We start from the raw sequence: 72,089 nt of genomic DNA on the forward strand, positions 1-72,089 counted from the left end.
GTGCATAAATGAAGAATATAAATCATGAAATAAGTTAACATAAGTTTTATACCATACATACATAAAATATATACATTTAATACAAAAAAAATGAAATATTGCAGGAGAAAATAAGCGTATATAAAGTATGCATTTTTTTTTTTTTTTTCCCCCTTCGCCCTATTCACCCCATCCAGGCACTTCCATATGCTAGAGCACTCCTCCAGTTGAGACTTTAACACATGTTCTACACACCACTACCCCCCCCCCGACTCTCAAAGAGTACACTTCCACATACACACCCACACACACACGCACACACACACATACACGCACACACACATACCCCACACCCGCGAGTTACACCCATATAAACTTATACATACACACACACACATACACCAAAACTATCACCTAATCAACGTGAAAGAGCGCTCCAGCACACAAAAAGCCTGGGCATGCCTATTGCGATCAGGACTCGAATCATTGATTAAAAAAAAAAAAAATCGGATCACCTAATTTGTCAGTCTTGACAAATTCCGAGTCTAGTTAGGTGATCCGAGTATCCTCTCGGATCACCTTCTGTATCTGTACGGATTCTTTGTTAGGTGATCCGAGTATCCTCTCGGATCACCTTCTGTATCTGTACGGAATCTTTCTTTCTTTGTTTCTGGACAAAATTTGTGCAGAGATTAGCTCAGAAAGTGCGTTGCCTTTCAATGTCAAACTTATACCATATATGTATCGTCTCCCAAAGACGGCAATCGAACTAATATCATGGTGATCAGTCGACCGTGACGTCACTATGACGTCATTATGTGAAAACACATTCTCAATCATATCTCATTAATGGAATCGAGTTTTTCAATGAAATTTACGTCACATATATTTCACGTCAAGTGCATTCTACTCATATTCTCAAAATTCATCTATACCTTAAAACGTGCGCGTACGCGCGCGTTGAAATATTTGTATGCTCAAATCGAGCTCAAATTTTTTTTGCACATGTTTCAGACCATTTGGAGCATTTTTTGAAAAATTGAAAAATTTGGGCGGACGCGTACGCGCGCACTCATATGCGCACGCACAGCTCATATGCAATAGAAATTTCCCGTTTTTTCACATTTATCGGCTGCCTGAAATGTCAAGGAATATTTCTACCAAGTTTCAAGTCAATCCGACTCAATATGACGTCATACGGGCCCGTCAAAGTTGAAATTCCGCGCGCGCGTCAATGGCGATATACAGTGCAACTATGCCAAAAAAATGACAATTTTAAATCCGATTTTACTCGTCAGGATGGACGGTGACCCCCCATTTTCTGTACACATTTTGAAAGCTGATGAGTTGTACATGTCATTTCATGAGGTGGCAATGCTGACAAAATGATTAAGAGATATCAAATTTCTTAATAAAGTAAAAAAAGTAAATTTTCCAAATGACGTCATCATATTTCAAGTTCATTCGAGCGTATCTCACGAGTCTTCTGTCAATTTTCACCCAGATTTCAGTATGATGTAGCTTATTTAATGTTCTTTCAAACATAAAATTACAACATTTTGATTGGATAACGGTATCACCTCGTAAAAATGGATTGAAAGTAATCTTGCCAAATTTGACCAGTTTACGTGTTATCTCTATAGGAGTGCAGTTTTTCTGGAAATGAAAATTGACATGACTATCTTTATCGAGCACTAGCTCACTTAAGCTTCGGTAAATTTCTCCCAGATTTTAATATGTTGTAGCTGAGACTTTAGGCTACCGTAAGTGTTCCCCTTGTTTTTTCATACGATGTCAGAATCACGTCAAAAAATTGGGTTGAAATTCAGGCTCATCTCTGATGTATTGAGATATATCTTTCTTTCTGCAACTTTCTTTGCAATAACTCAAGAAAAACGGCCTCTATCACTTCCATATTTTGCACATGTTCAGTTCATGTCATGTGAATTATTTCATAAAATAACAACTACTTGATCGGACACCATCTTGGGTATGTAAATTAGGGTCAAAGGTCATAAGTGTTTCACCCTGTATCTTAGTGAATACATGTCCTATCTTTCCCACATTTTGCACACGCAAAGACCATGTTACAAGGATCATTTCACAAAATAACTACTTTTTACTCAGTTGCCATCTTGTCTGTGCAAATTTAGGTCAAAGGTCGTATGTACTTCTTTTTGTGTCTTCGTTATGACGTGTAATCTCTATGGGAGGGAATTTTTTTAAATGTGAAAATTGACATGATTGTCTTTATCGAGCACTAGCTCACTTACCCTTTGGTGAATTTCTCCCAGATTTTAATATGTTGTAGCTGAGACTTCGCGCTATCGTTACGTCAACCTTCGTTATTTCATACGATGTCGGGATTACGATAAAAAACTTGGTTGAAATTAAAGCTTATCTTCTATGTATTGAGATATTTCTTTCTTTCTGCAACTTTCTTTGCAATAACTCAAGACAAACACACCCTATCACCCCCATATTTTGCACATGTTTAGTTCATGTCACGTACATTATTTCATAAAATAACAACTACTTGATCGGACGCCATCTTGGGTATGTGAACTAGGGTCAAAGGTCATAAGTGTTTCACCCTGTATCTTAGTGAATACATGTCCTATCTTTCCCACATTTTGCACACGCAAGGACCATGTTACAAGGATCATTTCACAAAATAACTACTTTTTACTCAGTTGCCATCTTGTCTGTGCAAATTTAGGTCAAAGGTCATATGTACTTCTTTTTGTATCTTCGTTATGACGTGTTATCTCTATTGGGGGGAATTTTTTCTAACGTGAAAATTGACATGATTGTCTTTATCGAGCGCTAGCTCACTTACCCTTCAGTGAATTTCTCCCAGATTTTTATATGTTGTAGCTGAGACTTTGCGCTATCGTTACGTCAACCTTCGTTTTTTCATACGATGTCGGGATTACGATAAAAAACTTGGTTGAAATTAAAGCTTATCTTCTATGTATTGAGATATTTCTTTCTTTGTGCAACTTTCTTTGCAATAACTCAAGACAAACACGCCCTATCACCCCCATATTTTGCACATGTTTAGTTCATGTCACGTACATTATTTCATAAAATAACTACTTGATCGGACACCGTCTTGGGTATGTAAACTAGGGTCAAAGGTCACAAGTGTTTCACCCTGTATCTTAGTGAATACATGTCCTATCTTTCCCACATTTTGCACACGCAAAGACCATGTTACAAGGATCATTTCACAAAATAACTACTTTTTACTCAGATGCCATCTTGTCTGTGCAAATTGAGGTCAAAGGTCATATGTACTTCTTTTTGTATCTTCGTTATGACGTGTAATCTCTATGGGAGGGAATTTTTTTAATGTGAGAATTGACATGATTGTCTTTATCGAGCACTAGCTCACTTACCCTTCGGTGAATTTCTCCCAGATTTTAATATGTTGTAGCCGAGACTTTGCGCTATCTTTACGTTTACCTTTTTTTTTTTCATACGATGTCGGGATTACGATAAAAAACTTGGTTGAACTTAAAGCTTATCTTCTATGTAATGAGATATTTCTTTCTTTCTGCAACTTTCTTTGCAATAACTCAAGACAAACACACCCTATCACCCCCATATTTTGCACATGTTTAGTTCATGTCACGTACATTATTTCATAAAATAACAACTACTTGATCGGACGCCATCTTGGGTGTGTGAACTAGGGTCAAAGGTCATAAGTGTTTCACCCTGTATCTTAGTGAATACATGTCCTATCTTTCCCACATTTTGCACACGCAAAGACCATGTTACAAGGATCATTTCACAAAATAACGACTTTTTACTCAGTTGCCATCTTGTCTGTGCAAATTGAGGTCAAAGGTCATATGTACTTCTTTTTGTATCTTCGTTATGACGTGTTATCTCTATTGGGGGGAATTTTTTCTAACGTGAAAATTGACATGGTTGTCTTTATCGAGCGCTAGCTCACTTACCCTTCAGTGAATTTCTCCCAGATTTTTATATGTTGTAGCTGAGACTTTGCGCTATCGTTACGTCAACCTTCGTTTTTTCATACGATGTCGGGATTACGATAAAAAACTTGGTTGAAATTAAAGCTTATCTTCTATGTATTGAGATATTTCTTTCTTTGTGCAACTTTCTTTGCAATAACTCAAGACAAACACGCCCTATCACCCCCATATTTTGCACATGTTTAGTTCATGTCACGTACATTATTTCATAAAATAACTACTTGATCGGACACCGTCTTGGGTATGTAAACTAGGGTCAAAGGTCATAAGTGTTTCACCCTGTATCTTAGTGAATACATGTCCTATCTTTCCCACATTTTGCACACGCAAAGACCATGTTACAAGGATCATTTCACAAAATAACTACTTTTTACTCAGATGCCATCTTGTCTGTGCAAATTGAGGTCAAAGGTCATATGTACTTCTTTTTGTATCTTCGTTATGACGTGTAATCTCTATGGGAGGGAATTTTTTTTAATGTGAGAATTGACATGATTGTCTTTATCGAGCACTAGCTCACTTACCCTTCGGTGAATTTCTCCCAGATTTTAATATGTTGTAGCCGAGACTTTGCGCTATCTTTACGTTTACCTTTGTTTTTTTCATACGATGTCGGGATTACGATAAAAAACTTGGTTGAAATTAAAGCTTATCTTCTATGTATTGAGATATTTCTTTCTTTCTGCAACTTTCTTTGCAATAACTCAAAAAAAAAAAAAAAACACGCCCTATCACCCCCCCATATTTTGCTCATGTTTAGTTCATGTCACGTACCTTATTTCATAAAATAACAACTACTAGATCGGACAACATCTTGGGTATGTAAATTAGGGTCAAAGGTCATAAATGTTGCATTTTGTGACTGTGTAGGCCTACACGGAATCTTCCTCGTCTAATCATGTGTTGTCATGGAATGTAAAATAAATAGACTAGGAAAAAATCATGGTTATAAACCAATTATTAAAAAAAAAATAAGAAATTATATTTTGTCGTCTCTCACCCTTTCCCCTTCTCTCTCTTGCCCTGTCTTTTCCATACCTGTCTCTTTCCATTCCTAAAATGTAATGCTGATAAAGAAATGTTTTTATCTAAGAATAGACTGAGTGATGATGAATTCTCACATTCACGTCTATGGGACTTTTAATCAGTGATCCCTTTGACATTAGTAACAACTTAATTTGTAGATTTTTTCCCCCCACCATATTTCATTCAAAGCAAGCTCACTTTTGTAATTTGGTGTTAATTTAATGTTAAGCTGTGGATGGTTCATGGAACACACATACATGTATACATACACAAACACACACACACACACACACACACACACAAACTGTTTGAGAAACATAACAGCTTCATCCATAAGTATGAAATTCTTCATATTGTTTTTTAAATATTATTGTTCGTCATCTCATGATCAAGTAGTGGTGACATTGGTAAAGAGCTGACGTGTGCAGCATATCAATGTCAGAATGCATTCTATTCACTTTTCACAGGTCCTCAATTATAAGAGACTGCTTCTTACTCCTACTCAATAAGTGTGACCCAAAAAAGCATGCCTGTACATGTGTAGCAATGTGTTCCATTTGCGTACGTTCTCATCGAGTATATTTTGTAATAAAGGTTCACCTCTTTGTGTTGCCTTTGTGTGTGAATTGGGTGCTATCATGTGGTGATCATTAAGTATTGTTCTTGCTGTCACAAAAATGAGGCAAAAGCAGTCATCGGTTTTAGGTCACTGGTTACACAGAATTTATTCCTTTGTTTAGATGCTCACAAATTTGAAGACCTCTGGTCTTAGGGTGCACACTCACAGCAGGGGCAGCTCCAGGAATTCCTTAAAGGGGGGAGGGGCCTTTGCAACTTAATGGGGAATGTTCATTTTTTTTATTTTTTTTTTTTTTTATCAACAAGTAATAACCTTCCCTTGAGAATGGCAAGAACATGCTTGCCGAAATGTCAGGATTGGATAGGACCTTTTCAGGGCCACACACTTATCCTAGAAAGAATACGCAGTGGACGTGAAACCTTATAATCAACCAATGTTCTACCACCATGGAAGCGTTTATCTGATTTCATCAAACGATAAAGAGGGATCACATGCCTAATGCACATGTTGGAAGGTAGGCCTCGTGACGTGTTGCATGTGACAAGATACCATTATCCTTATGTAACTGGAATGCGCACCAAACACACTCTCATCATACCAAACAGCCACATTCTAACTTCCTGAGATATGACTCCACACGATTTACCAACAACATTCGTTGACAATTGAATACTATTATATTCAATTATTAATATGCATGTTTTATTGACGTGCTGTACATAATGTATCACACGCAGGTGATAACTATGGGGTGCTTTTAACAGAACAATTTATTAATCAGTGAAATCACTATACAACTCTCAATGAGAATATAACAGCACCATCTGTATCTGCTAAAACAAAGGTTTTAAACTTGAGGGGTGTAATAGTTATGATAGGCTACGGTCACAACCCCCAAAATCAGCCTGCTCGGGCCTGCTCGGCAACCGCTCGGCGACCGCTCGGCGAGTTTTTAGCCAATATCGGTCAGTCGCCGAACGGTGACCGACCAGGCACTGCTGATTTTTAGGGCATCGGTTGGTCGCAGCTGAAGTTTTAGCGCGGATTTAAAATTTCTGCGGTGTCCACTCGATTTCTAGTCGCCGTCCAAAATACGCTCGGTGCCTGGGCAGCCACTGCCCAGGCACTGCCCAGGTACTGCCCAGGCACCGCCCAGGCACCGACCTAATCGAGCGGTCACCGATCTAATCGAGCGGTCGCCGTTGGGCAGTTTAGATAAAAAGAAAATTAAGCCCTAAGAGAATCAGTTGCCGAGCAGTGGCCACTCGATGACGGATGGGAGATTGGTTGGTCACCGGTCAGTCACTGGTCGGTGAGTCAAAAACTGACCGGCGTCCGGGCAGCGACTGCTTGATTTACAGCGGCGTTCCCCAGATTATATAAAGAGCTGTCCAGCACTCGCCAAGAGAAACAGTAAGATTTCTGAACGAAGTAATCAACTCAGCCTGGTTTTCCCAACAATTTTCATTCACAAGAAAATGCCAAAAGCGCAAAGGAAAAGCACTTCAAAGTGACAAGACGGGGAGGAGGAACTGGGCCGTCTGGAACAGGTATGGAGATGGCCTGGCACACCTCGGGGATGAACATAGAGATTGTATTGTGCGCCACCCGAAAGCTGAACTCTAGAGACCGAAAAGAGTTACCGGTGGTTATAGGAAGCGCCAGGCCAGGCTGCAATGGAGCTCCGCCTCTACAAAAAGGAGAAACAAAACGTGAAATAATGATAAGAAAAGGCATGTTTCACTCACGATCCACCAGTATTAATAAACATGTATATTGATATGATGTGGAATCTAATAGGCACCTAGACTGACGAATTGAATTCAGAGGGCGCAACTTTTTTAAAAGTACATTGTATGTTTGCACCAAGGAAAAAAATAAAATGAAATAGGACCATAAATATGTGATAATAATAACAACTGTCATCAAGTATTGTAGGCCAGGTTCAGCAAATACCTCTTGAGATTATGTTATAATACTTAAGCAAAACTGATTTCTTTATCAGTTGAGTGCGTGTATATGGAAAAAAAAGACGTGACAAACGATTGCCCCAAACCTCTGTGTAAAATCTAGTGACACATGTGTGTGTACTCTTTCATCTCTCACGTAAGCAACGCTTGAGAGATACATTTAATGGATTTAAATCATCTGCAGCGTCACATATTACTAAAGAATTTACTTATTAATAATGTAGTAAAAGGTGGTACTATTAAATAGTATGACTTATCTAATCATTCAACTTTAAAGTTACATATCATGATATTATCTGGAAATATATATCACTTGAACTTGAAATTCCCAAACTACAGTAAACCTCGGATAAGTCGACGTCGAGTGAGTCGAAAATCACTTAAGTCGAAGCAAAATAAAAAGTCCCGATTTTTCCCTATGTATTTTCTCTAAGAAATATTTGGATAAGCCGAAGTACGAGAGTCGAATTTCGGCTGTGTCGAAGCAAAACATTCAGTCCCTTTTGTACAAAATACACGTAGTTTACATCGCTTGAGCCGAAGAAGATTTGTCTGGCATTCTCATTACATTTAAAGGAGAACAAAAAAATCGGCATGTCGCAGATCCCCACACTCAATATCTTACACCGTACCGCTCCGCACGCATGTCAAATAAATACGCATGTATACATGTATACACACAGCACATCGATCCATACTTTATCCATACACACAGAATATCCATACTTTATCCATGTCAAGCCAGAACTCCTTGGTCAACCAATCGCTGCTTTAATATTTAAGTGACAGGCCAAGTGGGCGGAGCTTGTTTGTGCGTGCCCGGCTGGCTGTACAGTTTTGTTCAATGGAGGTGGGATGGGCCTGCTAGGCAATGTACAATATAGGTCAAAAATCAAGGTCAAAGGTCAAAGAAGTCAAAGGTCAAAATTCTGTGTAGAAGTTTTGAAGCCCTCACCTAGTGCCATCATATAAAGCAAACGGAATCAAAATCGGGTTAGAAATGGCGAAGGAGTAGCATTTTGAAGCAAAATGTACAATATAGGTCAAAGGTCAAGGTCAAAGGTCACAACTGAAATTCTGTATAGAAGTTTCAAAGCTCTCATGTAGTGCTATCATATAAAGCAAACAGAATCAAAATCGGGTTAGAAATGGCGAAGGTGTAGCATTTTGAACATTTTGATCACACACGGACGCACGCACGGACGGACGCACGGACGGACGGACGGACGGACACACGGACACACAGACACACACACGTACGGAGCCCGTTTCATAGTCCCCTGCTCGAACTCGTTCGGCGGGGACAACAAAACGTGAAATAATTATAAGGAAAGGCATGTTTCACTCACGATCCACCAGTATTAATAAACATATTGATATGATATGGAATCTAATAGGCACCAAGACTGATGAATTGAATTCACAGGGCACAACTTTTTTAAAAGTACATTGTATGTTTGTACCAAGGAAAAGAATAAAATGAAATAGGACCATAAATATATGATAATAACAACAATTGTCATCAAGTATTGTAGGCCAGATTTAGCAATACCTCTTGAGATTATGTTACACATACTTTAGCAAAACTGATTTCTTTATCAGTTGAGTGCGTGTATATGGAAAAAAAAGACGTGACAAACGATTGCCCCAAACCTCTGTGTAAAATCTAGTGACACATGTGTGTGTACTCTTTCATCTCTCACGTAAGCAAGGCTTGAGAGATACATTTAATGGATTTAAATTATCTGCAGCGTCACATATTACTAAAGAATTTACCTATTAATAATGTAGAAAGAGGTGGTGCTATTAAAAGTATGACTTATCTAATCATTCAACTTTAAAGTTACACATCATGATATTATCCGTAAACATATATCACTTGAACTTGAAATTCCTAAACTACTTTGCACTCTTCTCAATCCGTGGACCAACTCGCCGTACCAGCTTGAAGAAAAGATCTGGCTCCACCCGCAAGAAGGACTTGAAGTCTGCAGGATTTTCAATTCTGAGCTCCTCCACGAGCTGCTCACACTGGCCATAGATTGGTTTCTGGACAATCCACGGCCTCATCCACCATCTCCTCCTTCTTGTTCTTCGCAGGAGCTCCTCACGTCTTCCTTCATCTGTCACCAGGGCGGCGAGAGCTGCGAGCACAAGATTATAATGGTAACGGGCGTGCGCCACCCTCTCCCTCAGCTGAGCAAGGTGCTGGACTTGTGGATCTCGTTGTTGAAGTAGTTGAGGTGGAATCAACGACATCTTAGACCTCGTTGACCTCTCTGATGCAGAGAGAGAGCGTTATTGTTTATACCCGATGGACAGTCCCAAAGATTGCTCATGAGAACATCCAGGCAGGGAACGACGGGCCACCGCCCGTACGCCGACAGGAAACCTCTGATGCCCTGCCAATCATCGGTCGGCCGCTGGTCGATTTTTAAAAAATTGACAGGAGGCCGGTGGGAGACCGCTCAGTTGCCGACGGGTCATCGCTCGGTGACTGATTGGACTCTGCGCTGAGAGGATCCCTGCATTCCGCTAAGTTTGACCTAAAATCGGCCGGCAACTGATAGGTCACCGACAGGGCATCGACAGATCATCGCTTGGGCACTGCTCGATTTTCACTGGGGCTGTTGGCCTGCTCAACAGCTCCAAAAACTGCTGGGCAGTGCCAAAATCTCAGCGGCGACCAAGCAGGCTACAAATCGGTCGGTCGCCGCTCTGAGTTGTGACCGTAGCCTAAGAGACGTAAAGGAGTGGCAATTATAAATAGGTGTACAAGGTTGATAGATAGATAGATAGATAAATGGTGTTTTACTGAAGTATTCATTTTTTGCAGTCATACGACTGAATTGCACATAGAATTACATTGTAAAAGAGACAATAGATATTACAAAACAAGTTTTCATACAAAAGAAACACGTAAAATACTGACATTAAGAAACGAGGTCATACGACAGGACATGTAGACCTAAAAATTGAGCAAGCCGTAAACATAAGATCATAACCAAAACACAGATGATCAGGGTTCGGTGTTCACACACTCTCTTTCGACACCTGCCTCACTCACTGTCACACGCCCTTTCACTCTTTGTCACTTTCACTCGCTCTTTTTCTCATGTTTTTTCATACGCATCACTCCGCTCACACAATTATATTACCGGTGCTACATTATCAGACCTGCTGATTTCCTATTCTCAATCAACACCTCAGTGATCACTTGCGTGCACTTGGTCATCAAAGCCTATACTGATCAACGACCTTCTCCTCGTCAGATATACACAATGCGCACATATTGAAATATGAGTTGCACTGAATTAATTATGGGGAATTCTAAAATGTATAAAGTATATATGTATATTTCCACTCCCAAAAAGGGTGAAAAACTGGACAACATGTTCCAGACAATAAATTGGTATAGTTGAGTAGAGGTAAAAATAAGAATAAGGAAAGAAGGGTATGGGAGGGAGGAGAGATAGAGACAAAACTGGGTTAGCAGAAGAAACAGTGACGATAAAAAAGAAGGAAAGAAGAGGAAAATCATATAACAACAAAACGCCTATACAATATTGAGTGGGATATAAATGTATACGAGAACCAAGAGGGCTCAAGAGAGAAATGGGAATTGAAATGTCGACTGCAGCAAGTATTACACAGTTCTGCATCAGGTAGGCAGCACATCAGTGTGAACTAAAGAACTTTTGCAATCTCATGAGAAGCAACGAACTTGAATCTCTTCGCAGCTTCAAAGGCAATCAACTGTTCTCAGATATTTAAGTGATTGGCTGATGCCATTGCAAGGGTTCACATCTGCGTCTACTTCGCATATTGACTCTTTGCTACACCCTTATTTCATTGCATCCTATAGGTGCACAAGAACACCAGCATCAGCCTCCCCTAGATCTGTGTCCTGGCTATTGGAGGAAAGAATGCTGCTACCTTGTTGGGTGATGAGATCTTTGTTGATGTCAATGTCTGGGATGTAATATATGCCAGGCAAGAGTAAACAGTGATTCACCAGAGATGATATCTCTAGCACTCTTTTCGTAGACTTCTTTCAAACAAGCAAATAGCTAAACGGATGCAGATTGTTTTGTTTGATGTGGTCTATGAAAGACAATGTCTGATTCACAAACTTATCCATAAAAATATGTCTTGTATACGTCAAGGTTTAGAACATCAACTAGAATCTTGATTATGTCAATCAAGTGGCATATTATAGCTAGGGAATTTGCCTTATCAAAAGGTACACTGCTTTTCAAGACGCTGTCTAGGGAAGACAATGTGGATCTTGGTGTGGAGGTGGCATTCTTCAGTGGCAGCCTTTAGTGCTGCCTGTCTTGTAGCGGCTTCTCCTCTAAGGTAATGGGGTGGAATGCCTGCTAGCACAGAGAGCTGGTGGGTGGCGGTTGGTCTCAGGCTGCCTGTGATTGTGTGGAGAGCAGAGTTGAGATGGGCATCCACTTTCGTAGTATGGCAGCTGTGCCCCCATACAGAGACACAGTATTTCGCTGGAGCGCAGACAAGGGCAAGGGCGGTGGAGCAGAGGGTGGTAAAATCGGCTCCCCAGTCATGGCCACATAGTCTGTGTAGAAGGCATACTTTGGCAGATGCTTTCCCAGCTACATTCAGGGCATGGTGTTGGAAACTGAGTGAGAGTGCCTTGCATGCCATACAGTTTGATGTAGGGTTGACAGTCATCCACACAGTAGAGATAGATGTGATCCACAGGTGGTCTGATTCATTTGGGCTTTCAACCAGAAGACTCTAAATCCCTGTACCACATCAAGAAAATACTGCAAAGCTGGCATGTTTTCTCTAATGAGCAAGACCTGGCAAGAAAACACATGAAAGACTTACTGTTACCAATGCTGGAAATACCTCTTTCAACATCGCTGAAATATGTGCATAAAAATGATATTTGCTGTGTGCTGGGAGAAAAGAATCAGTGTGATAGCTGTTGATGATATGTGACCCTTTACCACCAAACACACAAAAAGTCGCCAGACACAGGTTTTTAGTTAAAGGCAGATTGTGAAAGAGCAGACTCTAAGCTTTAAAATGATGAATAACTTTAATTCAAATGGATTCTCCTAACCTATATATTATATAGGTTAGGACAATCCATTTGAATAGTATTGGAAAGAAAGCGCATACTGGAAAAGTTTGAACGGAGAAAAAAGGATTTGAGTACAGGGTCTATTCAAGTACTTAATCTTTACTAAGCCGTGCTACCCATGCCATGAATGGGGCGAAAACCTTGATGAAAACCATTGTAGCAACAACAATGAAGGGATTACTAAATTCAGCTAACATTAAGCACGCTTGATTAACACATTCTGTTCATAAGAAATGTCAACTTTCGAAGCAGTAGCATCATCACTTCAAAAGATATTAGAGTTGAAAGTGAAGAGTGTGCAAAGGATTTGCAAGAAATTAAAAGGGGCCTCTAAGAAAAGCCTGACTACACTTCTTTACCAAAAAAGGGTTGCACAAAAACTGCTAGAAACCCACTTTCCCATCATATTTATGATTCCAAACTTAAGGATAATGTATAAGAATAGCTCTTCCAGAAATTTGAAAACTTAAAACTGCCTCGGTTGACCTGTTTCACCTTTCTTGAGTCCTCACATGAAATCAAGGAGTGCGACTTTTTGTTTGTTTTGTGATGCACGGTTACATATGGACTTTTAACTTTAACCCGTTGAGGACGAGTCTTGAGTATACTCGGGCAGGTGTTTATGGAAAATCCCTGTTGTAGCAAAATCAGTCCTTCCTCAACACGTTAAAAGGCTTTTTTGTGTGTATTTCAAACACACTGGCTCAAATTCACAAAGATGGTACAATTGAAACAACGCTTCACACCACGGACAATTTCTATGGAGCGCCAAGTGTCACACGGTCAACTGTGAAAAGAGGAATGTTCACGTGCATCTCAATTTCACGAATGTTATTTGAGTTGTATGCCACTGGCAATTATCGAAAGCACATCACAAAAAAAGGCCATTGGCCCCAATGCGCGAAAAATTTTGGGCTGCAAATAAGTTATGTTTTACAGCATTTTGTTACAAATTAATTAAGCCATGTGACACTTGGCACTCCATACAAATTGTCTATTGTTTAAAGAATGGTTTCAGTCAAGTTTGGTGAAAATTAGTCATGGAATTTTCAAGAAGATGAAAATGTAAAATATGCATGATGCACAATGGACGACACAAGACTAATGTCAGATGAAGAGTGATCACAATAGCTCACTTGAGCCTTTGGCTCAAGTGCGATGAATAAGAGAGGATTTAAGAACAGGAAAAAACTTACCTCTGAAACACTTGGATGAAAGGATGGACATGTCAGGCACAAACACAGGCCAGTTCAACCTTCAATAGGCTAAAGAAAAGCCATTGGATATTAATCATATGGGTATAATCCAAGACTGATGTGTTATTTCACCAGTTCTTTGCTTGCACAATGGCTGCCAAACGCTAATAAATGATAGCAATCAAACAATATGAACTTTTGAGGAAACAGGGGTTTTAGCACTAGTTAGAATGACATATGTAAAAGGATTCAAAACTTGTGGTGCACAACAAATACATGTACATGACCACGTTAAATCTTGCGCTAAAAACATGACGAGTAATACTTGTCACTCTGTGTTTTATTATGAAGTACGGTGTGTTCATTGATATGAATTACAACACATGAACGTAAATTAGAATTTTGCATACAAAATCTTTCTTTGTTCAGGGACATAATTAAACATTTTCATTACCTCCTTTGCCTTGCGTTTCTTCTTCTTATTAGAGGCAAATCACAGAATTCCATAAAGAGGGCATAAACCCACGACAGTACTCATCAAAACTGTATTCTAATAGCTTCATGGTAACTGTAGTAAAGGGGAATAACTTCAGCATGAAGTGTATCGATACCTGTGCTATATACATGATCAATCAATGTATCACCTTCTGTCGTAGCATCAAGTACATGTTGTTGATATCCAGAAGAACACATCAATTTATGCACACATGAATCACTTGAATCTTGTCTGAGATTTTCATTGAAGTCACCAATAACAATGCATTTTGTACTTCTTTGCTGCAATTCTATGAGTAATCTCTTTAGTTTCTTACAAAATTCTTTCTTGTTATATCTAGGAGGTCTATATATCACTGAAATAAGAAATGAAGGATAAGTTACTGCAAATGTAATATATTCCAGATTATTGACATGTAAATCCAGCCTACTGATAGACTTGATTTTACTGTACACTGCAACACCACCATGTGCTTGATTTTTTAGGACAGAAAATAAGGCACTTTCATCTGAATAAGATCTTGAACGAGGCTGATTGTACATTTTAAACTGATCTAAATTCACATCAAAAATGTCATCATTAAGCCAGGTTTCAGTTAAACAAATAATATCAGAATTTCTAAAGAGGAAATTTGATTGGATGTCTTTGAAATGTGCTTTAAGACCTTGAATGTTATGTAACATTATGTTCATAGTTGCAATCGAGACATTATTGTTAACGTTCGTTTCATCAACAAATGTTGGCATGTTCTCTAAACTTTCCATTACAGCTGGATTGCAATACATAACTTTTGGATCAAAGTCTTCAATTGTTAGTCCACATAATGATGTAACACGGCTCAGAGCTACATATGCTTGCCCAGGCAAAAATATATTTTTCAGAGAAACAACAGCTTTTTCCATTGTCATGCCTTGTACTTTATGTATGGTGCATGCGTATGCTAATTTCAAGGGAAATTGTTTCCTCGTATATTTTTTTCCAATTGATTCCTGTTGCATTTCTATTGACCGAGTTCCCACTTTTTCATTGTCAAATTTCACAAGCACACTTGTAGGTCTAGTATTTTCATTTATTCTTACTATGTCGGTTACAGTGCCAATGCAGCCATTTGATAAACCTTTCGCCACATTCACATTTTTGATAAGCATCACCCTAGAATTCTCAGCTATCCAAAGATATCCAGGCAAGGAAGCTTTAGTACATCTCCGTGGTTTGCCACATGTTCTGTTTTTACCCTCATCAGTGAGTTCAGAATCTTCTGCATGAATACAAATGATATTTGAGCATTTCTTGTGAAGCATTATCTTATTCCAGTCATTTACTTGTTTGTTTGAAGAATATATATGCAATGCATCCTCACACTGTTCTCCAGTTTGGCATGATTGAAGAACTGCTATATCATCACTAGATAGTTCATCTTCCTTTCCTTTTACCCTTATTTTGTTCAAAAGAACAGCAAACTCTGCATCATCCTTTTGTCTCATTATTTCATCCAAGTTAATTATAGAGAAGTTGTCTGTCCATAAAGAACTTTGCAGTGTATCTTTATACAAAGGAGTACCTTTTACTGGAGGTAACTGATAGAAATCTCCAACTGCAATAACTGAAACCTTTCCAAATGGAGCATCATCGCGTGTCTGCTTTATTTGCCTTAGACGTCCATGTATATACCACAATAGCTTCTGATCAACCATGGATATTTCATCAATTATTAGTATCTGCAGTTGACCCAGCTGATTACGTAAGTGGCTAATTTTTTCTTCTCCAAGGGGTTGGTAAGGTAGTGTAGCAGAAATGGGTATGGAAAGAGCATTATGAATAGTACTACCATCAATGTTGTAGGCTGCAATTCCAGTTGGAGCTACTTTCATAATTGAAATATCATCTGGATTATGCATCATTCTGCTAAGAATTCTTGTCCCTTCATTACATATGCATTGCACTAGATGACTTTTTCCTGTTCCAGCACCACCTGTCACAAATATCTGAAATGTTGTTGGTTTTTTCCCGTTAACTCTGTCAAGACACCACTTTCGTATTCTGTAGAACACCTTTTGCTGCTTGCTATTTAAAGTTCTTAATAAGACATTACTGTCTTCTCTTGAAATGCTACATGATCGAAATTCTATGCCGTATGACCCTTTCTCCTGAGATTTAGACTCAAGATCTGGGATAATAAATTCATTATCAGCATCTTCAAGTTCTTCACGGATTTTGGCTGTTTCATGTCTTTCAACTTCTGTTTCTGGACAGAGTAAACCCCATGCATCTTCTTGTGAACCAAATTTTTCAAGATATTCTTGTGCTTGATCAATTGTATCAGCATTTTTTTCATACTGCCCGAGATTTTCATTGACAATGCTTTTGACACTTTCCAAATTCTTGTTAAACATTTTTACAAATCCATTTTGATAAAATTCCTGGTATGTCAAAAATTGATCAGGTTTTAACTGTTTATCAGTACGGAATGGCAGATATAGTTGCAGTATACTCTGATAATACTTTTCAGGGGTTACAGTCGGTGAAAAACGAGGATATCTCACTACAGCATCACTGGTTCTTGTTCGTTTTTGCACATAGCCCAGCTGATCTCTCAATTTGAACACATTCTGTTTCTGTTTCTTACCCTTTATATCAGATTCACTGAGTAGTCTATACTTGGAACAAAATGCGGCTAAACACATATTTTCAAATTCAAAACCATCAGGTCGGGCTTTATATTTATCAATTCTGTTTGGCATCCATGGACTCCTATCATCATCATCTCGTCTGCTTTGAATAACACTCAATGGCAAACTCATTCTCACAGGGTTTGGCCCAACAGGTATAAACTCTACTTTTCTTGAGCACTCTTTCAATCTCAGGCTACAAACACGATACACACTTTCTTGCGCTGAAACTTCACGGTTTTGCATATACACATATCCTATTTGTTTCATACTTTTTCTAGCATCTTCATTGCCCTCTTTCATTTCACTTTCTGCATTTTTCAAGAGCAAACCCATCTCTCTTTCTGCTTTTGACATGTATGACACAACATAAACAATGCAGGCATACTCATTTGTTATATACTGCAAATCCATATTGGCATTCCAAGCTCTGAGTAGGAATGAATTATATTGGTTCACCCATATATCTTTTGGATCTCTTCTCATGACTATATCTTCCTTTCTGGCTACAGCATTATAGGCATCTTCAAATTCCATTTGTGACATCCCAAGAGCTTCAAAGAGCTGTTTAGCATTATCATATTTCCCTTCCACACATGATGAATTCTTTACTGTAGACAGAATATCTTGAGCTTCATCACTAACTTCTGGATTATCATCAGGCTTTACAACAAATGTTTTCTCAGAAGGTGGTCTTGGAAAATTAAATCTACAGGTAGTTCCCTTTTTCTGGCATGATTTTGAATGTTTCTTGGAGTGAAGCTGAACATTCTTTACTATTTCATATAGTTCCTCATCGTCGTCGTCACATGGAATATTGCATGAAATGTATTTATTCACAAAATCTATGACAGTTTCATCTTCGTCAATACCCAGCTTAGGTGCATTTTCAACCCAGAATAAACAGTGTGTGTGTGGAGATCCTCTTTGTTGAAATTCAATTCTGTAGAAGTAGTCAACAATCTTGCCAATAGGTTCTGCCTCAGAAAGAATCACTTTGTTCAAAAATGCATGAAAGCGTTTATCAAAAATACGAGCTACTGTTACAGGATTTGACTTTAATAAATTACATTTATCTGTCCAATCTAGATCATTTGCTTTTCTTCTATCACCTTGTTGATTTAGCAATGTGTTAATAACTTCAGGCCATCTCATTTCAGCTGATGAAAATGATGCGAACCATGTAGGCTTTCCAAGTTGTCTAACCATTGCTAAAACATCTTTCTGTGTGGATTGCCAGTATGGAGGTGTTCCTCGTATTTGTTTCAGAAATTTGTATCCTTTATTAGAATCCAGAATCTCATGAAGTTTTCTTGCATCTTTAAGATCTGAACATTGCATCGATATGGAATTATCTATTTCCTCTGAGCTTTTTCTGAGAGCTATAGAAACATTAGAAAGTATTTGTTGCAGTTCATAAATACACTGAGCATAAAAGATATATTCTGTATTTTTCGCAAATCTGTTGTCTACATGCATCAGACGATTATGTAAGTAACGACCAAGTGTTACATCAATGAACCTGGTGTCATGAAATGTTGGCTGGCCTGTTGGAAATAGAGCAGGAAAACATTTTGCCTCATTACTCTTATCCATCAACAGCGACACAGGGCTATTCTTTTCACAAGGTGCACAGCATATAATATCATCAAAAAACTGATCAAGCACCTCTTGCCTCATATCAACCTTCTGCAAACAGGTGTCCAACTGAATGCCATGCAATCGTCCATCTTGATCATCCTCTACATCATCGTCATCATTATTAGTTTCACTTGAATTCAATGGTTTAACACAAGCTGTTTCACTATTTTTCTCTGATAAATCAGAGCTCCAATCATTATCAATAACAATATCAAAATACCACTTATTATTTTTCTTCAAATATTCCAATGCAGCTAGCACATTCTTTTTCTTGACAAACTGATATTCATGATGTCCTTTATAAGACAACTTCCTTTTCAGTTTTACGCGAATTAATTGATCATCAGTCTCTGGTCGAGGTAATATCTTTACAGTTTCATCTGTGCGTGAAGGTACACAAACTGTTGGACCATGTACTCCATATTGTCCTCCTTTAGGCAGGTTCAAAATTTTCATAAATGGAATGTTTAGAGCAATCAAATGCGTTTCCAGCTGATTCAGATTTCCAAGTTCCGCAGGAATATCATGTAATTCTAAGTTATTTCTACTAGCTTCAGCAGGCATATTACCAGCTAATAATTTCCTGTGGCAAGTGTAACAAATCCATAAAAAATTTCTTGGTGACTTCACTATTTGACAGTCAACATCACAGTCATCTCTGCATGTATGCAAGTACTCTTCTTTTAAGCATTTTGAATCATGATATTTTGCTTTTATGCACTTCAATACTTGATTTTTGAATAATAATTTCAAACATACACAACATACATATTCAGGGCCGTGTGAGACAATTTCCCTAAATTTTTTCAAAACATAATCACAATTTCTCATATCCAATTTTTCTTGCTTTTTTCGTTTCATGTTTTTCATCGCAACCTGCTGTCTATACACAGGATTTGCCTTGTACTTAATCTTTGAAATTTTTCTCCTAATTTTCTTCAGCCTTTCTCTGAATGAAGCATTGTTTTTATATTTGGCTTTCATCTTTGCCCTCATCTTTCTCTTGACCTTTTCTCGAAATGAAGCATTGCGTTGATATCTAGCTTTCTCCTTTGTGCTTGTGGCTTTCTTGATAATTTCTCTATAAGTGGGGTCCAACAAATACTTGTCTTTTCGTCTCTTCTTAATTTTATTTTTCTTTTCCACCCTGTAAGGTATATCTGTTTGATATTTCACTTTCTCTGCAGCTGCTTTTTTAAATTTACGGAATAATAAAGGCTGATCATTTGAAAAAATTTCGGTCTCTAATTGCTTTTGCTCTTTTTTTTTCTTCTTTCTTTGTGATCTCATTCGACCCCTATTTTTTCGTCTGGTAACATTGGCATTACTTTTTTTTCTTCGTTTCTTCCTTTTTGTAGCTTGCATTGTAGTTTCAATATCTTCACATTTTTCAGTGTGCCTACTCATTTTAACGGCAGGTTCCATGTCATCCTCTAATACTTCATTGTTTAACACATTGATTTGACAATCACTTACAGGTTTTGTAGCTTTCCTCTTTGTTGTGTATTTTCTATTTTCTGTCACAGGTGTTCCCACACCAGTAATATTTTGTGATCTTGACAACTTTTGGCATGAACTTGACGTTTGGATCTTTGGACACACAGATTCCACAACATCGTAATGATTGCCATTTGTGTGTTGCAAGTAAATACCTCTTTGTGATGTAACAATTCCAAACTGTAGTTTGCTTGCACCAAATAATTTCCATTTTGAACAGTTTTCTTCATATATATAAATATCAGTATCTAGTAGATTTGATAAGGCCATTATTTCCAATTCTGTAGCCCATGTGCCATTGTTGAATACTCTTTCCTTTGCAATGTATTTTACAATATCTGTGTAACCTGATCTTAAAAGGCTTACATAATCTTGCTTGTTCTGTAAAATATGCTTAACAATTGCTTTTCGAACATCACGATGTGAATCTTCCTTGCCACATGTGACATATGATATAGCTCTGTAAAAGCAATTTCCATCACCAGTAATTCTATAAAGAGTCAATGGTTGTGACAGGACAGTAATATTACCATTTTCTAAAATATCTTTTTGCACATCTCTACTGCTACATTTGCCACTAACCTTTATGCTTAATTTGCAACAAAGCTTCTCTCTGTCAGATTTATTCACTGGTGTGTACATGAGATTAATCTTTTTCATTTCTCCCACTTGTTTCACCTCAGACGTACCAATGTCAACATTTACTGTTTGTGCACATGTGTTTTGTAATGGAATTTGTGTCTCTTGCAAGTCTGACACCATTATTTGTTTAGACATCATTTTCGTCGCTCTAACACTGCCTTTCTTCAATGCCACGTTTTCGGTCATCTTAGATGATTCACCATGAATTTCCTTCTTACTTTTTACACTTGTATCTGAATTCACATGAAAAACAGGTAATTTTTCATCCAAAGTACTAGACTGAGAAGCAGTAACACTTTCAACTGCATCAAAATGATTGCTTCCAGTGAACAGAATATATATGCCTCTTTCAGTTGTTACTTTGTTATAGGACCCAGGTTTCCTTGCAGACAATATTTGCCAATTTTCTGTTCGATCATCATACACATATATATCACGATCTAGCATATGTGCCATTGAACTAATATCAGTGTGACCAGCCCATGTTCCTAAATCCATCAATTTCTCTTGAAGTACGAAGTCCCTGACATTCTGATATTTCACTGTGTCTATTACATTTTCAAATAAATCACCCGTTTCCAGTAAATGTGCCACATTGGATTTCCTGAGCATGGAATGATTTCCTTCACTGCCAGTAACGACATGAGCAATACTTCTGTAAAAGCAGTTGCCATCACCTGTAACTCTCTTGATATTTACAGGTTTCCTCATACACAAACTTTCATTTCTATCGTGCACTGATTCACTGGCAGCACCACTGTAACTGACATTCAATTTGTTGCACAAACACTGCTTGTCTGCATATGTAATTGGAACAAATTTGAAATTTCGATCTCTTCTTTCTGTTGTCTTCTCAACTGAAACAAATTCAACTTCATTCGTATTTCCATAGTCATCACTGTTTACATATTCTCTGTTTTTCTTTGTTTCATTTTGAGTTTTACAGCCATCACTGTTAATTCCTTTAACATGATCACAATGTTTTGAAATGTTGCTATTTTGATCATTTGTATTCCCACATGCAGTATTTACTGGGTTTGATCTCTTGAAGCTACTAGCTGTCAATGCAGTTTTCTTAGAATTCGATTCTAATGCCAGACCAGTTAGTTCAAACTGAGTAGTACGTAAATCACATGCCATTGATTTTGCCAAATTCAAACAGTGTACCTGTACACCTTGCCATGATGAAATGCTAAGCAATACACTGCACCCATCTTGCACCAAGTATCCATCATGACTTCTGGAATGAGAATCAAACACATAATAACCCTTGTCATGTCTAATGATTGCAAATGCACTCTCAGCAAAATTCATAAGACATGCATCATATCTGCATAGTTCTTGTTCTAATGCTTGGTTCAATGACAAAGCACCAAAATTTGACAAATTGTTTTGATTTCCATCCAACACACCATATTTTGATTCAGCATAGGTTATTTGAAAGTTTTCATCCAGAATATGAAGTTCCTTGGGTAATTCATCTATCATTACAAGCTCTTCATTCAATGGTGAATCCTTCTTTATGTAATAATACAACTCATTCCCGAGTGTCAGAATCTGATCAAGATCACAAGGTCTCATTTCCATTCCATTTTTAGTTTGAGTGTAGAGAACAGCCACAAGAGAATTACATGCACATTGTTTGCCAGCAGTATAACCAAATCGTTGATCACCTTGATTAAAATTTCCTTGTGCGATTGTTTTGGTCATAGAATATGATTGCCTTCCACCACATTCAGAATCTGAAAGAGAAACAGGCTCAAACACACGTTCTTCAGTCTCTAAATTATTTGCAGCTGGTTCATCATCTAATATAAGTACTGTCGATTCCTGAACATCATATGAATAATAGTGGTCAACACTTTTTGCAGAATCATCATTCGTTACTATGCAATCAGATGGATTAGTAATTTTTTCACGATCAGGCAGGAATATTGATTCATCACAAACTTGAACATACATGTTTTGTGTACCTGAAACAGGTCTGTGACATGGAGAGTGAACATTTACATTTGTAAAAGAATTCATAGAGAACAATTCTTTCACTGATATTTGACTGTCACCTTCAACACCTTTTGTTTCACTGTAACATGGGTTTAGTTCATGCACATTCTGGATTCTGTCACATTTCACTTCGGACATATCATTCGAGCCTGTGTTATCTCTACTTGTGGAAATACTTTCCTCATAGTCAGATATTTTATTCTTACACAACTTTTCATTCTTTGCTGCATGTTCTCCTTCAGGAATGTCATGTTTCACCTTTTCATTATTACGCACCTGTGAGTCAGCATTTTTCACTGGTGGCACACTTTGTTTGTTGCGGATCTTCGTGAAACGACCTTTCTTTCTTGGTTGCCGTGCATTTCCACCTCCATAGAGCCTGTTTACATTCCAAACTTCCTTTTCAATGTCTGTGGAAAGGACAGAGACACATGTAGCCTGATCACCATTCAGCACGAAACATTCATTAGTCATATTCGGAGTGCTTTTAGCCACATCAGCCCAACTTCTCTGTGTTTTTGCATAGATTTGCTCAGAGTATTTTGCCATAACATGAGGTGACTGAACACACTTTGAATATACATTCAACACAGATTCAGTATATACCTGCAGACTATCATTTCGTCCTGTGTCCAAGTTTGCATTCATATTTCGCTTCACGAGTTCACCATGTTCTTCTTGCCTTGTTTCTACTTTTGATTTCTTGCCTTTGCTGGTCTTGGCTCTTCTCTGTTTTTCAAGATAGTAGGCTTTCATTGCTTTGCCAATGTAGGTCACACCAGGTTGGAGAATCACACCATTTACTGATCTCACTGAGCTCTTGTTACTGGTCTTGGTCTTAGGATTGTCAGTCATTGTTTGGGATGTTGTCAGTTTGGCCTTCTCAATCATTTTTGTCTTCCTTGATTTCACAGTTGTCCAACCATCATCAACTGCAGTTTCTAATGGTTGAAATTGCCTCCCAGTGAGATTTGTAGTGAATGTCGGATCTGATTCATCTCTCTCACAATTTGCTCTTTCCCTCACACACACATTTGTCATTTCTAGAACACCACGTTTGTTCTTTCTTCTCACATACCTCTTTTTTAGCCTCTTCGTTGGTTTCTTTCTCTGGTTGCTCTTGCATGATGAAAGTGAAACATCAACATGAAAATCTTCATGACCAAGGTCTTCGAGAAGCACGTATCTATTGAAATGACAGGGAATGCCAATTTTGTCAAAGATGCGATGGGCAATATTATTGCTTCCACATGCTGAACATACCCAAATCAACCTTGCATCACACATTCTAGCCTCATGAGAATTGGTCCCTGTACACATCACATGAAACTGCTTGCCACAATCCTCACATGGTACTCTGCTTTCATTTTCATTGATCACATTGCAACATGCATCACATTCACTGACCTCTACATTTCTCATCAAGTCGCAACTATGGAGAATATCTAGGATATCACCAATAACAATCTTGAATTCACTTGCTTCCATTGTCAAATTACAGGGCTTTCGAATCTTTGAAAGTATATGGTACCTATTACTCAATAAATGTATCAACCAACAGTTCAATCAACACAGTTATATTCCTTGAATCACTATGCTTTTATGAATCACACCTACTCCACTAGTACTGCGATTGATAACAGAATTGTTGGATTGAACAGCTTTGAAAGTTGCACTAACACAAGTGTACAGTACATGTACTATATTTCACTGAAATATAAATTCCAGCAGTAAGCTGCGACACTGATCCATATAATGTTTCTACCAACAGGTGGGGATATTTGTACGTTTGCTTCTTTCCAGCAACAGGTGGCACTCTTTGTCTGTTACGTGCTTCAATTCCTACTTTATGGAAAAGCTATGCCAATTTCCTTTTACGGTATCTGCCAACAGAAATTTCAGCTTCAATTCTGTAACATTTAATTTGACCGATGCCTTTATCTCAAGATGCCTTTATTTCAAGATTATGTTCTTTGCAATAAAGGTTTCAATTTTACCAATTATGCTTTTGCCTTAACTGCACAATAATCAGTCTCCCTTATATGTTTTTCTCTTAGGGTAGGCCTTTTCGCAACAAAAATTTCAATTTCACCAATTATTCTTTGTTTTCACTGACAATTACAGAAACATAGAAACAGTAATGTTTCTGGTTTGAGATGACTCCTTTTGCAATAAAGGTATGTCTTTTACTAATTGTGCTTTTGTTTTCACAGCCCAATAATTATAAATAGCCCTTGAAGGTGCAATATTAATGTCTCTCCCTTTGTTTACTGACCAGAATGCTTTTATCTGAAGATGGCACTCTTCAATTATTCTTTTATTGTATTAACAATTAACGAAAATTCAAGACTCAAAATACCAAGAAATATTTTTACATAAAATCTTTAGTATACTTCTTGCCTCACCTCATAAATTGTTTCTCACACTTTTAACAATTCCTTCAAAATATTAACTCCTAGCTATCAACTCTTGTCAACTGCAGTTCAATTATTTGCAGCAACTTTCAATGCAGAATATATCAAATATCAAATAAACCTTGAAGGTGCAAATATTGTCTACCCTAGTTACGTTTATGACACTATAATGCTTTTGTCTTAAGACAGCACTCTTTAATAATCTTTCAGTGTATTCTGGACTCTTAAACACCTTTTCTGAAATTAACTTTCTATTTTCAATTTTTAAGCAAACTTCTCGCCTTCTCTACGACAATTCTCTTTCCAGTTTTTAACTATCCTTTTAAAGAAAGCACTCTTTCATTCAAACACTCCTTAAAACTATTATTCTGTTTAATTTTTACTCTTTTTTCATCAACACTCACTCTTCCTCTCTTTGATTTCACTCTTTTCCTCTTTGACTCTTTCTAACTCTTTCTGCCTCTGATTCTGAAACTTTCTCTCCTTCTGATACTGTCTTATTCTCACGCACTCAGAAGTTTTCTGTTCTCAGCTTTCTTCAAATTCAAGTTAAGGTATTTCAGGTAAAGTTCAAGTTAAGGTATTTCAGGTAAAGTCCAGGTATTTCAGGTATATTTCAGATATTTCAGGGATGAGTTCGTGAATTCCAGGATGAATTTCCAGATGAAATCTCAGTGAATATTCAGTGAATATTCAAGGATGAAGGTGAAATGGTATGAGATGAAATGTAGGATGAAGATGATTCAACAAAGAACAAACACAAACATAAACGTACTTTCAACAAGACCAACACAAATCTCCTTCCAAGGCAACCAGTACCTGCAGAAAGAAAAGAAAAGAAAAATACAAACATTACAATACTTGTAGACAAGGCTCTACAGTGAACTCTCTAAAATTAGCACTGATGTAACGAAGTTCATTATATTAACAAGGTAATTTTTTTGTGGTCCTAGATTGTAATTTCAATTTGTATTGTATTATTTTTGTAACCCTGATATAACAAGGTTTCATTATAACAAGCACATTTTCCTGGTCCTGTGAGGACCTTGTGTTAAGGAGAGAACACTAATAATGTAAGGTACGCGTACACACATTCTGAAAATACATACTTGAGAGGAATATGAGGCACAACACCCAAATTTTTTATACAAATCTTTGTAAAATTGTTTTACTGTTCCTGCAATCTAAACAATTCTTTTAACAAAGGAAAACCATCTTTTAAACTTAAAATCTTGCTTAAAAACACATTTCTTACTGTGCATACACACACAGGGAAACCCTACCTACTGTTACAACACGGTCAGAAACTCAGTGAAATTAGGTCAAAGTCAAGCTTGTGATGTGTAATTCTGGGACTGCATATTGGAAAATAAATTACTTTTCTTCAGTTACACTTCATGATTAAACAGGAATGATACTTCTGTATGACAAAACAAGGTCCAGGCTAAGTAACGTTATATTTCAACAACCTTAAAAAATTGGTTAGGTTGGGCAAATCCCAACCTGAATTTTTTAAGGTTGCTAAAAAAGTTTTATGCAACGGGACCCTGGTCGTGGTGTTTTTTATTAGCTACGCATTAAAATAATGGCGTCCGCATGTCGCCCAGAAGCGAATCACGGGAGTAAGCCCTCTTAGTCAACGTCAACTCTTAACGTAGGTTCTTTGGAACTTAGCCTTCCTAGTAATAGCAAATCATGATATGGCTCACACCTTGTCCATTCAGGAAACGCGGTCTTGTCTAACGTTAAAAACTTCGCAACTTCCTTCCTGATACTTCTGACATTTGACGCACGGTGTACGCACTACAACAGCTAGCTTCGGACACGTATAGGGCCTGAGCTAGCTGTGGTGGATACGATGGGCTTGTCCCCAGACACTACTGAACACATCAGAGTGATACTGATAGTACTGATAGACTCTAACGTTTATAGCCACTAACACTAACAGCACCACGACGACACACATGAAATTTTGTTCTAAAAACCCAAACATCTGTATTTAGGCATGCCGCCTGCGTTTACAGACTAATACCCACCTGGTACTCGAACTCCAAACTACTTAAACCGTCAGTCTCAAAGGTCTTCAGAAGTCGTATTTGTGAGCCCGTCGCTGCGCTGCCACGCAGTAGCTCACGTAATGATTGACAGACACCATCGATCTCCAACCCCGTACTACGCGTGGACGGAGTGGGTAACAGCATAAGCGTGCGAGCATAGTAGCGCACGCATACGCTTCTATACTCTTTGGTACGTACACTCCACGCATGCAAGCACTGTGTGGATCATGGAGGGAGCACCGCGAGACCACTCTGTGCGCGAGACGCGTACCATGGAAGCACAAGCCCGAGAATTTGGGGGTGTTTCAAGCTGTTCGTAAAGTCACCAACAACTTTCGACCGACTGGTGATCAGTTCTTGTGCTGAATTATTGAAATTCTGATAACTATAGCAATCCAGAACTGATCACCAGTCGCTCGTAAGTTTTTCGTAACTGTATGTACGAACAGCCTTATGTCATGAAACAAGTTACGCACAACTTTGTCTTCACATAATATTCTCAAAGCTTCGGCGATGAATGGTACATTTCCCCCTTTCATGGGTAGCCGTTGACCGAAAAATCGGTCTGCATAATTATTTCTTTCTGCAAATTTCTTTGCAGAAACACATGAAAAACAGCCCCATCACCCCAATATTTTGCACATGTTTAGTTCATGTCACGTACATTATTTCACAAAATAACAACTACAATGTACTTGATCGGACACCATCTTGCCCTTACGAAAAAGTCCTGTGGTACTCCTGTGGTAATTACCACAGGACGGTACCACAGGACAGTACCACAGGAAAGTACCACAGGACAGTACCACAGGAATTGTCCTGTGGTATTTTGGGACATACCACAGGACAGTACCACAAGAATTCCTGTGGTATTTTGGGACGTACCACAGGGCAGTACCACAGGAAAGTACCACAGGACCGGTACCACAGAACAGTACCACAGGACAGTACCACAGGAATTCCTGTGGTATTTTGGGACGTACCACAGGGCAGTACCACAGGAATTCCTGTGGTATTTTGGGACGTACCACAGGACTAGTACCACAGAACAGTACCACAGGAACTGTCCTGTGGTATTTTGGGACAGTACCACAGGACAGTACCACAGGTCGATCATTACCACACAGCATTACCACAGGGCAGTACCACACAGCATTTCCATGGTACCACAGGAGAGTACCACACAGGATAGATCGAAAAAAAAAATCTGGGAGAATTTTAGCCACATATCAAGGAATATACGTGATAGGTGAGTGATGGATTTCAGGACAAACATGACCCTACTTAATAACCTGTCCTACTCCTAACACATAACCTCAAACGAGAGTCTAATGGCCAAGTGCCAATCTAGTCCTATAATAGATCTATATAGTCATATTCTATTCCTAGGTAGCCATCGACCGTATCAGTACACATATATATGGCCGTCTATCCGTAAAGCATTAAGGCATGGTTACTAACTCGATTATACTTTATTATCAAGATATGAAATTACACTTTCATAATGATATCTATGATATTGGGAATAACATAACATAATTAGACAATCTTTCATAAAGTTCAAAGTAAGTTCCATCATTAATACTTTGACTTTTTAAGTCATATATGTATTTTCTAAAATCTAGAGTGCTTTTTATGAATATTCATGAGCTATGTAAAAATTTGTACCACAGGAGTACCACAGAAGTACCACAGGAGTACCACAGAAGTCCTTATGAATTTTTTCATGCTTTACATCAGCACTTTCACTAAATAGGTAATACTGTACGAGTATAGGACAGGATAAGTAATGGCAAATCAATTGTTATGATTCACAGCATAATTAGTCATCTATCAATTAATTGAGGAATATTAATATGTGCTTTTTTGTTTGTATTTTTGTTATAGATTTCAGTTGATTCTGCCTTACAATTTTCCTGTGTGGTACTCCTGTGTGGTACTGTTGTTTGATATTCTCCTGATGTGATAGTCCTCTGGTATAAAATGTTAAGAAAAAAAAAAGAATATCCTTCTGTGTGGAATAGCACCATATTATGATTTTCCTGTGGGATTTTGGACAGTTCCTGCGGTACTCTCCTGTGGTATACATCGAAAATTACCACAGGAATTCCTGTCGTACTGTCCTGTGGTACGTCCCAAAATACCACAGGACAAGTCATGTGGTACTGTCCTGTGTTACTATCCTGTGGTACTTTCCTGTGGTACTGTGATGTGGTACTGCCCTGTGGTACTGCCCTGTGGTACTGTCCTGTGGTACGTCCCAAAATACCACAGGACAAGTCGTGTGGTACTGTCCTGTGGTACTATCCTGTGGTACGTCCCAAAATACCACAGGACAATTCCTGTGGTACTGTCCTGTGGTAGGCCTATGTCCCAAAATACCACAGGACAAGTCGTGTGGTACTGTCCTGTGGTACTGCCCTGTTGTACGTCCCAAAATACCACAGGACAAGTCGTGTGGTACTGTCCTGTGGTACTATCCTGTGGTACTTTCCTGTGGTACTGTCCTGTGGTACTGCCCTGTGGTATTGTCCTGTGGTACTGTCCTGTGGTACGTCCCAAAATACCACAGGACAAGTCGTGTGGTACTGTCCTGTGGTACTATCCTGTGGTACTTTCCTGTGGTACTGTCCTGTGGTACTGCCCTGTGGTACTGTCTTGTGGTACTATCCTGTGGTACTTTCCTGTGGTACTGTCCTGTGGTACTGTCCTGTGGTAATGCCCTGTGGTACTGTCCTGTGGTACGTCCCAAAATACCACAGGACAAGTCGTGTGGTACTGTCCTGTGGTACTATCCTGTGGTACTTTCCTGTGGTACTGTCCTGTGGTACTGTCCTGTGGTACTGCCCTGTGGTACTGTCCTGTGGTACGTCCCAAAATACCACAGGACAAGTCGTGAGGTACTGTCCTGTGGTACTATCCTGTGGTACTGTCCTGTGGTATGTCCCAAAATACCACAGGACAATTCCTGTGGTACTGTCCTGTGGTACTATCCTGTGGTACTTTCCTGTGGTACTGTCCTGTGGAACTGCCCTGTGGTACTGTCCTGTGGTACGTCCTAAAATACCACAGAACAAGTCGTGTGGTACTGTCCTGTGGTACTTTCCTGTTGTACTCTCCTGTGGTATGTCCCAAAATACCACAGGACAATTCATGTGGTACTGTTGTGTGGTATACGTCCCAAAATACCACAGGACAATTTGTGTGTATACAGTCTTGTTGTATTGTCCTGTGGTACTGTCCTGTGGTACTTTCCTGTGGTACTGCCCTGTGGTACATCCCAGAGTACCACACGAGCCTGTGACACAGTACCACACAGTTCCTGTGTTAACATATATTTGTGTTGTACATTGTGTGGTACCAACCAGTACCACAGGGAGTACCACATGAGCCTGTAAAACAGTACCACACAGTTCCTGTGGTAACATTTATTTATGTGGTACATTGTGTGGTACTGACAAGTACTACAGGGAGTATCCTACAAGCCTGTGGTACAGTACCACACAGTTCCTGTGGTAACATTACAAGTGTGTGGTACATTGTGTGGTACCGACAAGTACCACAGGGAGTACCACAGGACTTTTTTGTTAGGGTGGGTATGTAAAATAGGGAGAAAGGTCACAATTTTCTCATCCTGTATCTTAGTGAATACTGTAGTATCCAGTACTTGGTCAATGATAATGTTATGACTGACTTATATATCATTTACATATCTGGCTTTCCATAACAGCCATGTGGCTCTCTGGCTACTCAGTACAACAGATTTGTGTATGACACACCAGGGAGGTGTCTCACCTCCCTGGACACACACAGAGTCTTATGATTGTATGACACAAGAAGAATGTACTGTGTATACACACATGCAGTGTACTACTTTATATACACACACAAAAGGAGTAATGAATAAAGTCAAACAGAACACATGCAGAGAAAGCATGGACCACAGTCAGGTCTGCCAGTCTATTTATTTATCCATGTATCATCATAAATACTACAAATACATGTCCTATCTCTCCCATATTTCGCACACACAACCATTTTACGAGAATCATCACACAAAATAACTGCTTTTTGCTCAGATGCCATCTAGCCTGTGCAAAGTGGAGTCAAACGTACGCCATACGCCGTACCAGGTGCTTCTTTCTGTGTCTTCATGACGTAGGTCCTACCTGTTATCTCTATGGGAAGGAATTTTTCCAGATATGAAAATTGACATGATTGTCTTTATCGAGCACTAGCTCACTTACCCTTAGGTGAATTTCTCCCACATTTTGATATGTTGTAGCTGACACTTTGAGCAGTAGTGTGAGCGTCCTTCGTGTTTTCACACGATGTCGGGATTAGAAGTGAAAATTGACATGATCCCCTTAATCAAGCACTTGCTCACTCACCCTTCAGTAATTTCTCCCAGATTCTAATATGTTGTAGCTGAGACTTTGCGCTATTGTGTGCCCTTCGTTTTTTTCATGCAATATTGCGATCACGTTAGAAAACCTGGTTGAAATTAAAGCTTATCTTCGATGTACTGAGATATTTCTTTCTTTCTGCAACTTTCTTTGCAATAACTATATAAAAAAAAAAAACGGCCCCTATCACAACCATATTTTGAACATGTTTACTTCGTGTCATATACATTATTATATAACATAACAACTTCTTGATCGGACACATCTTGGGTACCGGTATGTAAAGTAGAGACAAACGTCATAAATGTTTCATCCTGCATCTTGGTGAACACAACCTTCTGTCCTATCTTTCACATATTTTGCACACGTATAGACAATGCCCTTACAGGACGAAGAATCGTTTCACAAAACCATAGAGATTGTAATTTGTCATGACCGACAAATTAAGGTGTTCCGATTTTTTTAAAACCAATGATTCGATTCCTGATCGCAATAGGATGAACATACAGGTTTCAAATGTGTTTAGAGACATTGGCCGTGTGATGTTTGGATTCTCATTTAGAAAAAGGAGTCATATCTGCCATTTTTCAGTATGATTAAATTAGGGTCAAAGGTGATAGATGTTTCATCCTCTATCTTGGTGGATAAATGACCTACCTTTCTCATATTTTACAACGCAAAGACCATGTTCCGAAAATCATTTCACAAAATAACCACTTTTTGCTCAGATGCCATTTTGTCTGTGCAAAGTGGGTTCAAAAGTGGTGTGGGCCTACTTCTTTCTACAGGTATCTTCGTTATGACGTACTTGTAAACGGGAGGGAATTTTTCTGGATGTGAAAATTGACATGATTGTTTTTATCGAGCACTGGCTAACTTACCCTTGGTGAATTTCTCTCAGATATTGATATGTTATAGCTGAGGCTTTGCGCTATCGTATGAGTCTCCTTCGTTTTTTCTCACGATGTCGGAATCACGTTAAAAACTTGGTTAAACTGAATTAACTTCGATGTATTGAGATATATTTTTCTTTCTGCAACTTTCTTTGCAGTAACTCAAGAAAAACAGCCCTTAACACCCCCATATTTTGCACAGGTTTAGTTCATGTCACGTACATTATTTTCTAAAACACCAACTATTTGATCGGACACCATCTTGGGTATGTAAATTAGGGTCAAAAGTCATAAATGTTTCATCTTGTATCTTGGTGAATACCTGTCCTATTTTCCCCATATTTTGCACACGTATAGACGATGTCGGAAGAATCATTTCACAAACTAACGACTTCTTCCTCAGTATGCCACCTTGGGAGTGTAAAGTTGAGTCAAAGGTCATATGTGTTTGTTGCTGTATCTTTGTTTTCTAGTGCATACAGAATTTGGCACCCAACATGGCAGATGTGACTCGCTTTTCTAAATGAGAATCCAAACATCACACGACCAATGTCTCTAAACACATATGAAACCTGTATGGTCACGCGTATTGCGATCAGGACTCGAATCATTGATAAAAAAAAATCGGATCACCTTAATTTGTCAGTAATGACAAATTACAATCTCTAGTTAGGTGATCCGAGTATCCTCTCGGATCACCTTCTGTATCTGTACTGATTCTTTGTTCTTCTTCTTCTTTTTCTTCTTCTTTCTCCGCAAAAATTGTGTATCGCTAATCTATTGAAAGTCCTTTTCCTATCAATGTCAAAATTATACCATACATGTATCATGTCCCAAAGACGATCCTCCTAATAAAATCATAGTGATTAGTCGACCGTGACGTCACTATGACGTCATTTTATGAAAACACATTCTCAATCATATCTCTTTAATGGAATGAAAATTTTCAATGAAATTTACGTCACATATATTTCAAGTCAAGCGCATTCTACTCATATAATTAAAATTCATATTTTCTCTTAAAACGTGCGCGTACGCGCTCGTTGAAATATTTGTACGCTCAAATCGAGCTCAAATTTTTTTTGCACACGTTTCAGAAGATTTAGAGCATTTTTTGAAAAATCGAAAAAATTGGACGGACGCGTACGCGCGCGCACATATGCGCACGCACAGCTCATACGACATAGAAATTTCCCGTTTTTTCACACTTATCGGATGCCTAAAATGTCAAGGAATATTTCTTCCAAGTTTCAAGTCAATCCGACTCAATATGACGTCACACGGGCCCGTCAAAGTTGAAATTCCGCGCGCGCGTCAATGGCGATATACAGTGCAACAATGCAAAAAAACCGCCAATTTTGAATCCGATTTTACTCGTCAGGATGGACGGTGACCCCCCGTTTTCTTTACATATTCTGAAAGCTGATGAGTTGTGCATGTCATTTCATGGGTTGGCGATGCTGGAAAAATGATTGAAAGATATCAAATTTCTTAATAAAGTAAAAAAAGTAAATTTTCAAAATGACGTCATCAAATTTTAAGTTCACTCAAGCGTATCTCACTTATTCTTCGTTGATTTTCGTCCAAATTTCAATATGTTGTAGCTTATTAAATGGTCTTTCAGTCATATAATAACAACATTTTGATTGGATGACGACATCACCTCGTAAAAATGGATTAAAAGTAACATTGTCAAATTTGACCAGTTTACGTGTTATCTCTATGGGAGTGCAGTTTTTCTGGAAATGAAAACTGACATAACTATCTTTATCAAGCACTAGCTCACTTATGCTTCGGTGAATTTCTCCCATATTTTAGTATGTTGTAGCTGAGACTTTGGGCTATCGTAAGTGTGCCCTTCGTTTTTTCATACGGAGTCGGCATCACGTCCAAAAACTTGGTTAAAATTAAAGCTTATCTTCGATGTATTGAAATATTTCTTCCTTTCTGCAACTTTCTTTGCAATAACTCAAGAAAACCATATCCTATCACCACCATATTTTGCACATGTTTAGTTCATGTCACGTACATTATTTCACAAAATAACAACTACTTGATCAGACACCATCTTGGGTATGTAAATTAGGGTCAAAGGTCATAAATATTTTATCCTGTATCTTGGTGAATACATGTCCTATCTTTCCCATATTTTGCACACGTAAAGACCATGTTACAAGGATCATTTCTCAAAATAACCATTTTTGGCTTAGAGGCCATCTTGTCTGTGCAAAGTAGGGTCAAAGGTCATATGTACTTCTTCCTGTATCTTCGTTATGACGTGTTATCTCTAAGGGAGGGAATTTTTCTAGATGTGAAAATTGACCTGATTGTCTTTATCGACGACTAGCTCACTTACCCTTCGGTGAATTTCTTCCAGATTCTAGTATGTTGTAGCCAATTTAATACTCTTTACGTTTTGTTCATCAAAGTTTTAATCGGATGATGTCTTCACCTAGTGAAAATGGATATAATGTAACCTTGTCAAATTTGAATAGTTTACGTGTTATCTCTATGGGAGGGAGTTTTTCTGGAAATGAAAATTGACATGACGGTCTTTATCGAGCACTAGCTCACTTACTCTTCGGTGAATTTCTCCCAGATTTTAATATGTTGTAGCTGAGACTTTGGGCTATCGTTTTGTACCCTCCATTTTTTCATACGACGCCGTGATTACGTCAAAAAACTTGGTTGAAATCAAACTCATCTTCGATGTATTGAGATATTTCTTTCTCTCTGCAACTTTCTTTGCAATAACTCAAGAAAAACAGCCCCTATCATCCCCATATTTTGCACATGTTTAGTTCATGTCACGTACATTATTTCATAAAACAACAACTACTTGATCAGACACCATCTTGGGTATGTAAATTAGGGTCAAAGGTCATAAATGTTTCAACCTGTACCTTGGTGAATACATGTCCTATCTTGTCCATATTTTGCACACGTAAAGACCATGTTACAAGGATCATTTCACAAAATAACCACTTTTTGCTCAGATGCCATCTTGGCTGTGCAAAGTGGGGTCAAAGGTCATATGTACTTCATTTTGTATCTTCGTTATAGTGTATACGGAATTTGGTACTAAAGATGGCAGACCTGACTCCCTTTTCTAAATGAGAATCCAAACATCACACGGCCAATGTTCCTAAACACAGATGAAACCTGTATGGTCATGCCTATATTGGGATCAGAACTCAAATCCTTGATTTTCGAGAAGATCGGATCACCTAATTTGTCAGTGTTGACAAATTCCAAGTCTAGTTCTTCTTTATTTCTGGACAAAAGTTGTGTATCTACGTACTCAGAAAGTACTCAGAGTATCAACTTCAAACTCATACCATATATGTATCATGTCCCAAAGACGACAAATTTTATAAAATCATAGTGATCAGTCGACCGTGACGTCACTATGACGTCATTATATGAAAACACATTTTCACTCCTATCTCATTAATGGAATGGAATTTTTCAATGAAATTTACGTCACATATAGTTCAAGTCAAGCGCATTCTATTCATATAATCAAAATTCATATTTTCTCTTAAAACGTGCGCGTACGCGCGCGTTGAAATATTTGTATACTCAAATCGAGCTCAAATTTTTTTTGCACACGTTTCAGACCAATCGGAGCATTTTTTGAAAAATTGAAAAAATTGGACGGACGCGTACGCGCGCGCACATATACGCACGCACAGCTCTTATGCAATAGAAATTTCCCATTTTTTCACAATTATCGGATGCCTGAAATGTCAAGGAATATTTCTACCAAGTTTCAAGTCAATCCGACTCAATATGACGTCACACGGGCCCGTCAAAGTTGAAGTTCCGTGCGCGCGTCAATGGCGATATACAGTGCAACAATGCAAAAAAACTGCCAATTTTGAATCCGATTTTACTCGTCAGGATGGACGGTGACCCCCCAATTTTTTTACATATTCTGAAAGCTGATGACTTGTACATGTCATTTCATGGGTTGGCGATGCTGGAAAAATGATGAAAAGATATCAAATTTCTTAATAAAGTAAAAAAAGTAAATTTTCAAAATGACGTCATCAAATTTTAAGTTCACTCAAGCATATCTCACTTATTCTTTTGTTGATTTTCATCCAAATTTCAATATGTTGTAGCTTATTAAATGGTCTTTCAGTCATATAATAACAACATTTTGATTGGATGACGGCATCACCTCGTAAAAAGGGATTAAAAGTAACATTGTCAAATTTGACCACTTTACGTGTTATCTCTATGGGAGTGCAGTTTTTCTGGAAATGAAAACTGACATGACTACCTTTATCGAGCACTAGCTCACTTATGCTTCGGTGAATTTCTCCCAAATTTTAGTATGTTGTAGCTGAGACTTTGGGCTATCGTAAGTGTACCCTTCGTTTTTTCATACGGAGTCGGCATCACGTCCAAAAACGTGGTTGAAATTAAAGCTTATCTTCAATGTATTGAAATATGTCTTTGTTTCTGCAACTCTCTTTGCAATAACTCAAGAGAAACATACCCTATCACCACCATATTTTGCACATGTTTAGTTCATGTCACGTACATTATTTCAAAAAATAACAACTACTTGATCAGACACCATCTTGGCTATGTAAATTAGGGTCAAAGGTCATAAATGTTTTATCCTGTATCTTACTGAATACATGGCCTATCTTTACCATATTTTGCACACGTAAAGACCATGTTACAAGGATCATTTCACAAAATAACAACTTTTTGCTCAGATGCCATCTTGTCTGTGCAAAGTGGGGTCAAAGGTCATATGTACTTCTTCCTGTATCTTCGTTATGACTTGTTATCTCTATGGGAGGGAATTTTTCTAGATGTGAAAATTGACATGATTGTCTTTATCGACGACTAGCTCACTTACCCTTCGGTGAATTTCTTCCAGATTTTAGTATGTTGTAGCCAATTTAATACTCTTTAAGTTTTGTTCATCAAAGATTTAATCGGATGATGTCTTCACCTCGTGAAAATGGATATAATGTAACCTTGTCAAATTTAACCAGTTTACGTGTTATCTCTATGGGAGGGAATTTTTCTGGAAACAAAAATTGACATGACGGTCTTTATCGAGCAATAGCTCACTTACTCTTCGGTGAATTTCTCCCAGATTTTAATATGTTGTAGCTGAGACTTTGGGCTATCGTTTATAATGCTCCATCTTTTCATTCGACGCCGAGATCATGTCAAAAAACTTGGTTGAAATCAAACTTATCTTCGATGTATTGAGATATTTCTTTCTTTCTGCAACTTTCTCTGCAATAACTCAGGAAAAACAGCCCCTACCATCCCCATATTTTGCACATGTTTAGTTCATATCACGTACATTATTTCATAAAATAACAACTACTTAATCAGACACCATCTTGGGTATGTAAATTAGGGTCAAAGGTCATAAATGTTTCAACCTGTATCTTGGTGAATACATGTCCTATCTTTCCCATATTTCGCACACGCAAAGACCATGTTACAAGAATCATTTCACAAAATAACCACTTTTTGCTCAGATGCCATCTTGGCTGTGCAAAGTTGGGTCAATGGTCAAATATTCTTCATTCTGTATCTTCATTATAGTGTATACCAAATTTGGTACCAAAGATGGCAGACCTGACTCTCTTTTCTAAATGAGAATCCAAATATCACACGGCCAATGTCTCTAAACAAGGATGAAACCTATATGGTCACGCCTATTGCGATCAGGACTCGAATCATTGATTAAAAAAAAAAAATCGGATCACCTAATTTGTCAGTCTATTGACAAATTCCGAGTCTAGTTAGGTGATCCGAGTATCCTTCGGATCACCTTCTGTATCTGTACTGATTCTTTGTTATTTCTCCCCAAAAGTTGTGCATCGATTAGCTCAGAAAGTCCTCTTCCTATCAATTTCAAACTTATACCATATATGTATCGTCTCCCAAAGACGGCAATCGAACTAAAATCAAAGTGATCAGTCGACCGTGACGTCACTATGACGTCATTATATGAAAACACATTTTCAATCATATCTCATTAATGGAATGGAATTTTTTAATGAAATTTACGTCATATATATTTCAAGTCAAGCGCCTTCTACTCATATTCTCAAAATTCATATTTTCTCTTAAAACGTGCGCGTACGCGCGCGTTGAAATATTTGTCTGCTCAAATCGAGCTCAAATTTTTTTTGCACACGTTTCAGACCATTTGGAGCATTTTTTGAAAAATTGAAAAAATTGGACGGACGCGTACGCGCGCGCACATATACGCACGCACAGCTCATATGCAATGGAAATTTTCCGTTTTTTTACACTTATCGGATGCCTGAAATGTCAAGGAATATTTCTACCAAGTTTCAAGTCAATCCGACTCAATATGACGTCATACGGGCCTGTCAAAGTTGAAATTACGCGCGCGCGTCAATGGCGATATACAGTGCGACGATGCCAGAAAAACGCCAATTTTAAATCCGATTTTACTCGTCAGGATGGACGGTGACCCCCAATTTTCTTTACATATTCTAAAAGTTGATGAGTTGTACATGTTATTTCATGGGTTGGCGATGCTGGCAAAATGATTAAAAGATATCAAATTTCTCAATAAAGTAAAAAAAGTAAATTTTCAAGATGACGTCATCAAATTACAAGTTCACTCGAGCGTATCCCACTTATCCTTTGCCAATTTACATCTAGATTTCAGTATGTTGTAGCTTATTAAATGATCTTTCATTAATATAATTACAACATTTTGATTGGATGACGGCATCACCTCGTAAAAATGGATTGAAAGTAATATTGTCAAATTTGACCAGTTTACGTGTTATCTCTATGGGAGTGCAGTTTTTCTGGCAGTGAAAATTGACATGACTATCTTTTTCGAGCACTAGCTCACTTATGCTTCGGTGAATTTCTCCCAGATTTTAGTATGTTGTAGCTGAGACTTTGGGCTATCGTATGTGTGCCCTCCATTTTTTCATACAATGTCGGCATCACGTCGAAAAACTTGGTTGAAAATGGCACGAGGCTTCGATGCAGCGTCATTTTGCTTAATACACAGGGCCTATGGAGAATGAAATAGGTCATTGCGTAGCGCATCCGACTCGTAATCCTAAGGTCCCTGGTTCGAGGCTCACCCCTGCCAATATTTTTTTTTAATTTTTTTAAACACGTTTTTTCTTCTTTTTCTTTAGTTAATCTTAATCTCCCTTTCCTTACTTTATCTTTTTCTGATTTTTTTATGCTTCTCCTTCAAATTTCTATAAAATAACATATTTTTTTCTTTATTTTTCTTTCTTTCTACTACTTTCTGTGCAATAGATGAACAACAACAATGGCTATCAATCCCATATTTTGCACATGTTTAGTACATGTCACGTACATTATTTCATGAAATAACAACTACTTGATCGGACACCATCTTGGGTATGTAAATTAGGGTCAAAGGTCATAAAGGTTTCATCCTGTATCTTGGTGAATACCTGTCCTATCTTTCCCATATTTTGCACACGCAAAGACCATGTTACAAGAATCATTTCACGAAATAATCACTTTTTACTTTGACGCCATCTTGGGTCTACAAAGTGAGGTCAAAGGTCAAATATACTTCATTTTGTATTTCCGTTAGTGTATACGGAATTCGGTACCAAAGATGGCAGGTCTCACTCCCTTTTCTAAATGAGAATCCAAACATCACACTACCAATGTCCCGTCAACACAGATGAAACCTGTATGGTCATGAATATTTGGATCAGGACTCAAATCATTGATTTTCGAAGAGATCGGATCACCTAATTTGTCAGTGTTGACAAATTCCGGTTCTAGTTAGGTGATCCGAGTATCCTCTCGGATCACCTTCTGTATCTGTACGGATTCTTTGTTGGTTCTTCTTCTTCTTCTTTATTTCTGGACAAAATTTGTGTAGAGGTTAGCTCAGAAAGTCCTCTTCCTATCAATTTCAAAATTATACCATATATGTATCATGTCCCAAAGACGACAGATCTAATGTATAATAGTGATCAGTCGACCGTGACGTCACTGTGACGTCATTATATGAAAACACATTCTCAATCATATCTCACTAATGGAATAGAGTTTTTCAATGAAATTTACGTCACATATATTTCAAGTTATGCGCATTCTACTCATATTCTCAAAATTCATATTTTCTCTTAAAACGTGCGCGTACGCGCGCGTTGAAATATTTGTATCCTCAAATCGAGCTCAAAATTTTTTTTGCACACGTTTTAGACCATTTGGAGCATTTTTTGAAAAATTGAAAAAATCGGACGGACGCGTACGCGCGCGCACATATACGCACGCACAGCTCATATGCAATGAAAATTTCCCGTTTTTTCACTTTGATCGGATGTCTGAAATGTCAAGGAATATTTCTACCAAGTTTCAAGTCAATCCCACTCAAAATGACGTCATACGGGCCCGTCAAAGTTGAAATTCCGCGCGCGCGTCAATGGCGATATACAGTACAACAATGCCAAAAAACCGCCAATTTTAAATCCGATTTTACTCGTCAGGATGGACGGTGACCCCCCATTTTCTTTACATATTCTGAAAGCTGATGAGTTGTACATGTCATTTCATGGGTTGGCAATGCTGGAAAAATGATGAAAAGATATCAAATTTCTTAATAAATCAAAACAAGTAAATTTTCAAAATGACGTCATCAAATTTCAAGTTTACTCGAGCGTATCTCACTTATCCTTAGTCAATTTTCACCCAGATTTCAGTATGCTGTAGCTTATTTAATACTCTATCAGTTATGTAATAACACAATTTTGATTGAATGACAGCATGACCTCATAAAAATGAATTGAAAGTAACCTTGTCGAATTTGACCAGTTTACGTGTTATCTCTATGGGAGTGCAGTTTTTCTGGAAATGAAAATTGACATGACTGTCTTTTTCGAGCACTAGCTCACTTATGCTTCGGTGAATTTCTCCCAGATTTTAATATGTTGTAGCTGAGACCTTGGGCTATCGTTAATGTGCATTTTGTTTTTTCATACGATGTCGGGATCACGTCAATAAACGTGGTTGAAATTAAAGCTTATATTCGTTGTATTGAAATATTTCTTTCTTTCTGCAACTTTCTTTGCAATAACTCAAGAAAAACATACCCTATCAACACCATATTTTGTACATGCTTAGTTCATGTCACGTTCATTATTTCATAAAATAACAACTACTTGATCAGATGCCATCTTGGTTATGTAAAGTAGGGTCAAAGGTCATAAATGTTTCATCCTGTATCTTGGTGAATACATCTCCTATCTTTCCCATATTTTGCACACGTAAAGACCATGTGACAAGGATCATATCACAAAATAACCACTTTTTGCTCAGATGACATCTTGTCTTTGCAAAGTGGGGTCAAAGGTCATATGTACTTCTTTCTTTATCGTCATTATGACGTGTTATCTCTATGGGAGGGATTTTTTCTAGATGTGAAAATTGACATGATTGTCTTTATCGAGCACTAGCTCACTCACCCTTCGATGAATTTCTCCCAGATTTTAATATGTTGTAGCTGAGACTTTGCGCTATCGTAATGTGTCCTCCGTTTTTTCATACGACGTCAAAAGCACGTCGAAAAACTCGGCTTAACTAATCAAAGCTTAGCTTCATTAGGTGATCCGAGTATCCTCTCGGATCACCTTCTGTATCTGTACGGATTCTTTGTTAGGTGATCCGAGTATCCTCTCGGATCACCTTCTGTATTTGTACGGATTCTTTGTTGGTTCTTCTTATTTCTGGACAAAAGTTGTGTATCTACTTACTCAAAAAGTTCTCAGAGTATCAATTTCAAACTCATACCATATATGTATCATGTCCCAAAGACGACAAATTTTATGTATCACTGTGATCAGTCGACCGTGACGTCACTATGACGTCATTATATGAAAACACATTTTCATTCATATCTCATTAATGGAATGGAATTTTTCAATGAAATTTACGTCACATACATTTCAAGTTAAGCGCATTTTACTCATATTCTCAAAATGCATATTTTCTCTTAAAAAGTGCGCGTACGCGCGCGTTAAAATATTTGTATGCTCAAATCGAGCTCAAAGTTTTTTTGCACACGTTTCAGACCATTTGGAGCATTTTTTGAAAAATTGAAAAAATTGGACGGACGCGTACGCGCGCGCCCATATACGCACGTACAGCTCATACGCAATAGAAATTCCCCGTTTTTTCACACTTATCGGATGCGTAAATTGTCAAGGAATATTTCTACCAAGTTTCAAGTCGATCCAACTCAATATGACGTCATACGGGCCCGTCAAAGTTGAATTTCCGCGCGCGCGTCAATGGCGATATACAGTGCAACAATGCAAAAAAAAACCGCCAATTTTGAATCCGATTTTACTCGTCAGGATGGACGGTGACCCCCCATTTTCTTTACATATTCTGAAAGCTGATGAGTTGTACATGTCATTTCATGGGTTGGCGATGCTGAAAAAATGATTAAAAGATATCAAATTTCTTAATAAATTTTAAAAAGTAAATTTTCAAAATGACGTCATCAAATTTCAAGTTCACTCAAGCGTATCTCACTTATTCTTTTGTTGATTTTCGTCCAAATTTCAATATAATGTAGCTTATTAAATGGTCTTTCAGTCATATAATAACAACATTTTGATTGGATGACGGCATCACCTCGTAAAAAGGGATTAAAAGTAACATTGTCAAATTTGACCAGTTTACGTGTTATCTCTATGGGAGTGCAGTTTTTCTGGAAATGAGAACTGACATGACTATTTTTATCGAGCACTAGCTCACTTATGCTTCGGTGAATTTCTCCCATATTTTAGTATGTTGTAGCTGAGACTTTGGGCTATCGTGAATGTACCCTTCGTTCTTTCATACGTTGTCGGCATCACGTCCAAAAACTTGGTTGAAATTAAAGCTTATCTTCGATGTATTGAAATATTTCTTCCTTTCTGCAACTTTCTTTGCAATAACTCAAGAAAATCATACCCTATCACCACCATGTTTTGCACATGTTTAGTTCTTGTCACGTCCATTATTTCATAAAATAACAACTACTTGATCACACACCATCTTGGGTATGTAAATTAGGGTCAAAGGTCATAAATGTTTCATCCTGTATCTTGGTGAATACATGTCCTATCTCTCCCATATTTTGCACACGTAAAGACCATATTACAAGGATCATTTCACAAAATATCCATTTTTGGCTCAGATGCCATCTTGTCTGTGCAAAGTGGGGTCAAAGGTCATATGTACTTCTTCCTGTATCTTCGTTATGACGTGTTTTCTCTATGGCAGGGAATTTTTCTAGATGTGAAAATTGACATGATTGTCTTTATTGACGACTAGCTCACTTACCCTTTGGTGAATTTCTTCCAGATTTTAGTATGTTGTAGCCAATTTAATACTCTTCAAGTTTTGTTCATCAAAGTTTTAATCGGATGATGTCTTCACCTCGTGAAAATGGATATAATGTAACCTTGTCAAATTTAACCAGTTTACGTGTTATATCTATGGGAGGAAATTTTTCTGGAAATGAAAATTGACATGACGGTCTTTATCGAGCACTAGCTCACTTACTCTTCGGTGAATTTCTCCCAGATTTTAGTATGTTGTAGCTGAGACTTTGAGCTGTTGTCAAGGTTTCTCTATTTTTTCATACGACGCCGAGATTATGTCAAAAAACTTGGTTGAAATCAAACTTATCTTCGATGTATTGAAATATTTCTTTCTTTCTGCAACTTTCTCTGCAATAACTCAAGAAAAACACCCTCTATCATCCCCATATTTTGCACATGTTTAGTTCATGTCACGTACATTATTTCATAAAATAACAACTACTTGATCAGACGTCATCTTGGGTATGTAAATTAGGGTCAAAGGTCATAAATGTATCATCTTGTATCTTGGTGAATACATGTCTTATCTTTTCCATATTTTGCACACGTAAAGACCATGTTACAAGGATCATTTCACAAAATAACCACTTTTTGCTCAGATGCCATCTTGGCTGTGCAAAGTGGGGCCAAAGGTCATATGTACTTCATTTTGTATCTTCGTTATAGTGTATACGGAATTTGGTACCAAAGATGGCAGACCTGACTCCCTTTTCTAAATGAGAATCCAAACATCACACGGCCAATGTTCCTAAACACAGATGAAACCTGTATGGTCATGCCTATATTGGGATCAGAACTCAAATCATTGATTTTCGAAAAGATCGGATCACCTAATTTGTCAGTGTTGACAAATTCCAAGTCTAGTTAGGTGATCCGAGTATCCTCTCGGATCACCTTCTGTATCTGTACGGATTCTTTGTTAGGTGATCCGAGTATCCTTCGGATCACCTTCTGTATCTGTACGGATTCTTTTTCCTTCTTTATTTCTGGACAAAATTTGTGTAGAGATTAGCTCAAAAAGTCCTCTTCCTATCAATGTCAAAATTATACCATATATGTATCATGTCCCAAAGACGACGGGTCAAGTAAAATCGTAGTGATCAGTCGACCGTGACGTCACTATGACGTCATTATATGAAAACACATTTTCAATCATATCTCATTAATGGAATGGAATTTTTCAATGAAATTTACGTCACGTAAATTTCAATTCAAGGGAATTCTACTCATGTTTTCAAAATTCATCGCCTCGTTAAAACGTGCGCGTACGCGCGCGTTGAAATATTTGTATGCTCCAATCGCGCTCAAATTTTTTTTGCATACGTTTCAGACCATTTGGAGCATTTTTTGAAAAATTGAAAAAATCGGACGGACGCGTACGCGCGCGCACATATACGCACGCACAGCTCATATACAATAGAAATTTCCCGTTTTTTCACTTTGATCGGATGTCTGAAATGTCAAGGAATATTTCTACCAAGTTTCAAGTCGATCCGACTCAATATGACGTCATACAGGCCCGTCAAAGTTGAAATTCCGCGCGCGCGTCAATGGCGATATACAGTGCAACTATGCAAAAAAACCGCCAATTTTAAATCCGATTTTACTCGTCAGGATGGACGGTGACCCCCCATTTTCTTTACATATTCTGAAAGCTGATGAGTTGTACATGTCAATTCATGGGTTGGCGATGCTGAAAAAATGACTAAAAGATATCAGATTTCTTAATAAAATAAAAAAAGTAAATTTTCAAAATGACGTCACCAAATTTCAAGTTCACTCGAGCGTATCTCACTTATCCTTCGTTAATTTTCTCCCAGATTTCAGTATGTTGTAGCTTATTTAATGTTCTTTTAAAAGTGTAATTACAAAATTTTGACTGGATGACGTTATCACCTCGTAAAAACGGATTGAAAGTAATGTTGTCAAATTTCACCAGTTTACGTGTTATCTCTACGGGAGTGCAGTTTTTCTTGGAATGAAAATTGACATGACTACCTTTATCGAGCACTAGCTCACTTACTCTACGGTGAATTTCTCCCAGATTTTAATATGTTGTAGCTGAGACTTTGGGCTATCGTGAATGTGTCCTCCATTTTTTCATACGATGTCGGGGTCACATTAAAAAACTTGGTTGAAATCAAAGCTTATCTTCGATGTATTGAGATGTTTCTTTCTTTCTGCAACTTTATTTGCAATAAGTCAAGAAAAACAGCCCCTATCACCCCCAAATTTTGCACATGTTTAGTTCATGTCATGTACATTATTTCATAAAATAACAACTTCTTGATCAGACACCATCTTCGGTATGTAAATTAGGGTCAAAGGTCATAAATGTTTCATCCTGTATCTTGGTGAATACATGTTCTATCTCTCCCATATTTTGCACACGTAAAGACCATGTTACAAGAATCATTTCACAAAATAACTACTTTTTGCTCAGATGCCATCTTGTCTGTGCAAAGTGGGGTCAAATGTCATATGTACTTCTTTCTCTATCTTTGTTATGACGTGTTATCTCTATGGGAGTGCAGTTTTTTCTGCAAATGAAAATTGACATGACTATCTCTTTCGAGCACTAGCTCACTTATGCTTCGGTGAATTTCTCCCTGATTTTAATATGTTGTAGCTGAGACTTTGCACTATCATTACTGTTCACATTGTTTTTTCATACGATGTCGGGATCACGTTAAAAAACTTGGTTGAAATTAAAGCTTATCTTCGATGTATTGAGATTTTCTTTCTTTCTGCAACTTTCTTTGCAATAACTCAAGAAAAACAGCCCCTATCACCCCCATATTTTGCACATGTTTAGTTCATGTCACGTACATTATTTCATAAAATAACAACTACTTGATCGGACATCATCTTGGGTATGTAAATTAGGGTCAAAGGTCATAAATGTTTCATCCTGTATCTTGGTGAATACATGTCCTATCTTTCCCATATTTTGCACACGCAAAGACCATGTTACAAGGATCATTTCACAAAATCACCACTTTTTGCTCAGATACCATCTTGGCTGTGTGGTCAAATATACTTCATTCTGTATCTTCGTTAGTGTATACGGAATTCGGTACCAAAGATGGCAGGTCTGACTCCCTTTTCTCAATGAGAATCCAAACATCACACGGCAAATATCCCCTAAACGCAGATGAAACATTTATGGCCATGCCTATTGGGATCAGGATTTGAATCGTTGATTTCCAAATAGATCGGATCACCTAATTTGTCAGTGTTGACAAATTCCAAGTCTAGTTGGTTCTTCTTCTTCTTCTTCTTTATTTCTGGACAAAATTTGTGTAGAGGTTAGCTCAGAAAGTCCTCTTCCTATCAATTTCAAAATTATACCATATATGTATCATGTCCCAAAGACGACAGATCTAATGTATAATAGTGATCAGTCGACCGTGACGTCACTGTGACGTCATTATATGAAAACACATTCTCAATCATATCTCACTAATGGAATAGAGTTTTTCAATGAAATTTACGTCACATATATTACAAGTTATGCGCATTCTACTCATATTCTCAAAATTCATATTTTCTCTTAAAACGTGCGCGTACGCGCGCGTTGAAATATTTGTATCCTCAAATCGAGCTCAAAATTTTTTTGCACACGTTTCAGACCATTTGGAGCATTTTTTGAAAAATTGAAAAAATCGGACGGACGCGTACGCGCGCGCACATATACGCACGCACAGCTCATATGCAATGAAAATTTCCCGTTTTTTCACTTTGATCGGATGTCTGAAATGTCAAGGAATATTTCTACCAAGTTTCAAGTCAATCCCACTCAAAATGACGTCATACGGGCCCGTCAAAGTTGAAATTCCGCGCGCGCGTCAATGGCGATATACAGTACAACAATGCCAAAAAACCGCCAATTTTAAATCCGATTTTACTCGTCAGGATGGACGGTGACCCCCCATTTTCTTTACATATTCTGAAAGCTGATGAGTTGTACATGTCATTTCATGGGTTGGCAATGCTGGAAAAATGATGAAAAGATATCAAATTTCTTAATAAATCAAAACAAGTCAATTTTCAAAATGACGTCATCAAATTTCAAGTTTACTCGAGCGTATCTCACTTATCCTTAGTCAATTTTCACCCAGATTTCAGTATGCTGTAGCTTATTTAATACTCTATCAGTTTTGTAATAACACAATTTTGATTGAATGACAGCATGACCTCATAAAAATGAATTGAAAGTAACCTTGTCGAATTTGACCAGCTTACGTGTTATCTCTATGGGAGTGCAGTTTTTCTGGAAATGAAAATTGACATGACTGTCTTTTTCGAGCACTAGCTCACTTATGCTTCGGTGAATTTCTCCCAGATTTTAATATGTTGTAGCTGAGACTTTGGGCTATCGTGAATGTGCATTTTGTTTTTTCATACGATGTCGGGATCACGTCAATAAACGTGGTTGAATTTAAAGCTTATATTCGTTGTATTGAAATATTTCTTTCTTTCTGCAACTTTCTTTGCAATAACTCAAGAAAAACATACCCTATCAACACCATATTTTGTACATGCTTAGTTCATGTCACGTTCATTATTTCATAAAATAACAACTACTTGATCAGATGCCATCTTGGTTATGTAAAGTAGGGTTAAAGGTCATAAATGTTTCATCCTGTATCTTGGTGAATACATCTCCTATCTTTCCCATATTTTGCACACGTAAAGACCATGTGACAAGGATCATATCACAAAATAACCACTTTTTGCTCAGATGACATCTTGTCTTTGCAAAGTGGGGTCAAAGGTCATATGTACTTCTTTCTTTATCGTCATTATGACGTGTTATCTCTATGGGAGGGAATTTTTCTAGATGTGAAAATTGACATGATTGTCTTTATCGAGCACTAGCTCACTCACCCTTCGATGAATTTCTCCCAGATTTTAATATGTTGTAGCTGAGACTTTGCGCTATCGTAATGTGTCCTCCGTTTTTTCATACGACGTCAAAAGCACGTCGAAAAACTCGGCTTAAGTAATCAAAGCTTAGCTTCATTAGGTGATCCGAGTATCCTCTCGGATCACCTTCTGTATCTGTACGGATTCTTTGTTGGTTCTTCTTCTTCTTCTTCTTTATTTCTGGACAAAATTTGTGTAGAGGTTAGCTCAGAAAGTCCTCTTCCTATCAATTTCAAAATTATACCATATATGTATCATGTCCCAAAGACGACAGATCTAATGTATAATAGTGATCAGTCGACCGTGACGTCACTGTGACGTCATTATATGAAAACACATTCTCAATCATATCTCACTAATGGAATAGAGTTTTTCAATGAAATTTACGTCACATATATTACAAGTTATGCGCATTCTACTCATATTCTCAAAATTCATATTTTCTCTTAAAACGTGCGCGTACGCGCGCGTTGAAATATTTGTATCCTCAAATCGAGCTCAAAATTTTTTTGCACACGTTTCAGACCATTTGGAGCATTTTTTGAAAAATTGAAAAAATCGGACGGACGCGTACGCGCGCGCACATATACGCACGCACAGCTCATATGCAATGAAAATTTCCCGTTTTTTCACTTTGATCGGATGTCTGAAATGTCAAGGAATATTTCTACCAAGTTTCAAGTCAATCCCACTCAAAATGACGTCATACGGGCCCGTCAAAGTTGAAATTCCGCGCGCGCGTCAATGGCGATATACAGTACAACAATGCCAAAAAACCGCCAATTTTAAATCCGATTTTACTCGTCAGGATGGACGGTGACCCCCCATTTTCTTTACATATTCTGAAAGCTGATGAGTTGTACATGTCATTTCATGGGTTGGCAATGCTGGAAAAATGATGAAAAGATATCAAATTTCTTAATAAATCAAAACAAGTCAATTTTCAAAATGACGTCATCAAATTTCAAGTTTACTCGAGCGTATCTCACTTATCCTTAGTCAATTTTCACCCAGATTTCAGTATGCTGTAGCTTATTTAATACTCTATCAGTTTTGTAATAACACAATTTTGATTGAATGACAGCATGACCTCATAAAAATGAATTGAAAGTAACCTTGTCGAATTTGACCAGCTTACGTGTTATCTCTATGGGAGTGCAGTTTTTCTGGAAATGAAAATTGACATGACTGTCTTTTTCGAGCACTAGCTCACTTATGCTTCGGTGAATTTCTCCCAGATTTTAATATGTTGTAGCTGAGACTTTGGGCTATCGTGAATGTGCATTTTGTTTTTTCATACGATGTCGGGATCACGTCAATAAACGTGGTTGAATTTAAAGCTTATATTCGTTGTATTGAAATATTTCTTTCTTTCTGCAACTTTCTTTGCAATAACTCAAGAAAAACATACCCTATCAACACCATATTTTGTACATGCTTAGTTCATGTCACGTTCATTATTTCATAAAATAACAACTACTTGATCAGATGCCATCTTGGTTATGTAAAGTAGGGTTAAAGGTCATAAATGTTTCATCCTGTATCTTGGTGAATACATCTCCTATCTTTCCCATATTTTGCACACGTAAAGACCATGTGACAAGGATCATATCACAAAATAACCACTTTTTGCTCAGATGACATCTTGTCTTTGCAAAGTGGGGTCAAAGGTCATATGTACTTCTTTCTTTATCGTCATTATGACGTGTTATCTCTATGGGAGGGAATTTTTCTAGATGTGAAAATTGACATGATTGTCTTTATCGAGCACTAGCTCACTCACCCTTCGATGAATTTCTCCCAGATTTTAATATGTTGTAGCTGAGACTTTGCGCTATCGTAATGTGTCCTCCGTTTTTTCATACGACGTCAAAAGCACGTCGAAAAACTCGGCTTAAGTAATCAAAGCTTAGCTTCATTAGGTGATCCGAGTATCCTCTCGGATCACCTTCTGTATCTGTACGGATTCTTTGTTGGTTCTTCTTCTTCTTCTTCTTTATTTCTGGACAAAATTTGTGTAGAGGTTAGCTCAGAAAGTCCTCTTCCTATCAATTTCAAAATTATACCATATATGTATCATGTCCCAAAGACGACAGATCTAATGTATAATAGTGATCAGTCGACCGTGACGTCACTGTGACGTCATTATATGAAAACACATTCTCAATCATATCTCACTAATGGAATAGAGTTTTTCAATGAAATTTACGTCACATATATTACAAGTTATGCGCATTCTACTCATATTCTCAAAATTCATATTTTCTCTTAAAACGTGCGCGTACGCGCGCGTTGAAATATTTGTATCCTCAAATCGAGCTCAAAATTTTTTTGCACACGTTTCAGACCATTTGGAGCATTTTTTGAAAAATTGAAAAAATCGGACGGACGCGTACGCGCGCGCACATATACGCACGCACAGCTCATATGCAATGAAAATTTCCCGTTTTTTCACTTTGATCGGATGTCTGAAATGTCAAGGAATATTTCTACCAAGTTTCAAGTCAATCCCACTCAAAATGACGTCATACGGGCCCGTCAAAGTTGAAATTCCGCGCGCGCGTCAATGGCGATATACAGTACAACAATGCCAAAAAACCGCCAATTTTAAATCCGATTTTACTCGTCAGGATGGACGGTGACCCCCCATTTTCTTTACATATTCTGAAAGCTGATGAGTTGTACATGTCATTTCATGGGTTGGCAATGCTGGAAAAATGATGAAAAGATATCAAATTTCTTAATAAATCAAAACAAGTCAATTTTCAAAATGACGTCATCAAATTTCAAGTTTACTCGAGCGTATCTCACTTATCCTTAGTCAATTTTCACCCAGATTTCAGTATGCTGTAGCTTATTTAATACTCTATCAGTTTTGTAATAACACAATTTTGATTGAATGACAGCATGACCTCATAAAAATGAATTGAAAGTAACCTTGTCGAATTTGACCAGCTTACGTGTTATCTCTATGGGAGTGCAGTTTTTCTGGAAATGAAAATTGACATGACTGTCTTTTTCGAGCACTAGCTCACTTATGCTTCGGTGAATTTCTCCCAGATTTTAATATGTTGTAGCTGAGACTTTGGGCTATCGTGAATGTGCATTTTGTTTTTTCATACGATGTCGGGATCACGTCAATAAACGTGGTTGAATTTAAAGCTTATATTCGTTGTATTGAAATATTTCTTTCTTTCTGCAACTTTCTTTGCAATAACTCAAGAAAAACATACCCTATCAACACCATATTTTGTACATGCTTAGTTCATGTCACGTTCATTATTTCATAAAATAACAACTACTTGATCAGATGCCATCTTGGTTATGTAAAGTAGGGTCAAAGGTCATAAATGTTTCATCCTGTATCTTGGTGAATACATCTCCTATCTTTCCCATATTTTGCACACGTAAAGACCATGTGACAAGGATCATATCACAAAATAACCACTTTTTGCTCAGATGACATCTTGTCTTTGCAAAGTGGGGTCAAAGGTCATATGTACTTCTTTCTTTATCGTCATTATGACGTGTTATCTCTATGGGAGGGAATTTTTCTAGATGTGAAAATTGACATGATTGTCTTTATCGAGCACTAGCTCACTCACCCTTCGATGAATTTCTCCCAGATTTTAATATGTTGTAGCTGAGACTTTGCGCTATCGTAATGTGTCCTCCGTTTTTTCATACGACGTCAAAAGCACGTCGAAAAACTCGGCTTAAGTAATCAAAGCTTAGCTTCATTAGGTGATCCGAGTATCCTCTCGGATCACCTTCTGTATCTGTACGGATTCTTTGTTGGTTCTTCTTCTTCTTCTTCTTTATTTCTGGACAAAATTTGTGTAGAGGTTAGCTCAGAAAGTCCTCTTCCTATCAATTTCAAAATTATACCATATATGTATCATGTCCCAAAGACGACAGATCTAATGTATAATAGTGATCAGTCGACCGTGACGTCACTGTGACGTCATTATATGAAAACACATTCTCAATCATATCTCACTAATGGAATAGAGTTTTTCAATGAAATTTACGTCACATATATTACAAGTTATGCGCATTCTACTCATATTCTCAAAATTCATATTTTCTCTTAAAACGTGCGCGTACGCGCGCGTTGAAATATTTGTATCCTCAAATCGAGCTCAAAATTTTTTTGCACACGTTTCAGACCATTTGGAGCATTTTTTGAAAAATTGAAAAAATCGGACGGACGCGTACGCGCGCGCACATATACGCACGCACAGCTCATATGCAATGAAAATTTCCCGTTTTTTCACTTTGATCGGATGTCTGAAATGTCAAGGAATATTTCTACCAAGTTTCAAGTCAATCCCACTCAAAATGACGTCATACGGGCCCGTCAAAGTTGAAATTCCGCGCGCGCGTCAATGGCGATATACAGTACAACAATGCCAAAAAACCGCCAATTTTAAATCCGATTTTACTCGTCAGGATGGACGGTGACCCCCCATTTTCTTTACATATTCTGAAAGCTGATGAGTTGTACATGTCATTTCATGGGTTGGCAATGCTGGAAAAATGATGAAAAGATATCAAATTTCTTAATAAATCAAAACAAGTCAATTTTCAAAATGACGTCATCAAATTTCAAGTTTACTCGAGCGTATCTCACTTATCCTTAGTCAATTTTCACCCAGATTTCAGTATGCTGTAGCTTATTTAATACTCTATCAGTTTTGTAATAACACAATTTTGATTGAATGACAGCATGACCTCATAAAAATGAATTGAAAGTAACCTTGTCGAATTTGACCAGCTTACGTGTTATCTCTATGGGAGTGCAGTTTTTCTGGAAATGAAAATTGACATGACTGTCTTTTTCGAGCACTAGCTCACTTATGCTTCGGTGAATTTCTCCCAGATTTTAATATGTTGTAGCTGAGACTTTGGGCTATCGTAAATGTGCATTTTGTTTTTTCATACGATGTCGGGATCACGTCAATAAACGTGGTTGAATTTAAAGCTTATATTCGTTGTATTGAAATATTTCTTTCTTTCTGCAACTTTCTTTGCAATAACTCAAGAAAAACATACCCTATCAACACCATATTTTGTACATGCTTAGTTCATGTCACGTTCATTATTTCATAAAATAACAACTACTTGATCAGATGCCATCTTGGTTATGTAAAGTAGGGTCAAAGGTCATAAATGTTTCATCCTGTATCTTGGTGAATACATCTCCTATCTTTCCCATATTTTGCACACGTAAAGACCATGTGACAAGGATCATATCACAAAATAACCACTTTTTGCTCAGATGACATCTTGTCTTTGCAAAGTGGGGTCAAAGGTCATATGTACTTCTTTCTTTATCGTCATTATGACGTGTTATCTCTATGGGAGGGAATTTTTCTAGATGTGAAAATTGACATGATTGTCTTTATCGAGCACTAGCTCACTCACCCTTCGATGAATTTCTCCCAGATTTTAATATGTTGTAGCTGAGACTTTGCGCTATCGTAATGTGTCCTCCGTTTTTTCATACGACGTCAAAAGCACGTCGAAAAACTCGGCTTAAGTAATCAAAGCTTAGCTTCATTAGGTGATCCGAGTATCCTCTCGGATCACCTTCTGTATCTGTACGGATTCTTTGTTGGTTCTTCTTCTTCTTCTTCTTCTTTATTTCTGGACAAAATTTGTGTAGAGGTTAGCTCAGAAAGTCCTCTTCCTATCAATTTCAAAATTATACCATATATGTATCATGTCCCAAAGACGACAGATCTAATGTATAATAGTGATCAGTCGACCGTGACGTCACTGTGACGTCATTATATGAAAACACATTCTCAATCATATCTCACTAATGGAATAGAGTTTTTCAATGAAATTTACGTCACATATATTACAAGTTATGCGCATTCTACTCATATTCTCAAAATTCATATTTTCTCTTAAAACGTGCGCGTACGCGCGCGTTGAAATATTTGTATCCTCAAATCGAGCTCAAAATTTTTTTGCACACGTTTCAGACCATTTGGAGCATTTTTTGAAAAATTGAAAAAATCGGACGGACGCGTACGCGCGCGCACATATACGCACGCACAGCTCATATGCAATGAAAATTTCCCGTTTTTTCACTTTGATCGGATGTCTGAAATGTCAAGGAATATTTCTACCAAGTTTCAAGTCAATCCCACTCAAAATGACGTCATACGGGCCCGTCAAAGTTGAAATTCCGCGCGCGCGTCAATGGCGATATACAGTACAACAATGCCAAAAAACCGCCAATTTTAAATCCGATTTTACTCGTCAGGATGGACGGTGACCCCCCATTTTCTTTACATATTCTGAAAGCTGATGAGTTGTACATGTCATTTCATGGGTTGGCAATGCTGGAAAAATGATGAAAAGATATCAAATTTCTTAATAAATCAAAACAAGTCAATTTTCAAAATGACGTCATCAAATTTCAAGTTTACTCGAGCGTATCTCACTTATCCTTAGTCAATTTTCACCCAGATTTCAGTATGCTGTAGCTTATTTAATACTCTATCAGTTTTGTAATAACACAATTTTGATTGAATGACAGCATGACCTCATAAAAATGAATTGAAAGTAACCTTGTCGAATTTGACCAGCTTACGTGTTATCTCTATGGGAGTGCAGTTTTTCTGGAAATGAAAATTGACATGACTGTCTTTTTCGAGCACTAGCTCACTTATGCTTCGGTGAATTTCTCCCAGATTTTAATATGTTGTAGCTGAGACTTTGGGCTATCGTAAATGTGCATTTTGTTTTTTCATACGATGTCGGGATCACGTCAATAAACGTGGTTGAATTTAAAGCTTATATTCGTTGTATTGAAATATTTCTTTCTTTCTGCAACTTTCTTTGCAATAACTCAAGAAAAACATACCCTATCAACACCATATTTTGTACATGCTTAGTTCATGTCACGTTCATTATTTCATAAAATAACAACTACTTGATCAGATGCCATCTTGGTTATGTAAAGTAGGGTCAAAGGTCATAAATGTTTCATCCTGTATCTTGGTGAATACATCTCCTATCTTTCCCATATTTTGCACACGTAAAGACCATGTGACAAGGATCATATCACAAAATAACCAGTTTTTGCTCAGATGACATCTTGTCTTTGCAAAGTGGGGTCAAAGGTCATATGTACTTCTTTCTTTATCGTCATTATGACGTGTTATCTCTATGGGAGGGAATTTTTCTAGATGTGAAAATTGACATGATTGTCTTTATCGAGCACTAGCTCACTCACCCTTCGATGAATTTCTCCCAGATTTTAATATGTTGTAGCTGAGACTTTGCGCTATCGTAATGTGTCCTCCGTTTTTTCATACGACGTCAAAAGCACGTCGAAAAACTCGGCTTAAGTAATCAAAGCTTAGCTTCATTAGGTGATCCGAGTATCCTCTCGGATCACCTTCTGTATCTGTACGGATTCTTTGTTGGTTCTTCTTCTTCTTCTTCTTTATTTCTGGACAAAATTTGTGTAGAGGTTAGCTCAGAAAGTCCTCTTCCTATCAATTTCAAAATTATACCATATATGTATCATGTCCCAAAGACGACAGATCTAATGTATAATAGTGATCAGTCGACCGTGACGTCACTGTGACGTCATTATATGAAAACACATTCTCAATCATATCTCACTAATGGAATAGAGTTTTTCAATGAAATTTACGTCACATATATTACAAGTTATGCGCATTCTACTCATATTCTCAAAATTCATATTTTCTCTTAAAACGTGCGCGTACGCGCGCGTTGAAATATTTGTATCCTCAAATCGAGCTCAAAATTTTTTTGCACACGTTTCAGACCATTTGGAGCATTTTTTGAAAAATTGAAAAAATCGGACGGACGCGTACGCGCGCGCACATATACGCACGCACAGCTCATATGCAATGAAAATTTCCCGTTTTTTCACTTTGATCGGATGTCTGAAATGTCAAGGAATATTTCTACCAAGTTTCAAGTCAATCCCACTCAAAATGACGTCATACGGGCCCGTCAAAGTTGAAATTCCGCGCGCGCGTCAATGGCGATATACAGTACAACAATGCCAAAAAACCGCCAATTTTAAATCCGATTTTACTCGTCAGGATGGACGGTGACCCCCCATTTTCTTTACATATTCTGAAAGCTGATGAGTTGTACATGTCATTTCATGGGTTGGCAATGCTGGAAAAATGATGAAAAGATATCAAATTCCTTAATAAATCAAAACAAGTCAATTTTCAAAATGACGTCATCAAATTTCAAGTTTACTCGAGCGTATCTCACTTATCCTTAGTCAATTTTCACCCAGATTTCAGTATGCTGTAGCTTATTTAATACTCTATCAGTTTTGTAATAACACAATTTTGATTGAATGACAGCATGACCTCATAAAAATGAATTGAAAGTAACCTTGTCGAATTTGACCAGCTTACGTGTTATCTCTATGGGAGTGCAGTTTTTCTGGAAATGAAAATTGACATGACTGTCTTTTTCGAGCACTAGCTCACTTATGCTTCGGTGAATTTCTCCCAGATTTTAATATGTTGTAGCTGAGACTTTGGGCTATCGTAAATGTGCATTTTGTTTTTTCATACGATGTCGGGATCACGTCAATAAACGTGGTTGAATTTAAAGCTTATATTCGTTGTATTGAAATATTTCTTTCTTTCTGCAACTTTCTTTGCAATAACTCAAGAAAAACATACCCTATCAACACCATATTTTGTACATGCTTAGTTCATGTCACGTTCATTATTTCATAAAATAACAACTACTTGATCAGATGCCATCTTGGTTATGTAAAGTAGGGTCAAAGGTCATAAATGTTTCATCCTGTATCTTGGTGAATACATCTCCTATCTTTCCCATATTTTGCACACGTAAAGACCATGTGACAAGGATCATATCACAAAATAACCACTTTTTGCTCAGATGACATCTTGTCTTTGCAAAGTGGGGTCAAAGGTCATATGTACTTCTTTCTTTATCGTCATTATGACGTGTTATCTCTATGGGAGGGAATTTTTCTAGATGTGAAAATTGACATGATTGTCTTTATCGAGCACTAGCTCACTCACCCTTCGATGAATTTCTCCCAGATTTTAATATGTTGTAGCTGAGACTTTGCGCTATCGTAATGTGTCCTCCGTTTTTTCATACGACGTCAAAAGCACGTCGAAAAACTCGGCTTAAGTAATCAAAGCTTAGCTTCATTAGGTGATCCGAGTATCCTCTCGGATCACCTTCTGTATCTGTACGGATTCTTTGTTGGTTCTTCTTCTTCTTCTTCTTTATTTCTGGACAAAATTTGTGTAGAGGTTAGCTCAGAAAGTCCTCTTCCTATCAATTTCAAAATTATACCATATATGTATCATGTCCCAAAGACGACAGATCTAATGTATAATAGTGATCAGTCGACCGTGACGTCACTGTGACGTCATTATATGAAAACACATTCTCAATCATATCTCACTAATGGAATAGAGTTTTTCAATGAAATTTACGTCACATATATTACAAGTTATGCGCATTCTACTCATATTCTCAAAATTCATATTTTCTCTTAAAACGTGCGCGTACGCGCGCGTTGAAATATTTGTATCCTCAAATCGAGCTCAAAATTTTTTTGCACACGTTTCAGACCATTTGGAGCATTTTTTGAAAAATTGAAAAAATCGGACGGACGCGTACGCGCGCGCACATATACGCACGCACAGCTCATATGCAATGAAAATTTCCCGTTTTTTCACTTTGATCGGATGTCTGAAATGTCAAGGAATATTTCTACCAAGTTTCAAGTCAATCCCACTCAAAATGACGTCATACGGGCCCGTCAAAGTTGAAATTCCGCGCGCGCGTCAATGGCGATATACAGTACAACAATGCCAAAAAACCGCCAATTTTAAATCCGATTTTACTCGTCAGGATGGACGGTGACCCCCCATTTTCTTTACATATTCTGAAAGCTGATGAGTTGTACATGTCATTTCATGGGTTGGCAATGCTGGAAAAATGATGAAAAGATATCAAATTTCTTAATAAATCAAAACAAGTCAATTTTCAAAATGACGTCATCAAATTTCAAGTTTACTCGAGCGTATCTCACTTATCCTTAGTCAATTTTCACCCAGATTTCAGTATGCTGTAGCTTATTTAATACTCTATCAGTTTTGTAATAACACAATTTTGATTGAATGACAGCATGACCTCATAAAAATGAATTGAAAGTAACCTTGTCGAATTTGACCAGCTTACGTGTTATCTCTATGGGAGTGCAGTTTTTCTGGAAATGAAAATTGACATGACTGTCTTTTTCGAGCACTAGCTCACTTATGCTTCGGTGAATTTCTCCCAGATTTTAATATGTTGTAGCTGAGACTTTGGGCTATCGTAAATGTGCATTTTGTTTTTTCATACGATGTCGGGATCACGTCAATAAACGTGGTTGAATTTAAAGCTTATATTCGTTGTATTGAAATATTTCTTTCTTTCTGCAACTTTCTTTGCAATAACTCAAGAAAAACATACCCTATCAACACCATATTTTGTACATGCTTAGTTCATGTCACGTTCATTATTTCATAAAATAACAACTACTTGATCAGATGCCATCTTGGTTATGTAAAGTAGGGTCAAAGGTCATAAATGTTTCATCCTGTATCTTGGTGAATACATCTCCTATCTTTCCCATATTTTGCACACGTAAAGACCATGTGACAAGGATCATATCACAAAATAACCACTTTTTGCTCAGATGACATCTTGTCTTTGCAAAGTGGGGTCAAAGGTCATATGTACTTCTTTCTTTATCGTCATTATGACGTGTTATCTCTATGGGAGGGAATTTTTCTAGATGTGAAAATTGACATGATTGTCTTTATCGAGCACTAGCTCACTCACCCTTCGATGAATTTCTCCCAGATTTTAATATGTTGTAGCTGAGACTTTGCGCTATCGTAATGTGTCCTCCGTTTTTTCATACGACGTCAAAAGCACGTCGAAAAACTCGGCTTAAGTAATCAAAGCTTAGCTTCATTAGGTGATCCGAGTATCCTCTCGGATCACCTTCTGTATCTGTACGGATTCTTTGTTGGTTCTTCTTCTTCTTCTTCTTTATTTCTGGACAAAATTTGTGTAGAGGTTAGCTCAGAAAGTCCTCTTCCTATCAATTTCAAAATTATACCATATATGTATCATGTCCCAAAGACGACAGATCTAATGTATAATAGTGATCAGTCGACCGTGACGTCACTGTGACGTCATTATATGAAAACACATTCTCAATCATATCTCACTAATGGAATAGAGTTTTTCAATGAAATTTACGTCACATATATTACAAGTTATGCGCATTCTACTCATATTCTCAAAATTCATATTTTCTCTTAAAACGTGCGCGTACGCGCGCGTTGAAATATTTGTATCCTCAAATCGAGCTCAAAATTTTTTTGCACACGTTTCAGACCATTTGGAGCATTTTTTGAAAAATTGAAAAAATCGGACGGACGCGTACGCGCGCGCACATATACGCACGCACAGCTCATATGCAATGAAAATTTCCCGTTTTTTCACTTTGATCGGATGTCTGAAATGTCAAGGAATATTTCTACCAAGTTTCAAGTCAATCCCACTCAAAATGACGTCATACGGGCCCGTCAAAGTTGAAATTCCGCGCGCGCGTCAATGGCGATATACAGTACAACAATGCCAAAAAACCGCCAATTTTAAATCCGATTTTACTCGTCAGGATGGACGGTGACCCCCCATTTTCTTTACATATTCTGAAAGCTGATGAGTTGTACATGTCATTTCATGGGTTGGCAATGCTGGAAAAATGATGAAAAGATATCAAATTCCTTAATAAATCAAAACAAGTCAATTTTCAAAATGACGTCATCAAATTTCAAGTTTACTCGAGCGTATCTCACTTATCCTTAGTCAATTTTCACCCAGATTTCAGTATGCTGTAGCTTATTTAATACTCTATCAGTTTTGTAATAACACAATTTTGATTGAATGACAGCATGACCTCATAAAAATGAATTGAAAGTAACCTTGTCGAATTTGACCAGCTTACGTGTTATCTCTATGGGAGTGCAGTTTTTCTGGAAATGAAAATTGACATGACTGTCTTTTTCGAGCACTAGCTCACTTATGCTTCGGTGAATTTCTCCCAGATTTTAATATGTTGTAGCTGAGACTTTGGGCTATCGTAAATGTGCATTTTGTTTTTTCATACGATGTCGGGATCACGTCAATAAACGTGGTTGAATTTAAAGCTTATATTCGTTGTATTGAAATATTTCTTTCTTTCTGCAACTTTCTTTGCAATAACTCAAGAAAAACATACCCTATCAACACCATATTTTGTACATGCTTAGTTCATGTCACGTTCATTATTTCATAAAATAACAACTACTTGATCAGATGCCATCTTGGTTATGTAAAGTAGGGTCAAAGGTCATAAATGTTTCATCCTGTATCTTGGTGAATACATCTCCTATCTTTCCCATATTTTGCACACGTAAAGACCATGTGACAAGGATCATATCACAAAATAACCACTTTTTGCTCAGATGACATCTTGTCTTTGCAAAGTGGGGTCAAAGGTCATATGTACTTCTTTCTTTATCGTCATTATGACGTGTTATCTCTATGGGAGGGAATTTTTCTAGATGTGAAAATTGACATGATTGTCTTTATCGAGCACTAGCTCACTCACCCTTCGATGAATTTCTCCCAGATTTTAATATGTTGTAGCTGAGACTTTGCGCTATCGTGATCCGAGTATCCTCTCGGATCACCTTCTGTATCTGTACGGATTCTTTGTTAGGTGATCCGAGTATCCTCTCGGATCACCTTCTGTATCTGTACGGATTCTTTGTTCTTCTTTATTTCTGGACAAAAGTTGTGTATCTACGTACTCAGAAAGTACTCAGAGTATCAACTTCAAACTCATACCATATATGTATCATGTCCCAAAGACGACAAATTTTATAAAATCATAGTGATCAGTCGACCGTGACGTCACTATGACGTCATTATATGAAAACATATTTTCACTCCTATCTCATTAATGGAATGGAATTTTTCAATGAAATTTATGTCACATATAGTTCAAGTCAAGCGCATTCTACTCATATAATCAAAATTCATATTTTCTCTTAAAACGTGCGCGTACGCGCGCGTTGAAATATTTGTATGCTCAAATCGAGCTCAAATTTTTTTTGCACACGTTTCAGACCAATCGGAGCATTTTTTGAAAAATTGAAAAAATTGGACGGACGCGTACGCGCGCGCTCATATACGGACGCACAGCTCTTATGCATTAGAAATTTCCCATTTTTTCACACTTATCGGATGCCTGAAATGTCAAGGAATATTTCTACCAAGTTTCAAGTCAATCCGACTCAATATGACGTCACACGGGCCCGTCAAAGTTGAAATTCCGCGCGCGCGTCAATGGCGATATACAGTGCAACAATGCCAAAAAATCGCCAATTTTGAATCCGATTTTACTCGTCAGGATGGACGGTGACCCCCCATTTTCTTTACATATTCTGAAAGCTGATGAGTTGTACATGTCATTTCATGGGTTGGCGATGCTGGAAAAATGATGAAAAGATATCAAATTTCTTAATAAAATAAAAAAAGTAAATTTTCAAAATGACGTCATTGAATTTTAAGTTCACTCAAGCATATCTCACTTATTCTTTTGTTGATTTTCATCCAAATTTCAATATGTTGTAGCTTATTAAATGGTGTTTCAGTCATATAATAACAACATTTTGATTGGATGTCGGCATCACCTCGTAAAAAGGGATTGAAAGTAACATTGTCAAATTTGACCAGTTTACGTGTTATCTCTATGGGAGTGCAGTTTTTCTGGAAATGAAAACTGACATGACTGTCTTTATCGAGCACTAGCTCACTTATGCTTCGGTGAATTTCTCCCAGATTTTAGTATGTTGTAGCTGAGACTTTGGGCTATCGTAAGTGTGCCCTTTGTTTTTTCATATGGAGTCGGCATCACGTCCAAAAACTTGGTTGAAATTAAAGCTTATCTTCAATGTATTGAAATATGTCTTTGTTTCTGCAACTTTCTTTGCAATAACTCAAGAAAAACATACCCTATCACCACCATATTTTGCACATGTTTAGTTCATGTCACGTACATTATTTCACAAAATAACAACTACTTGATCAGACACCATCTTGGCTATGTAAATTAGGGTCAAAGGTCATAAATGTTTTATCCTGTATCTTACTGAATACATGTCCTATCTTTACCATATTTTGCACACGTAAAGACCATGTTACAAGGATCATTTCACAAAATAACAACTTTTTGCTCAGATGCCATCTTGTTTGTGCAAAGTGGGGTCAAAGGTCATATGTACTTCTTCCTGTATCTTCGTTATGACGTGTTATCTCTATGGGAAGGAATTTTTCTAGATGTGAAAATTGACATGATTGTCTTTATCGACGACTAGCTCACTAACCCTTCGGTGAATTTCTTCCAGATTTTAGTATGTTGTAGCCAATTTAATACTCTTTAAGTTTTGTTCATCAAAGATTTAATCGGATGATGTCTTCACCTCGTGAAAATAGATATAATGTAACCTTGTCAAATTTGAACAGTTTACGTGTTATCTCTACGGGAGGGAATTTTTCTGGAAACAAAAATTGACATGACGGTCTTTATCGAGCACTAGCGCACTTACTCTTCGGTGAATTTCTCCCAGATTTTAATATGTTGTAGCTGAGACTTTGGGCTATCGTTAATTCTGCTCCATCTTTTCATTCGACGCCGAGATCACGTCAAAAAACTTGGTTGAAATCAAACTTATCTTCGATGTATTGAGATATTTCTTTCTTTCTGCAACTTTCTCTGCAATAACTCAGGAAAAACAGCCCCTATCATCCCCATATTTTGCACATGTTTAGTTCATATCACGTACATTATTTCATAAAATAACAACTACTTAATCAGACACCATCTTGGGTATGTAAATTAGAGTCAAAGGTCATAAATGTTTCAACCTGTATCTTGGTGAATACATGTCCTATCTTTCCTATGTTTCGCACACGCAAAGACCATGTTACAAGAATCATTTCACAAAATAACCACTCTTTGCTCAGATGCCATCTTGGCTGTGCAAAGTTGGGTCAATGGTCAAATATACTTCATTCTGTATCTTCGTTATAGTGTGTACCGAATTTGGTACCAAAGATTGCAGACCTGACTCTCTTTTCTAAATGAGAATCCAAATATCACACGGCCAATGTCTCTAAACAAGGATGAAACCTATATGGTCACGCCTATTGCGATCAGGACTCGAATCATTGATTAAAAAAAAAAATCGGATCACCTAATTTGTCAGTCTTGACAAATTCCGAGTCTAGTTAGGTGATCCGAGTATCCTCTCGGATCACCTTCTGTATCTGTACGGATTCTTTGTTGGGTCTTCTTCTTCTTCTTCTTCTTTCTTTATTTCTGGACAAAATTTGTGTATCGATTAGCTCAGAAAGTGTTCTTCCTATCAATGTCAAAATTATACCATATATGTATCATGTCCCAAAGACGACGGGTCAAATAAAATCATAGTGATCAGTCGACCGTGACGTCACTATGACGTCATTATATGAAAACACATTCTCAATTATATCTCAATTATGGAATGGAATTTTTCAATGAAATTTACGTCACATATATTTCAAGTTATGCGGATTCTACTCATATTCTCAAAATTCATATTTTCTCTTAAAACGTGCGCGTACGCGCGCGTAGAAATATTTGTATGCTCAAATCGAGCTCAAAATTTTTTTGCACACGTTTCAGACCATTTGGAGCATTTTTTGAAAAATTGAAAAAATTGGACGGACGCGTACGCGCGCGCATATATACGCACGCACAGCTCATATGCAATAGAAATTTCCCGTTTTTTCACACTTATCGGATGCCTGAAATGTCAAGGAATATTTCTACCAAGTTTCAAGTCAATCCGACTCAATATGACGTCATACAGACCCGTCAAAGTTGAAATTCCGCGCGCGCGTCAATGGCGATATACAGTCCAACAATGCCAAAAAACCGCCAATTTCAAATCCGATTTTACTCGTCAGGATGGACGGTGACCCCCCATTTTCTTTACATATTCTGAAAGCTGATGAGTTGTACATGTCATTTCATGGGTTGACGATGCTGAAAAAATGATTAAACGATATCAAATTTCTTAATAAAGTAAAAAAAGTAAATTTTCAAAATGACGTCATCAAATTTTAAGTTCATTCGAGCGTATCTCACTAATCCTTTGCCAATTTTCACCTAGATTTCAGTATGTTGTAGCTTATTAAATGCTCTTTCGGGAATATAATTACAACATTTTGATTGGATGACGGCATCATCTCGTAAAAATGGATTAAAAGTAACATTGTTAAATTTGACCAGTTTACGTGTTATCTCTATGGGAGTGCAGTTTTTCTGGAAATGAAAACTGACATGACTATCTTTATCGAGCACTAGCTCACTTATGCTTCGGTGAATTTCTCCCATATTTTAGTATGTTGTAGCTGAGACTTTGGGCTATCGTAAGTGTGCCCTTCGTTTTTTCATACGGAGTCGGCATCATGCCCAAAAACTTGGTTGAAATTAAAGCTTATCTTCCATGTATTTTCATATTCCTTTCTTTCTGCAACTTTCTTTGCAATAACTCAAGAAAAACAAGCTCTATCAGCCCAATATTTTGCACATGTTTAGTTTATGTCATGTACATTATTTCATAAAATAACAACTACTTGATCGGACACCTTCTTGGGTATGTAAATTAGGGTCAAAGGTCAAAAATGTTTCATCCTGTATCTTGGTGAATACATGTCTTATCTTTCCCATATTTTGCATACGTAAAGAACATGTTACAAGAATCATTTCACAAAATAACCACTTTTTGCTCAGACGCCATCATGTCTGTGCAAAGTAGGGTCAAAGGTCATATGTACTTCTTTCTTTATCTTCATTATCACGTGTTATCTCTATGGGAGGGAATTTTTCTAGATGTGAAAATTGACATGATTGTCTTTATCGACGACTAACTCAATTACCCTTTGGTGAATTTCTTCCAGATTTTAGTATGTTGTAGCCAATGTAATACTCTTTAAGTTTTCTTCAATCAAAGTTTTAATCGGATGATGTCTTCACCTCGTGAAATTAGATATAATGTAACCTTGTCAAATTTAACCAGTTTACGTGTTATCTCTATGGGAGGGAATTTTTCTGGAAATGAAAATTGACATGACGGTCTTTATCGAACACTAGCTCACTTACTCTTCTGTGAATTTCTCCCAGATTTTAATACGTTGTAGCTCAGACTTTGGGCTATCGTGACTATACCCTCCATTTTTTCATACGACGCCGAGATCACGTCAAGAAACTTGGTTGAAATCAAACTTATCTTCGATGTATTGAGATATTTCTCTCTTTCTACAACTTTCTTTGCAATAACTCAAGAAAAACAGCCCCTATCACGCCCATATTTTGCACATGTTTAGTTCATGTCACGTACATTATTTCATAAAATAACAACTACTTGATCAGACACCATCTTGGGTATGTAAATTAGGGTCAAAGGTCATAAATGTTTCAACCTGTATCTTGGTGAATACATGTCCTATCTTTCCCATATTTTGCACACGTAAAGACCATGTTACAAGGATCATTTCACAAAATAACCACTTTTTGCTCAGATGCCATCTTGGCTGTGCAAAGTTGGGTCAATGGTCAAATGTACTTCATTCTGTATCTTCGTTATAGTTTATACCAGGGAGGTACCTCCCTGGTTTATACCGAATTTGGTACCAAAGATGGTAGACCTCACTCTCTTTTCTAAATGAGAATCCAAATATCACACGGCCAATGTCTCTAAACACAGATAAAATCTATATGGTCATGCCTATTGCGATCAGGACTCGAATCATTGATTAAAAAAAAAAATCGGATCACCTAATTTGTCAGTCTTGACAAATTCCGAGTCTAGTTAGGTGATCCGAGAATCATCTCGGATCACCTTCTGTATCTGTACGGATTCTTTGTTGGTTCTTCTTCTTCTTCTTCTTCTTCTTCTTTATTTCTGGACAAAATTTGTGTAGAGGTTAGCTCAGAAAGTCCTCTTCGTATCAATTTCAAAATTATACCATATATGTATCATGTCCCAAAAACGACAGATCTAATGTATAATAGTGATCAGTCGACCGTGACGTCACTGTGACGTCATTATATGAAAACACATTCTCAATCATATCTCACTAATGGAATAGAGTTTTTCAATGAAATTTACGTCACATATATTTCAAGTTATGCGCATTCTACTCATATTCTCAAAATTCATATTTTCTCTTAAAACGTGCGCGTACGCGCGCGTTGAAATATTTGTATGCTCAAATCGAGCTCAAATTTTTTTTGCACACGTTTCAGACCATTTGCAGCATTTTTTGAAAAATTGAAAAAATTGGACGGACGCGTACGCGCGCGCACATATACGCACGTACAGCTCATATGCAACAGAAATTTCCCGATTTTTTACATTTATCGGATGTCTGAAAAGTCAAGGAACATTTCTAGCAAGTTTCAAGTCAATCCGACTCAATATGACGTCATACGGGACTGTCAAAGTTGAAATTCCGCGCGCGCGTCAATGGCGATATACAGTACAACAATGCCCAAAAACCGCCAATTTTAAATCCGATTTTACTCGTCAGGATGGACGGTGACCCCCCATTTTCTTTACATATTCTGAAAGCTGATGAGTTGTACATGTCAGTTTATGGGTTGGCGATACTGAAAAAGTGATTAAAAGATATCAAATTTCTTAATAAAGTAAAAAAAGTAAATTTTCAAAATGACGTCATCAATTTTCAAGTTTACTTGGGCGTATCTCACTTATCCTCTGCCAATTTTCACTCAGATTTCAGTATGTTGTAGCTTATTAAATGCTCTTTCATTAATGTAATAACAACATTTTGATTGGATGGCGGCATCACCTCGTAAAAATGGATTAAAAGTAATCTTGTCAAATTTGACCAGTTTACGTGTTATCTCTATGGGAGAGCAGTTTTTCTGGCAGTGAAAATTGACATGACTATCTTTTTCGAGCATTAGCTCACTTATGCTTCGGTGAATTTTTCCCAGATTTTAGTATGATGTAGCTGAGACTTTGGGCTATCGTAAGTGTGCCCTCCATTTTTTCATACGAGGCCGGCATCACGTCGAAAAACTTGGTTGAAAATGGCACGTGGCTTCGATGCAGCGTCATTTTGCTTAATACACAGGGCCTATGGAGCATGAAATAGGTCATTGCATAGCGCATCCGACTCGTAATCCTAAGGTCCCTGGTTCGAGCCTCACCCTTGCCAATATTTTTTTTTTTCCAAACTCTTTTTTCTTCTTTTTCTTTATTTAGTCTTAATCTCCCTTCCTAACTTTATCTTTTTCTGATTTTTTAATGCTTCTCCTTCAAATTTCTATAAAATAACATAATTTTTTCTTTATTTTTCTTTCTTTCTACTACATTCTGTGCAATAGATGAAGAACAACAATGGTTATCAATCCCATATTTTGCACATGTTTAGTTCATGTCACGTACATTATTTCATATAATAACAACTTCTTGATCGGACACCATCTTGGGTATGTAAATTAGGGTCAAAGGTCATAAATGTTTCATCCTGTATCTTGGTGAATACATGTCCTATCTTTACCATATTTTGCACACGTAAAGACCATGTTACAAGGATCATTTCACAAAATAACCACTTTTTGCTCAGATGCCATCTTGGCTGTGCAAAGTGGGGTCAAAGGTCATATGTACTTCTTCCTGTATCTTCGTTATGACGTGTTATCTGTATGGGAGGGAATTTTTCTAGATGTGAAAATTGACATGATTGTCTTTATCGACGACTAGCTCACTTACCCTTCGGTGAATTTCTTCCAGATTTTAGTATGTTGTAGCCAATTTAATACTCTTTAAGTTTTGTTCATCAAAATTTTAATCGGATGATGTCTTCACCTCGTGAAAATGGATATAATGTAACCTTGTCAAATTTAACCAGTTTACGTGTTATCTCTATGGGAGGGAATTTTTCTGGAAATGAAAATTGACATGACGGTCTTTATCGAGCACTAGCTCACTTACTCCTCGGTGAATTTCTCCCAGATTTTAATATGTTGTAGCTGAGACTTTGGGCTATCGTCGGTATTCGCTCCATCTTTTCATACGACGCCGAGATCACGTCAAAAAACTTGGTTGAAATCAAACTTATCTTCGATGTATTGAGATATTTCTTTCTTTCTGCAACTTTCTTTGCAATAACTCTAGAAAAACAGCCCCTATCACCCCCATATTTTGCACATGTTTAGTTTATGTCACGTACATTATTTCATAAAATAACAACTACTTGATCAGACACCATCTTGGGTATGTAAATTAGGGTCAAAGGTCATAAATGTTTCAACCTGTATCTTGGTGAATACATGTCCTATCTTTCCAATATTTTGCACACGCAAAGACCATGTTACAAGAATCATTTCACAAAATAACCACTTTTTGCTCAGATGCCATCTTGGCTGTGCAAAGTTGGGTCAATGGTCAAATGTACTTCATTCTGTATCTTCGTTATAGTTTATACCAGGGAGGTACCTCCCTGGTTTATACCGAATTTGGTACCAAAGATGGTAGACCTGACTCTCTTTTGTAAATGAGAATCCAAATATCACACGGCCAATGTCTCTAAACACAGATGAAACCTATATGGTCATGCCTATTGCGATCAGGACTCGAATCATTGATTAAAAAAAAAAAAAATCGGATCACCTAATTTGTCAGTCTTGACAAATTCCGAGTCTAGTTAGGTGATCCGAGTATCCTCTCGGATCACCTTCTGTATCTGTACTGATTCTTTATTCTTCTTTCTTTGTTTCTTTCTTTATTTCTCCTCAAAAGTTGTGCAGAGGTTAGCTCAGAAAGTGCATTGCTTCTCAATGTCAAACTTATACCATATATGTGTCATGTCGCAAAGACGACAGCGCAAGTAAAATCATAGTGATCAGTCGACCGTGACGTCACTATGACGTCATTATATGAAAACACATTTTCATGCATATCTCATTAATGGAGTGGAATATTTCAATGAAATTTACGTCACATATATTTCAAGTCAAGCGGATTCTACTCATATGCTCAAAATTCATTTTTATTTCAAAACGCGCGCGTACGCGCGCGTTGAAAAATTTGTATGCTCAAATCGAGCTCATTTTTTTTTTGCACACGTTTCAGACCATTTTGAGCATTTTTTGAAAAATTGAAAAAATCGGACGGACGCGTACGCGCGCGCACATATTCGCACGCAGAGCTAATATGAAATAGAAATTTTCCATTTTTTCACACGGATCGGATGTCCAAAATGTCAAGGATTATTTCTACCAAGTTTCAAGTCGATCCGACTCAATATGACGTCATACGGGCCCGTCAAATTCAAAATTCCGCGCGTGCGTCAATGGGGATACACAGTGCAACTATGCCAAAAAACCGCCAATTTTAAATCCGATTTTACTCGTCAGGATGGACGGTGACCCCCCATTTTCTTGACACATTCTGAAAGCTGATGAGTTGTACATGTCATTTCATGGGTTGGCTATGCTGACAAAATGATTAAAAGATATCAAATTTCTTAATAAAGTAAAAAAAGTAAATTTTCAAAATGACGTCATCAAATTTCAAGTTTACTCGAGCGTATCTCACTTTTCCTTTGCCAATTTTCACCCAAATTTCAATATGTTGTAGCTTATGAAATGCTCTTTCATAAATGTCATTACGCAATTTTGATTAGATGACTACATCACCTCGAAAAAATGGATTGAAAGTAACCTTGTCAAATTTGACCAGTTTACGTGTAATCTCTATGGGAGTGCAATTTTTATGGAAATGAAAATTGACATGACTATCTTTATCGAGCACTAGCTCACTTATGCTTCAGTAAATTTCTCTGAGATTTTAATATGTTGTAGCTGAGAGGTAGGGCTATCGTAAATGTGCCCTTCGTTTTTTCATACGATGTCGGGATCACGTCAAAAAACTTACTTGAAATTAAAGTTTATCTTCGATGTATTGAAATATTTCTTTCTTTTTGCAACTTTATGTGCAATAACTCAAGAAAAACATACCCTATCACCACCACATTTTGCACATGTTTAGTTCATGTCACAAACATTATTTCATAAAAAAACAACTACTTGATCAGACGCCATCTTGGACATGTAAATTAGGGTCAAAGGTCATAGATGTTTCATCCTGTATCTTGGTGAATACATGTCCTATCTTTCCCATATTTGGCACACGTAAAGACCATGTTACAGGGATCATTTCATAAAATAACCACTTTTTGCTCAGATGCCATCTTGTCTGTGCAAAGTGGGGTCAAAGGTCATATGTACTTCTTTTTCTATCTTCGCTATGACGTGTTATCTCTATGGGAGGGAATTTTTTAGATGAGAAAATCGACATGACTCTCTTTATCGAGCACTATCTTACTTATGCTTTGGTGAATTTCTCTCAGATTTTAATATGTTGTAGCTGAGACTTTGCAGTATCAGGACTCGAATCATTGATAAAAAAAAAAATCGGATCACCTTAATTTGTCATTGATGACAAATTACAATCTCTAGTTAGGTGATCCGAGTATCCTCTCGGATCACCTTCTGTATCTGTACGGATTCTTTGTTGGGTCTTCTTCTTTCTTTATTTCTGGACAAAATTTGTGTATCGATTAGCTCAGAAAGTGTTCTTCCTATCAATGTCAAAATTATACCATATATGTATCATGTCCCAAAGACGACGGGTCAAATAAAATCATAGTGATCAGTCGACCGTGACGTCACTATGACGTCATTATATGAAAACACATTTTCATTCATATCTCATTAATGGAATGGAGTTTTTCAATGAAATTTACGTCACATATATTTCAAGTTATGCGGATTCTACTCATATTCTCAAAATTCATATTTTCTCTTAAAACGTGCGCGTACGCGCGCTAGAAATATTTGTATGCTCAAATCGAGCTCAAAATTTTTTTGCACACGTTTCAGACCATTTGGAGCATTTTTTGAAAAATTGAAA

The 72,089-nt window shown here is 37.4% G+C and overlaps 2 protein-coding genes across 2 annotated transcripts; both read right to left on the reverse strand.

The window, feature by feature from the left end:
• Nucleotides 1-5,725: 5,725 nt before the first annotated feature.
• LOC140245734 (uncharacterized) lies at nt 5,726-10,280 on the reverse strand. Its single transcript, XM_072325265.1, has 2 exons — nt 9,504-10,280; nt 5,726-7,282 (listed from the first exon to the last, which is right to left on the reverse strand). Exons 1-2 carry the CDS (start codon nt 9,819-9,821, stop codon nt 7,232-7,234), a joined length of 369 nt encoding a protein of 122 aa, XP_072181366.1. The 5' UTR covers nt 9,822-10,280; the 3' UTR covers nt 5,726-7,231.
• A 1,141-nt stretch (nt 10,281-11,421) lies between these two features.
• LOC140245730 (uncharacterized) lies at nt 11,422-24,311 on the reverse strand. The gene is made up of 3 exons (XM_072325263.1): nt 23,030-24,311; nt 11,810-12,181; nt 11,422-11,534 (listed from the first exon to the last, which is right to left on the reverse strand). The coding sequence occupies exons 1-3, from the start codon at nt 24,309-24,311 to the stop codon at nt 11,422-11,424; spliced, it is 1,767 nt and encodes a 588-aa protein (XP_072181364.1).
• Between the last annotated feature and the right edge of the window lie 47,778 nt (nt 24,312-72,089).

This window comes from Diadema setosum, unplaced genomic scaffold (assembly GCF_964275005.1).
Source record: "Diadema setosum unplaced genomic scaffold, eeDiaSeto1 scaffold_25, whole genome shotgun sequence".
In the NCBI taxonomy this organism is placed as follows: Eukaryota; Metazoa; Echinodermata; class Echinoidea; order Diadematoida; family Diadematidae; genus Diadema; species Diadema setosum.

Coding starts and splice junctions, on each gene's coding strand:
- LOC140245730 (XM_072325263.1), bottom strand. CDS start 24,311: ATGGAAGCAAGTGAATTCAAGATTGTTATTGGTGATATCCTAGATATT. Junction 12,182..23,029: donor AGCAAAGAATGAAAAGTTGT/GTAAGAATAAAA, acceptor CCCTGAATGTAG/CTGGGAAAGCATCTGCCAAA. Junction 11,535..11,809: donor ACAGCGTCTTGAAAAGCAGT/GTACCTTTTGAT, acceptor ATTACATCCCAG/ACATTGACATCAACAAAGAT.
- LOC140245734 (XM_072325265.1), bottom strand. CDS start 9,821: ATGTCGTTGATTCCACCTCAACTACTTCAACAACGAGATCCACAAGTC. Junction 7,283..9,503: donor CAGATCTTTTCTTCAAGCTG/GTACGGCGAGTT, acceptor TCCTTTTTGTAG/AGGCGGAGCTCCATTGCAGC.